The 71,896-nt window shown below is 44.5% G+C and overlaps 1 protein-coding gene across 1 annotated transcript; it reads left to right on the top strand.

Annotated features, from left to right (window-relative positions):
* Window positions 1–12,629: 12,629 nt before the first annotated feature.
* On the top strand, window positions 12,630–66,994 carry RAB3B (RAB3B, member RAS oncogene family). Its single transcript, XM_021683902.1, has 4 exons — window positions 12,630–12,857; window positions 51,882–52,000; window positions 55,772–55,896; window positions 66,807–66,994. The coding sequence occupies exons 1-4, from the start codon at window positions 12,630–12,632 to the stop codon at window positions 66,992–66,994; spliced, it is 660 nt and encodes a 219-aa protein (XP_021539577.1).
* The last annotated feature ends 4,902 nt before the right edge of the window (window positions 66,995–71,896 follow it).

Genomic DNA, 71,896 nt, shown 5'->3' with positions numbered 1-71,896 from the left:
CAGACCCAGGACCCTGAGACCATGACCTGAGCCAAAGTCAGAACTTAACTGACTGAGCCACCTGGCACCCCTTAATGATAATAGTTATTAATCAATATGATCCAAGGCAAAAGGTGGACTTTTGGGGTAGAATAAGTCTTTCTTCCTGTTTTTATTTGGGCATTTAGATCTGAAAGTGAAGACAGTTAAATACAATTTGATTTGTTTTGTTCTTCTCTCTGGTGGTAACCTGCTAGTTAATAGGGAGATAGCTATTGGGGGATATAACTGATACAGCTCAAGTGTCAGAAGTGGCCTCTCTGCCCCCTTAAGATCTAAATGCAATGGGCTTGAACTTCCATTTTCACATTTTACAATCCTTATAAGTTCTAAGCCTTCCTGGAAATTTTTGTAAATTCTGTGAGGGCTGTGCTCTCATAGTCTCTGCCCCTAGCCTCCATTTTCAACTCAGAAAAACAAAGCCCATTACACAATTTCCCTACTCACTCATCCTCAATACTCCTCTCAGAAAGCATTCCTGAGTTTAAGGGCCTTTACTGAAGTCTCAAGAGTCACAGAAAGTGGTCACATTGTACATGTGACAACGTATCCCATTTTATGCATCCTAGAGCTTAAACACTCTTTTGTCCACCTGCTATGGGAGGGTTTCTTCTGACCTTTTACCCATGTAGCACCTACCCTTACACTGATTTTCCTACTCATCTTCTTCCTTCCCCCCTTCAAGTTCTCTTTATTGCCTTTCCCTCCTACTTTGCCAAGTGAATTCTAAATTCTCCTCCCTTTTCTATCCAGAGCAATACAGTGTTCCTCCTTCTCTTCCCATCCTTATATATCCACACCCTTCAAGGCCCTGAGTAGGACAAAAGGGCCTTCTGTACATTAGGGTCTATCCTTCTTAGAAGGCGGTTGTGGCTAAAAATAGCATTTGTTTTTCTGTTATAATAACCAGTGTTTCCTGTTTATTTAGTGCTTACTATGTGCCTGACACTGTATCAAGTGCTTTTCAGTAGCTATCTCATTTTCTTATTTGGTCTTCATAATGACCCTGGGAGGTAGCTCTCATTATTGCTATTTCTACAAATGAGGATGAGGTGTGTGTGTGTGTGTGTGTGTGTATTCAAAAAATTATGCAACTTGCATAAGATCACACAGCAAGCAACTGGTGGAACAAGGATTGAAAACCAGATCTAGCTGGCCCCAATTTTGTGTTCTTTCTATTTTACTACATGGCCTTCCAGGAGAAGGAGAAAGAGAAAGTAATCAGAAGACCTGAGGCTACATAAACACAACACCATCTGTTCTCATATTGTTTCACAACTTTAAAAGGATGGTTTTATATGTTATCTCGTTATTCCTGTGAAGAATGAATAGTCATTATCGTTACACCCATTTTGACATGAGTAAACCAATGGCCTTGTGGGAGACAGGGAGTGAGAGAACAGGTAGTATAGGATATTTGATTTTGGGATCACAAAGGCACTAGTTTGGGGTTAGTAAGAAGTTCAGGGTGTGACCATGGGAGCCAGTGGCCAAAGTGATATGAAGAGGAGACCAAGGACTGAGGGATCAGGAAATCACATGGCTACCGAAGTCAGGATGGCAGGACAGGGGCTAATGAGGCAATGCTGACTGCACCGCCTAGTTTTATGGCGTGTGGGGGGTGGGAAAGTGAGAAGCCTTCTTGCAGAGGGGCTACAAGAGGAGTCCTGGAAGAGGGTCAAGTTTTAACAAGAAAAGAAATAACCTGAAAACTCTCTGAAGAAGCAGAGGATATAGGAGAGTTTATTGATAAAGGAACAGGGTTCTATAGGGCACAGTGGAAAGGTCTGCCAGGGAGGTGGGCAGTCGGAAGGTGAGTGAAGGGGAGAGGGATGGAGAAGCTCAGAAATATATAAGGATGAGTCTGAGAGAGAAGTTAGACAACCAGAGGGACTGTCAGTTGGGCAGTTCCCCAGCTTGGGGAGACAAATTGCAGATAGGATCATAATGGAACTTGGGGGAAAACGGTTTTTGTATCTGACTCAGACCTCTAAGATTTGAAATGGAGGAAGAGTGTGGGGAAGGGTGATGATTCTAAATCAAAGCTGGCAACTACCCCTATGACCTCAGGAAGACTTAAAGTGAAGTCCATGTCAGGATGGGAGGTCAAATTGTCTCCTGTACCTGCCTCCTCTGACAGAATTGGGACTTCCTAATGATTGGCAATAACAATTCTCACTCCAAGCTACTACTAGTAATGGGGAGCCATTGAAAGTTTTCATTTTGTTTTGTTTTAATAAGGTTGATGGTAGCGTGGTGACATTTAGGACAATCACTCAGGCTGCTGGTGTACAGGATGAATTGAAGAGTGTAGGTGGGGAGATCTATTAGAAGGATGTTACATTAGTCCAGGCAAGAAGTGATGAGGTCTGAACCAGGGTGAGAGCCGTGGAGATGGAGAGGAAGGGCAGCGATAGGATATGTTAAGGAGGTGTTATTACCAGACTCATGGGATGTCGGGTATGAAGGAGTGCGTAGAGTAAAGGACAATGCCCAGGTTTCTGACTTAGTTTCCTCTTGTAGTCAGCGGTCCAGGTTCTGCCTTTCTTCCTGGGCTTTTGTGAGCATGAAGCAATATGACAGGAGAGTGTTTTGGAAATGGCAAAGCTGGGTACCCATCATCATCTACATTATTATCAAAGCTCTCTGATCACCATAGTAAGTTCAGTCTGTGGAATGAGATGTGACAATAAAGATAAATCACGGTAGTCACCCAGATACCCGCGAACTCAGTGTGGAGGGAGGGCGGGGGCCCAAGATACAACGAATTTCTACACCTGCCGGCCGCTGGAGCCCGGGGCGGAGCGAACACAGACTCCGCCCCTGGGCGGGGCGTGGGTGGGGCCTGGACGCGGCAGTAGCGGAGCCGAGCTGTAGCCAGAGCCTCAGCCCTAAGTAGCCGCGGTGGGCGCAGACCCGACCCGCACCGACTCGCACCACCGTGCTCCGCGAACCCGGCTGCGCCGTCTGCCGCGTGCCGCCAGGTCCGCCGTCCCGCAGCTTTGCCAGGAGCGAGCCGCTCGTAACGCACCCGGAGTCCCAGGTAAGGGGCGCGGCCCGGGCACCCCGCCTGGAGAGAATCTGGGACCCACCCCGGCTCGGGGCTCTGGCGACAGCGAGCGGGCGCTGAGGAGTGCGGGCAGCGGGAGGCGACACCGAGGATAAGGGGCTGGGAGAGGCCGCTGAGGAGGGGGCACCATGGCCGGGAGGGAGGCGCATAGCCTGGGAAGGGGCGCTGAGGGGGTCTACCAGACCGCGAGGGCGGCGAGGGGTGCTCCGAGGGCAGGGGGCGGCGGGAGGTGGGAAAGCAGAAGTGGCCACTGGAGCGCAGTAGGGGCTCGCTGGGGGGAAACACTGGGCGTTGGGGGCGGGGAGATGTAAGGAGGGCCTGAGAGGGGCAGTGCGGGAAGGGGGTGCCAGGCAGCTGAGGGACGTGAAGCGGGCGCTGAGCGAGGGCACTGAGGACAGCGAGGGCAAGGGGGCGGCGTGGAGGGCAGTACCCGGGGTCCGCAGGGTCGTGGTGAGCTGGGGAGCAGTGAGGTGATGAGGGAAAGGGTCGCTGGGCAGAGGGGGGTGTTGGTCGGGGAGAGGGGAAGAGGGTGAGGGAATGTGAATGGAGAGCTGGGAGCGAAAAGGATGCGGAGCCCGAGGCCAGATTGGCGCGGGCACAGGGGATAACCGTGAGTCGGGGCTGGGGGGTGGGGCTCGGAGGTGGGAAGCCTGCAAGAATGGGAAGGTGGGAGGCAAGGCTGGGTCTACCCAGACTGCAGAGGAAGGGGGCGGGGAGCTGGTGGAGGGAGAGGGCAGTGGCCTTGGATATGGGCAGTGGGCGCCTGAGTTCTGTTAGGGGTGGGGGGCGGAGAGGCACTGGAATAGAGCAGGGGTCCGGCGGTTGGGGGTGGAGGAACTGTCTGGGAGCTTGGAGCGATTAGGGTAGTGGGTGTGCTGGGTTAGATTAAGGAGGAAGCCAGGTATGGGTTGTGTGAGGGTGGAAAGACAATGGGGCCCGTATGGAGTCCATGGGCACCCAGGTGCTAAACGTGTCTTAGCTACTCAGAAGGCTGAGGAGGGGGCGCAGGCACTGAACTCTGATACACCACCACCTGGGATCACAGACAAGAAGAGAATTTTGGACGGAAATAGTCATCCACTGGCCGCCTCTGTTCATTAGTCTAAACGTATGAAGGATTTTAGGGAGGGCAGGGTGGCAGCCTCTGGAAGCTAATAAAGATGTGGAGGGGAGTGGGAGAAAGACAGGGCCCTCCATCCCAACTTCCTGGAATTCAGATGGAAAGGGGTTGGGGACAGTAAAAGGAGTGTGTGTTTACAGGTGGATGCCCACCTGTTCTGTGCATAAAAATGGAGAAAGACCATGGAATACCATGAAAAGCCCTGGCTATGGTAGTGGGAAGTCCTGGCACTGTATTAGCCAGAGAAGACATTCTGCCAGAAAGACGATGGGTAAGGGAAAGCTTTCTGGTCATGAAGGATTTAGCCAGCAGTGGAGGACAGTTGTATTCCTATCAGAGGAAACACTATGGGAAAAGGCAAAACTCTAAAATGATCTCCAGTCCAATAAGTAAATCTCCAGTTTCTTAAGGAATATGATGTGAAGAGAGATACCAATAACCTATAGAGGATGTTTTAAAAGATTTTCCCCCTAAGCTCAGAACTCCTTACGGTTCCTCTCCCTCTCCCCCAGAGTACAGCGCAGGGTGTGGTGCACAATAGATGCTCAGTGAATGTTGATTCAGTGAACAATTGGCCTGTGCTGGTGCTCCTGCCTCCAATTCACTCATCCCCCCACCCCATTGTTGTAAGAAGCAAATATGGTAACATGGGTGAAAAGAGCTTCATAAACTATAAAACAGTGTACAAAAGAGAGAGGCCACTAATATTATGCAGGTGTGCCTACACTCTGTGCAAGACAGAATGCATCGAAAGCACTTAGTAGAGTTCCTGGCATTTAGTAGGTGTGCAATAAATGGTAGCTATTATGATACAGTTTCTGTGGCTCTAAGAGACCTGGGGAAATAGTGAGGAGGTGGGCTGGGCTAGGCTGGCTGTGCTGGGTTGGGGAATGTCTAAAGAAAGGTTGAATTAAAAATAGAGTATGGCTTTAGGGAGCAGTTTGCATATAATAGGGTGAGGTCCACATTTGCCCAACTCCCTTCCTATCCTCACTAAATAAATGTTCCCAATGAGAAGATGGAGTACATTTACTGAGCACCTGCTATATATATATTATCTAGATGCTTTACCAACATTGATTATAATTTTTCCAACAATGCTTGTTTTGCAAATGAGGAAACTGTGTCTTAGTCATGTAAAATTTCTTGGCCAAGGTCTCACAGCTAATAAATGACAGACCTGGAAACTGAATCTAGTTTGATTTGGAAGCCCAAGCTATTTCTACTACCTAGGATGACTTGGTAGAAGAAAACAGGAAGCAAATAGGAAAAAAAAATTTTTTTAAGGCGTTTATAAGGCACTTTCCCATATATTGGTTTTTAATTCTTACAACAGTTTGCCAGGAAGTCTTTTGTTAACTCATTTTATAGATGAGAAAACTGATCTGCCTGAGGTTTCACGACTGCTGAGAGAGCCAGGGTTCAATCTAGGTCTCTAGGACTCAATCTTGTGCTATTTCTATCAAGAGAAGTTCAGGGCGCCTGGGTGGTTCAGTTGGTTAAGTGTCTGCCTTTGGCCCAAGTGATGATCCTGGGGTCCTGGGATTGAGTCCAGCGTTGTGCTCCCTGCTTAGCCTGCTTCTCCCTCTGTCCCTCTCCAACCCCCCCCCCCCCCCCGCTTGTGCTCCCTCTCGCTCTCTCTCAAATAAATAAATAAAATCATAAAAAAAAAAAGAAGTTCATTCATTTACTACATGTAATGAGTTGATCTCTTACTAGATTTTAGGGCTCTTCTCCTACTCTCTCCCCTCTTTCTAGCTGGAATTAGCTTCTCCTTAGGTGCTTATTTCTTCTGCCTATCAGACTGAAAGCCTTATTTGTTTTTCATACCAATCCTCCGAGGGGCCATTTTCTTCTTTCCCCCAGTTTGGGACCAGAGATGACTTCCCAGATGGTCCCTGGGCTTTCATCTTTATGGCTTGTCATGGAGACAGTGAGCTACCTAGCTCTATCATTTATGTGACGGTCAGAAAAGACAGGGAAGATCTGATCGATGCTTATCTTACAAATGCGTTCTGCACTCACCACTGTGCAGTGACCTGTCTGCTCATATCTGCCTCAGGCGGCTGCCTGCTGGGATGCTTTTTGCCTCTCTTCCAAATGTCTGTGTAGCCCCTGCCACCTTCCTGAAGATTCCCTTAGAGGCTTCCATCTGAATGTGCCTTTCAACGGAACCTCTCTGCCCTCCGGTTCCACCTCTCCCCATTCTCACACCACCTACTGGGAAAGCTACGCTGTGTGCACATAAACAGATGTTGACAGTACAGTATGGCAAGTTTTAGGAAAGAGCTGCACAGGGTGCTGGAGATGATTCTTTACTCACCCTAAAAGTGTTGAAGTTTTAAATTTCCCTAAGCCTAATCCAGTCTGGGAGTCATTAAATAACAGAAGGTCTAGTCATGATACTCCAGCTGACTTGCTATATGACCTTGGACAAATCACTTCTCTTTATGGAGCCTCAGTTTTTTGTTTTTTGTTTTTTGTTTTTTAACCTGTGAAATGAAGGGAAGTGGATCAGATTAAGAACTGAAACTAGTTTTTACTCTTGCCTCACTCCCTGTGGTAGACCTAGCTCATAAGGGCAGGCACTTTCCCCGCTGATTGTCCATGAGGCCACGTGCATTTTTCTCAACACAGTGTATGAAACACAGTCATATGCATTCTCTTAACTTAAAATCCACAGCAGCTTTCGGAGGTAGGTAATATTATCACATCATAGATGAGAACATTGAGGTTCAGAGTTTAAATGGCTTTCCCAAGTTCATACATTGAATTATGAGAAAGCTGGGACCAGGAGCCAGGCTTTTTGTTATGGTGAAGCTACCACACTCCCAAATCCGTTCTTATTCCCCAAATCTAAGAGTGTAAACAGCTGCATCAGAAAAAAATGAAGACTAACGATATGACATTTACATCAATAGTCTGGCACATGGCAAATGCTAAATAAATGTTTATTGAAAGGAGTAACATGCCCTAAAGATTTGCTACAGGTCCAGTGTTGTCAGAGTGTAAGGATGGATAAAACTCAGATGGATCCAGAAGAGGAGGCAGACAGCTAATTGTAAAACAAGCTCCAATAATGTAGTCCAGATTAGGGAGAAAGCAGTTGAACAAGATTTGACTACAGAAGTGAATTAAAGGGGCCAGTGAAATAATATTTATTGCATACCTCTCATGGGCCAAGAAACCATGCTAGATTAATTAATTACATATGGCAACTGCTCATTCTGTTTGTACCCCAACTCCGTGACGTAGGTGGTATTTTTCTCTGAAGTAAAAATGCTGTGACTTAGAGAGGTGATATGACTTGCCCAAAAATTCAGCTGAGGACTAGAACAGGGATTTTGAACTTTCCTATAATGAAAGAGACTAGGTCTAGTCTCAACTGTTGGCTTTGAGGCTTGAGCAAATTCCTAATTTCTGGTCCTCAGTTTCTTGATTAAATGGGAATAATAATATTTGCCCATCTAATTTTATCTCCCAGGTTTAGAGGATTAAATGAGATAGAGGATGTGAAATGAGGTAAGGAGCCAATCTGTTTCAGTAAAGTTACTGAAACTTTATTTATTTATAATTGCTGTTATTTAACTTGGTTAAATAACTAAGTTATTTAATTTTAAATGACTGCTGGTTATTTAACCAGCAGTTCCATTTCTAGGGATCTTTCTTAAGGAGATAAATAGGAAACTGAGCAAGTATTTATGTAAAGACATGACCACTCTGATTTTTTTTTTTTAAAGATTTTATTTATTTATTTGACACAGAGAGAGAAAGCACAAGTAGGCAGAGAGGCAGGAAGAGAGAGAGGGAGAAGCAGGCTCTCCACTGAGCAGGGAGCCAGATGTGGGGCTCAATCCCAGGACCCAGGGATCATGACCTGAGCTGAAGGCAGCCGCTTAACCGACTGAGCCACCCAGGCGCCCCAACACCACTCTGATTTAATTTATAATAATTAAAAATAGAAAAATAAAGGTACAATATTAAAGAATTGGTCCTATGACACATCCATAGGATGGAATAGAATGTAGTCAATTGAAATGATATTTGTGAAGAGTTTTAAAAATCTCAGAAAAAATATTTATGGTATAGGGGCGCCTGGGTGGCTCAGTCGTTGGGCGCCTGCCTTCGGCTCAGGTCATGGTCCCAGGGTCCTGGGATCGAGCCCCGCATCGGGCTCCCAGCTCCACGGGGCTCCGCGGGAAGCCTGCTTCTCCCTCTCCCACTCCCCCTGCTTGTGTTCCCTCTCTCGCTGTGTCTCTCTCTGTCAAATAAATAAAATCTTTAAAAAATATATATATATATTTATGGTATAATGTTAAGTGAAAAGAAGCAGGATACAAAACTAATGGAAAGTGTGATCTCAGCTATTAAAATATACATAGAAGATAATAGACATATAGATATAGATAAAAAGTATAAACAGACCTCTATGTTTATATATACAAAGACTAACCCTGAAGGATACATACATTGGTAACATACTTGCCTCTGGGGAGAGGAACAGAGGCTGGGAATCAGGGTTGAAAGCACTAACTTTACACTATAAACCTTTAGGTTACATATTACTTATTTTTTACGGAAAAAATTAAGAAAATAATGCCAGCTACAGATGGTGATAACGCTTGTAAACAGTAAAAGTTTGAATTATTTTCAATGTATGTATTACTTTTTAAATCAACAACTAATAAAATATAATTTAAAAACAGATGGTACATCTTCCACATGTCCAAGTGTCCTGGGCATTTTCCACACCCACTAGTGAGTGTTGTCATGGGGCAGATTGGTACAGGAATGGGACTGAGGGTCTCAGATAAAGGCTTGAGAGCTGGGAGAAAAGAGAAAGAACAGAGGCCACCGGAGGCTACTGGTGGCATATTAAATGATGTGGGAAACAAAGGCAGAAGAAAAATTATTTACTACCTACAGCCCATTGATAAGTCCTTGAAACAGGCAGAGTGCCATTCCTCAAGGGACTCAACTGCCTCTAAGTCAATGTCGACACCTTGCTAAGGGCAAAAGTCCCACTGAACCCGACCCCTCCCCAGTCCTCTCTTGATGAGAGAGCAGAAGGTTGGCTGAAGACAAAGCACAAGCTGACACCCTGCAACCTCCCCCCACCCTCCCACTCCTGGGTAGGACAGTGTGAGATTCTTTCAGGAATCTCCCAACTATCAATGTTAATACCTTGCTAGAGGGGAAAACAACCTTAACTTGACAATGGCAAGGCCTCCATTTTCTTGTAGGTCCTCTTTAGCATATGAAAGTTCTTTTGAAACCTCCCTTTTCCTTACCTCCCCAACCCCATAATATATAATCAGCCACCCCTCATAACCCCGGTGCAGCAACTCTTTCTGCCCACTGGTCCTGTCCCCATGCTTTAATAAAATCACTTTTTTGCACCAAAGACGTCTCAAGAATTCTTTCTTGGCCGTCGGCTTCAAAACCTAACGTCTTTCCTCTCATTAAAGGGCTGTTAATAATCCTACATATTTGACCTTTCTTCAAGAGAGCTTTAAACTTTCTACATTTGTCAGTTCCTTGTCCTTACAGCTCATCTGAGAGGCGTATAGAGCTAAATCCACCAGTCAAAATCTCTTTCTTTTCCTTTGAGGAACAAAAACAGGAATTTCTTTTTTTTTTTTAATTAAAAAAAAATTTTTTTTTAAAGATTTTATTTATTTATTTGAGAGAGAGAGCATGAGAGACAGAGAGCATGAGAGGGAGGAAGGTCAGAGGGAGAAGCAGACTCCCTGCCGAGCAGAGAGCCCAATGCGGGACTCGATCCCGGGACTCCAGGATCATGACCTGAGCCGAAGGCAGTCGCTTAACCAACTGAGCCACCCAGGCGCCCTAATTAAAAATTTTTTAAATTTAAATTCAATTGATTAGCCTATAATGTATTATCAGGTTCAGAGGTAGAGATCAGTGATTAATCAGTTGCATATAATACCCAGTGCTCCTTACATCACATGCCCTCCTTAATGTCCTTCATTCAGTTACCCCATCCCCCCCCCCTCTCCCCTCCAGCAGCCCTCAGTTTGTTTCCTATTAAGAGTCTCTGGTTTGTCTCCCTCTCTGATTTCATCTTGTTTTATTTTTTTCCTCTCTTCCCCTTTGATCCTCTGTTTTGTTTCTTAAATTCCACATCTCAGCGCGATCATATGATAATTATCTTCTCTGACTGGCTTATTTTGCTTAGTATAACACCCTCTATTTCCATCCTCGTAGTTGCAAATGGCAAGATTTCATTTTTTGATGGCTGAGTAGTATTCCACTATGTATATATACCACATCTTTATCCATTCATGTCGATGGACATCTGGGCTCTTTCCATAGTTTGGCTATTGTGGACATTACTGCTATAAACATTGTGGTGCAGGTGTCCCTTCGGATCACTACATTTGTATCTTTGGGGTAAATACCCAGTAGTGCAATTGCTGGGTCATAGAATAGCTCTAATTTCAACTCTTTGAGGAACCTCCATACTGGTTTCCAGAGTGACTGCACCAGCTTGCATTCCCACCAACAGTGTAGGAGGGTTCCCCTTTCTCTGCATCCCCGCCAACATCTATCATTCCCTGACTTGTTAATTTTAGCCATTCTGACTGGTGTGAGGTGGTATCATTGTGATGAGTGATGTTGTGCATTTTTTCATGTATCTGTTGGCCATTTGTACGTCTTCTTTGGAGAAATGTCTGTTCATATCTTCTGCCCATTTCTTGATTGGATTATTTGTTCTTTGGGTGTTGAGTTTGATAAGTTCTTTATAGATTTTGGATACTAGCTCTTTATCTGATATGTCATTTGCAAATATCTGCTCCCATTCTGACTGTTGTCTTTTGGTTTTGTTGACTATTTCCTTCTAAAACAGGAATTTCTAAAGAGAGTGACACCCTGGACATTATCTCATGTGAGGGCTGTCCTCCCACCCTCTTCTGATCACTTAACACACCTGTCCAAGAACCCAGTGCTGAGCATAAGGAGAGATTGCAGGCTGGGAAGTAGGGCACCTGCTACTCCAATGGGACTATGGGACTGAGTGCTGGATTATGGGGTTCAGATCCAAAGTGTTCTGGGAAAGGTGGCAGGTTTGAGAGAGCTGGGATCTCAGGGAAGGCCTGGCACATAAATAAATACTTGCTGAATGGATGAGTGAGCAAATAAATAAAGGATCGAGGCTTTAAGGGATTTGGAACAATAATGACTTATGTTCACAGCTGTGTGGGATTTACCAGTTTATTAAGGTCTTACTTATTGTTATCTCATTTGAGTCCTGTAACAGCCCTGTAAGGAAAGCAGGGCAGAAATCGTCCTTTCCATTTTCCAGATGATGAGATTGAGTCCCAGAGGGATGAGGTAACTTTTATTAATCCAGCACGCATTTACTGAGTGCTGATTATGTACTAGGACTTGCGCTAGAGGCTAGAGATGGAGAAATGAAGTACATTAGTCCCAGATGCTTGGTCTGAAGGAGGAGCTGGAATAGTAAACAGTTGTGAAATGATACTAGTGCTGTGAGCGGTGTGCCCGGGGGGCGTAGAGGCAGGAGGGCATGTGTACCTCTGCCAGGCACGGGGAAGGTGAGACTGTGTTTGGGTCTATAAGGATGAAGAGGAGTTTATTAGAAGAGTGTTGTGAACAGAAAGAATACATGTCTAAAGAGACAAAGCAAGAAATAATGTGGCATATTTAAAGTGTAATTTGGTATAAAAGTGGCACAGGTTGGTAGGGAGAAGGCTTAGGGGAGGATAAAGTTTAGAGAGTTTATTCTTTGGTTGGTTGGTTCTTTGTCAAGTTAAACAGTTCGGGCTTGATCTTTAGAGCCATGGGGAGCCATGAATGTTTTTGAAATGGGAATGATAGCCCTGTGCTGAGCCTTTCCTGGAATGTTCATGTGTTTACTGTTTTGGCTTTTTCTTTTCAAAACTCGGCTCAGGAGCTGCCTCCTGTGGGAGACTCTCCTTGACCATCATGCCTTCAAACTGGGGGTTAGATGTCCGATGTTTCTTGTGGGCTTCCTGGGCCAAGGCTTCCCTCCGTCTTATGACTTACCTACAGACTTGTTACCCCATGTTTACATGCTTTTTCACTCTAATCTGTGGCCACTCAGAGGTCATACACCATGTCTGATTCATATTTGTAGTTCCTATACCCAGCACAGGGCTTGACCCAGAGCAACATGCTCAGTAAATATTTGCAGAAGGAATGAGTGGGAGGAACCGGGTTCCACCCCAATCCTGAGACAACATTTGGAGCAGGTGCAGTACTGGGGTGATTCTGTGGTGTGTGTGTTTCTTTAGTGATGCTTCGGTGGAGAGTATGTGTGTGAAGGGTGGAGTGACCATTAAAGATTGGTGACCTGGAGGTGTGTTCCTGAGTGACCACAGGTGTCTCCTACAGATGGCTTCAGTGACTGATAGTAAAGCTGGAGTCAAAGATGCTTCCGACCAGAATTTTGACTACATGTTCAAACTGCTCATCATCGGCAACAGCAGCGTTGGCAAAACTTCCTTCCTCTTCCGCTATGCTGACGACACCTTTACCCCAGCTTTCGTCAGCACTGTGGGCATTGACTTCAAGGTGAAGACAGTCTACCGCCATGAAAAACGAGTGAAGCTGCAGATCTGGGTGAGTCCTGGGCATCTCAGGGGGTGACAAGTCTGCTAGTATAAGGGCTGGGAGGTGGGTGCCAGTTTGGAACTTCTGGGTCTTATGACATCAAGCACCAGTGCTATTGAAGGTCTGGCCCCTCGACTGCCCCTTGCTGATTTTATAGAAGTTTCTCTCCTCTGGGGGCTCAGTTGCTTCTGCTGCTTAACCCCAAGAGGCTTTATCCTGCCCATACAAATGAGTGACCAAGAATCTGGGCTTTGGAGTTAGAAATTTGGATTCAACTTCCAGTTCTGCCACTTATTAATCATGGAATCTTGACTAAATTACTTAACCTGTCTAGGCTACCTTTTCATCTTTGGGGATTATAATAGCATCTACATCATAGAGCTGTTGGTTCTTAGCATAGTTCCTGGAATGTAGTAAATGCACAGTAAATGTTAGCTCCTGTGTCCATAATCTATCACTGCATAACAAATCACTTCAAAACTTGATGGCTTAAAACAACAGTAGTTCATTATTACACAGTTTCTGTGGATCAAACATTTGGGAGTAGCTTGGTTTCTATCTTGTGGCCTCTTATGAGGTTGCAGCCAGATATTGGCTCGGGTTGCAGTCATCTGAAGGCTTGAGTAGGGCTGGAGGATCCCTTCCAAAGCTGCTTACTCATGTATATCAGGTATTGGCTGTTAGCAGGAGGCCTTAGTTCTTTCCCATGTGGTTCTCTCCTTGGAGTTGCTTAAGTATCTTCATGGCATCCCCCAGGTGGAGAAAGCCAAGAAACCAGAGAGAAAGTGGGAATGTCTCTTATTACTTAGCCTTAGAGTAGTCTGTTGGTCACTGATTCAGTGTAGGAGGAAAGTAAACAAGGGTATGAATCCTGGGAGGTGAGGATCATTGGGGACCATCATAGAAGCTGGCCACCACAGCTATTATTATTGGTATTTACTGCCAATTTATTAGTACAGTGGTACTACTACTAATAATAAGAGATATGTAGATCTCATATATATATATATATACATATATATATAAGATGATATAGCAAAATGTAGATCATATACTTTTCTTTCTTTCTTTTTTAAAGATTTTATTTATTTATTTGACAGAGAGAGAGAGATAACGAGAGCAGGAACACAAGCAGGGGGATGGGAGAGGGAGAAGCAGGCTTCCCACGGAGCAGGGCGCCCGATGTGGGGCTCGATCCTAGGACCCTAGGATCACGACCTGAGCCAAAGGCAGGCACTTAACGACTGAGCCACCCGGGCACCCTGATCATATACTTTTCAATAAGGAATTAGTACCAGGATTGGAAATTTTGAAAATTAGTGATTTAAAGTATTCAAAGCATGTGTTATTTATTATCTCTCCATTCAGCTTGTTAAATGTACATTAATACATTGTGCATATATTTTATTGGATATATACAGTACTTTTTATAAATTATCTCCATATATTATCTTACAATTAACCCCATGGGGCAGATATTATTTTAATTCACTCCTATTTTACAGAAGAAAAAAATTGAGACTCAGTAATTAACTTGCCTTAGGTCGACCACACAGTTGCAAAGTGGAATTCCAACTCAGACCTTCTGATTCCAAGTTACATGCTCTTTTCTCTACACTGTGCATGTGAAGTCTTACAGAGCCCATACTTCCATTTATGATAGTTAAGTATTAATTTATATAGAGATAAAAGTTTATTTTGTTCATTTAGTCTCTATTAAAAGTATTGAGGAATTAGGAGTTATTAGAAATGTAAGAAGCTAAACAGACTACTTAGTTCATTGGTTCTAGAAGTGTGGTTCTAGTCCCAGCATTACCTGGGAATTTGATAGAAATGCAATTCTAGAAATGCAAATTTTCACGCCCCTCCTGAGACCCACTAAATAAGAAACTCTGAGCTATGGCCCAACAATGTGTGTGTTATAACAAGCCTTCCAGGTGACTTTGAAGCAGGCTAAAAGTGAAGGACCACTTTGGTTTAACTACCATTTGGTTTGCCCATCTCATGGTGAGAATCAGTAAGCATTTATTAAGTACCTATTATGTGCCAAGTGCTTCCCCTTGTATGGTCGAACATCCTCTTCACAGCCAGTGCACAGAGAGATGAGAGCACAGGGTATTGGGGGCATGGTGAGTTAATACAGGGGAACTGGAGCAAGGCTGTGGAGAGCAGAGAGGGGTGCTGAGAGAGAAATTTGCTGGAGAGGCTATCAGGCAGCAGCTTGAGGGTCAGGGAGACCTTGCACAGCAAACAGAAGTTTCTTGTCATGGGCCAGGGTTTACCTACCTGATAATTGTTGAGAGAGCTGAAGAAGCTATTAGAATTTATTTTTATCTATGGACATAAAATGCATGTTTACTAATATTTATTATGTGGATTGACATTCCACATCACATGGTCACATATCCTGAATTCAAAAAGTCTTCCAGTAGGGGAAGACCTTCTGCCCGTCTAAGGGATTGGCAGGGGTGGTTCCCTCACTCCTTCATTTATGTTCAGCTGTTGTGAGCTTTTGCAGTGGATTTATTGATTATACCACCCTTATTTAACTAAATAAACCTTCACGATGGATATGTGGTTTTAAAAGTGTCCTGCAAAGAAACCTCTGCCTGAAGACTATACTCAGTATAGTGAGCCCAAGTGGGCACGGAAAATGGCTGAACTGATGTTTCTCTGACTCCCAGCACAAGTTCATTGTCAGGCATGTTTTGAGGTAAAATCAATGATGATCTAATTAGATCTGACAGTCAATCACATTGCTTTTGCTAAAAAAAAAAAAAATTGGCAAAGAGATTTTGTGCATGTGTGCTTTCCTATAGCAAAAAAAGTCTGTACTGTTCATAAATGCATTAAAATGTGAACATTGAAATATTAGTTATGTCATTTTTATGTATTTTAACATCTTTTGTGTACAGAAGTAGATATATATGTACATATGATCTAAGTAAATATACAAATATTGTGGTTATGTGCTCACATGGCCTTACTTACAGAGGCTTAAATTTGGAGACCATTGCCAGACAGTGGGGAGCTATAGAAGGGTTTTATCAAGGTCGGATTTGCATTTTAGAAAAATCCCTTGCTTCGATTTGGAGGATAGATGGAAGCAAGGCAAAGAAGCCAGTGGTTTGGGTAAGTTACAAAGGGCCTAAATTAAGTCTGCTTGGGCTGTGGTAACAAAATACCACAGACTCAGTAGCTTAAACAACAGTAATTTATTTTCTCACAGTTCGAGAAACTGGAAGTCCAAGATCAGGGTGCCAACTAGGTTGATGTCTGGGGAGAGGTCTCCCCTAGGGTTGCAGGTGGCCGCCTTCTAGCTGTGTGCTCACATGGCCCTTCCTTGGTGCTTATATATGGAGAGTGAGTGGGCTCTCTGGTGTCTCTTCTTATAAGGACACTAATCCTATCAGATCAGTACCCCACTCTTATGGCCTCAATTAACCTTAATCTCTAACTTAGAATCCCCATCTCCAAATATAGCCACATTCGGGGTTAGGACTTCAATGTATGAATTTTGGGAGAATACAGCATTTGGAACATAATAGTAAGACAGTGACAAAATGACGTAAGGGATGGAAATGAGGGTTTGCAGGTTTGTCGATGGGGGGCTACATGTGATAACACAGTATTGTGCCTGGCATGTATTAGGAACACAATAAATGTTAGGTTCCTTTTCTTCTCTGCTCCTAATCCATACGCAAAGGCTGACTGGGTCCCTTCCCAGGTTTTCCACCTGTGGTTCCAGGAGTGCTGGAACAGGACAGGCGCTGTCTGAAGTGTTCAATTAAATTTCTCCAGCCAGTTTGATCTCTTGGGATTTCAGAAAGCCATTGTCAGCGTGGAAGGAGGAGAGAGGGAACAAGAGGAGGTTCTGAGCATTGCTGAGCAGGACCATTCACAAACGGAGTTTCTCTCATCTCTGAAGGGTGTTAGATGATGAAGGTATTGGTAGTGCTTTGCTCCCTGGGGTCCTTGGCTACATAGGTCCCTGAGAGCCCCCTCTGTTCCATGAGAGGTTAATTATTGTGGATCAGAGAAGAGAATCTTACTGGGGAGGTGGGGGTAGGGGAGAAATCTCATTAATAGAGAGTGAGAGCATGCACAGGTGTGAAGGGAGAGAGACTTGGTAACTCCACAGCAACAGACCTGGCTAGAGGCCATTTACAGCTAGGTGCTGGTTGCCAAGCAACCGCTGGAGGCCTGTGGGAAGAGATGAGTGGGAGAGGGCCTTCCACTACTTCTGTTTGGGGCCCACTTCAGGGACTCTTGGGTCTGGTGCTGGTCAAGGGAAGAATCGGGGTGTCTGCAGAAGGACTGAGCTGACCTAGGACTCTGGAGTCCTGGGTTTCAGTCCTGGCTCTGCCCTCTAGTCATGTGAGCTGGAGTGACCCTTCTCCTCCATGGGCCTGTTTCCCTAACTATCAAAGGAAGAAAATAATCCTTGCTCTTCTTGCCTCATGAGTTGTTATGAAGATCAAGTGAGGAAATGCAAAGGAGTGCCTAAAGAGAACTCTGAAGCCTTGAGGAGATCAGGCATTATGGATGTTGTCAGCCATGTGAATTCTTCTTGTATGTGATTTCAATCATTCTTTGTATCTTTCCCACCTTCCCTCTGACCCAGGGAAGTAGTTATCTCCATAAAGAATGGGTGTTTGAGGTCGGAGATGTGAAGTTCCTTATGTGGAGCCAAACTGTAAACTTCATTCTTTAATTCATTCAGTAGACATTGTGCCAGGCATTGTACTAGCTGTGGGGAAACAGCCTTCCTGCTCGCATGGAGTTTGCCCTCTAGGAGGGGAGATAGACACTAAGTACATGAATAAAAAATACCTAATTTGGGGGCACCTGAGTGGCTCAGTCAGTTAAGCTTTGGACTCTTGGTTTTGGCTCAGGTCATGATCTTGGGGTCATGAGATCAAGTCACACATCGGGCTCCGTACTCAGCAGGAGTCTGCTTGGGATTCTTTCCCTCTCGCTCCCCCTCTGCCCCTCCCCCTGCATGTGTGCGCGCACGCTCTCTCTCTCTCTTTCTTTCAAATAAATAAATAAATAAATAAATAAATAAAATCTTTAAAAAAAAAACAAAACTAATTTTATCAGTGGTAAGGGCCCTGAAGGAAAAGAATAGACTTGTTTCAAACCCAGTCCACTGGGGGACTCAGAACTCTGAAATCACTGAAATGTGACTTAAATCTCATCCCTAGGCTTGCAACTGGAGTTCAGGGTCAAATTCTATTCACAATTTTTTTTTTCTTTTTTTTTTGAAGGCTTCCCACTGAGCAGGGAGCCCGATGCGGGGCTCGATCCCAGGACCCTGGGATCATGACCTGAGCCGAAGGCAGATGCTTAACCGACTGAGCCACCCAGGCGCCCCTCTATTCACAATTTAAAAGGCTAGCTTTGTTGATGATTTTCACCACACCAGTTCACCTCAGGCCTATCTCTGTCAGGGGACATGATACCAGGGGTCTCTGTGGGGGAAAGATAGTATCTCCTCCTGCCTACTCCTACCAGTGAGGCTTTTTTGATGACCTGCATGTCAAGAAGACTTTAAAGATAGGAGTGCTTCATGTATCTGGGGTTTATTTGTATATAGATTGGGAAAAGACCGGCTGGCCTGCCCGACATTCTTCTTTGCTTGCTTAAGAACTCTGTTTTGTGAAGGATTTATAGGCCGCTGTCCTTACTCCTGGGCCTCTCCTGGTATTACTGTTTTCCATCATCTTTCTTTCTCTACAACTCATTCCTCTGAAGCCCTCAGTTACTACAGCACTTGTGTGTGCCGCCATTATTCTATTTGTTTTGTTGTGTTGGTGATGATATCGGAAGGATAAAGTGTGTAAAGCACTAACATAATGCCTGGCATGGAGTAAACACTCAACAAACAGTAGTTTTTATTAAGGTTCCAGAGTGATCAATAAATGATACTCCTTGGGCGCCTGGGTGGCTCAGTTAGTTAAGCGACTGCCTTTGGCTCAGGTCATGATCCTGGAGTCCCTGGATCGAGTCCTGCATCGGGCTCCCTGCTCGGCAGGGAGTCTGCTTCTCCCTCTGACCCTAACCCCTCTCATGTGCTCTCTCTCATTCTCTCTCTCTCAAATAAATAAATAAAATCTTAAAAAAAAAAAAAAAGAAATGATACTCCTTTTCTTCCCTCCTCAAGTTTGGAACCAAGTGAGAGAGTCAGAGAGATGGGGAGTAATGTGATAGCCTCATTACTGATAAAAGCTAGGATGAAGCTCCTGGTCCAAGTCTTCAGGGAAGTGGAGCTTGCTAATACTTCACTCTGGAGTCAGATAGATGTAGAAACCAATCACAGGCCAACACGGGCCAGCTGCAATTAGCTCATGCAGTATGCATCCAAGGTCAAAGTACATGTGGCCCAGACTTACTAATGCTTCAGGCCTAAAGCATCCCACCCAGGTCTGTGTTAGATGCCTCTATCTCCATGTTTAGTCTTCCTCATGGAGGAAGGGAGGGTTCCTCCTCCAACAGCTCTTTTTATAATTAAAGAGATAGATAGAAGTAAGCATTCACTCCAAAGGGAAGCTGGACAGAGTAATGAAAGCTGGGAGGGGCGCCTGGGTGGCTCAGTCAGTTAAGTGTCTGCCTTTGGCTCAGGTCATGATCCCAGGGTCCTGGAATCGAGCCCTGCATCAGGCTCCTTGTCTGCGGGGAGCCCGCTTCTCCCTCTCCTCCCTGCTTGGACTCTCCTTCTAAATAAAATCTTAAAAAAAAAAAATATTGAAAGCTGGGAAAAATAGGAAGAGTCTTAAGAGATTTCCTGGGAATCCTGAATTCTACAGTAATAACGTGTGACTTCCTATGTCACCAGGAGCTGAGAACAATAAGACCAGATGAGATAGCGCTGTCAGGAAGTCAGCTAGGTTCACTTACTATCCAACTACCTTATTCCCACACAGCCACCTTGATGAAACTTAGGTTACCACATGGCTTTTGAGTCACTTATAAATAAGAAAAGTAGTGAATATTAAATTGGGGAATGTCAAAGACTTATATCTTAGAACCAGTAATATAAGAATGCAATAAATATGGAGCGCCTAGTGGCTCAGTCAGTTAAGTGTCCGACTCTTGATTTTGGCTTAGGTCATGATCTCAGGGTGGTAAGATCAAGCCCTGCATAAGGCTCCATGCTGGGCGTGGAGCCTGCTTAAGATTCTCTCTCTTCCTCTCCCTGTGCCCCTCCCTGCCCTACTCTCTCTCTCTTTCTCTAAAAAAAAAAAAAAAAAAAAGAGTGCAATAAATGTAATGGAGCTTAGGAATGTGGGGAAATATAATCATACTAGAAACCTACATTAAGAAGGATTGTGGCTCTTAGGCAGTCTTTTAACAAATATTTACTATGGCTTACATTGGGGATAGAGAAATTAATACAGTTCTGGAGGTCAGAAGTTCAAAATTGGTGTCCCTCGGTTAAAAATTGAAGTGTTGGGGTGCCTGGGTGGCTCAGTCATTAAGCATCTGCCTTCGGCTCGGGTCATGGTCCCGGGGTCCTGGGATCGAGCCCCGCATTGGGCTCCTTGCTCAGCGGGAAGCCTGCTTCTCCTTCTCCCACTCCCCCTGCTTGTGTTCCCTCTCTCGCTGTGTCTTTCTCTGTCAAATAAATAAATAAAATCTTTAAAAAAAAAAATTGAAGTGTTGGCAGGTGTGTGTTCCTTTTGGTGGCTCTGGGGAGAATCCATTAACTTGCCTTTTTTGGCTTCTAGAGGCCACTTGCATTCCTTTGCTTGTGGCCCCCTGTTCCATCTTCAAAGCCAGAGATGCAACATCTTTTTTTTTTAAGATTTTATTTATTTACTTGACAGAGAGAGACACAGCGAGAGAGAAAACACAAGCAGGGGGAGTGAGAGAGGGAGAGGCAGACTCCTCGCTGAGCAGGGCTCGATCCCAGGACCCTGGGATCATGACCTGAGCCGAAGGCAGACGCTTAACCGACTGAGCCACCCAGGCGCCCCAAGATGCAACATCTTTTGATCTCTCCCTCTCTTGCTCTCTCTCTCACCTTCCTTCTTTTCTCTTAAAAGGACCCTTATGATTATCTTGGGCTCACCTGAATAATCAGGATAATCTCCCATCTCCAAACCTTAATTTAATCCTATTTGTGAAGTCCCTATTGCCATGCCAGGTAACATATTCATAGGTTCTGGGGATTAAGATGTGAGTATCTTTTGGGACGCTATTGTTCTGATTACCACAGCGTCTGTTGATAACATGGAAAAGATCTGTTGTACATCTGAAACTGAAATTACATGGTACATTAACTAACTGGAATTTATCTATCTATTTATTTTTGAGAGAGAGAGAGAGAGAGAGCTTGTGCGTGCGCAAGAAGCAGGGAGGAGCAGAGGGAGAGAGAAAATCATAAGCAAGTTCCACACCAGTGCAGAGCCAGACAAGGGGCTTGATCTCACAACCCTGAGATCATGACCTGAGCTGAAATCAAGAGTTGGATGCCCAACCAACTGAGCCACCCAGGCACCCCATTAACCAACTGGAATTTAAATAAAAATGAAAAAAGAAACAACAACAACAAAACAAACAAAAGGGACATGTGGGTGGCTCAGTTGGTTAAGCGTCTGCCTTCAGCTCAGGTCGCGATCCTAGGGTCTGGGATTGAGCCCCGCATCGGGTTCCCTGCTCAGCGGGAAGCCTGCTTCTCCCTCTCCCACTCCCCCTGCTTGTGTTCCCTCTCTCGCTGTGTCTCTCTCTGTCAAATAAACAAATAAAATCTTAAAAATATATATATATAAAATAAAATCTTTTAAAAAAAGCAAAAACTAACTAGAAGTGATAGAGGTAAAAAAATAATAACAATAACACGGAAAACATCTAATATAAATGCTCCCTATCCTTCAAGGCTCTAACTCCCTCTCCTCCGATGATAGTCCCCTCCACTGACTGCCTGAAACAGGTACTGTCTGCATCTTAGGCTCACACTGCCCACCGAGAGTGCCTGTCACCTTGATAGATGCCAACAAGCCTGTGAGGTCAGAGCTCATCACATCTCGGTCTCCCATTTTAGACATGAGGAGGCTGAGGTCCAGAGAGAGATGCAGACTTTACTAGGGGCCCACAGTGAGGTTTCTTAACACGTTTCAGTGCTCTTCCTACCACGTCAGGAAGGTGAAATCTGGCCACCTGAACATAGACTGGGGACCCACGGAGAGACTGGTGGACAGCACAGAGGAGGCTGAAGGCTGAACACGGATGCTGGGGCTCTGACGGGTCCCTGTGGCTCCAGGAATATGAAGACAGTTCCTGAGTACAGCATCTCATACATGGCTCTTATGATAATCAGAATTGATTTTTCTAGGCAGCAAGTTTCCTGGTGTGGCTGCAGAGACATGTTGACACTTTCATCTCCTGTAGGAACCAGCTGCTGGAGAGGTTTAATCTGATTTTTAAAATCACCACAAAGACTATGGGAAGTCAAATCAGAATCACAGGCATAGTCTGCTTTTGCAGTTTGCAAATGAATTAACCAAAGGCGTTATTGGCTATTCAAAGGGCCTCCATTCTTTGGGGCCACCATCCCCTTAACCTCTACCTAAATTGGTGTGGGAGAAAAATAAAAACCTACAAGCCATTTGTGTACTCATTCATTCAATAAACCTGTACCTATTACGTTCCAGGCACTGTCATAAGAGGACAAATAAACAGCCATGATACAATACGAATGAGATAATCAAGAGATAAAGAAAGTGCTGTAGGAAAGGGAAGGGAGCTGTTACTCTGCCTGGGGAAGTTATTTTCAGCTTCACAAAGGAGGGGACACTTGAGCTGGGTCTTGGCAAATGAGTCAGTTTTTCAGGTTAATGCTGGAGAAGATCTTTACAAGCAAAAGACATTTGCAAAAGCATGATTGCTTTTAAGGACCCATTATATGCCTGGCTGTGGTAGGTTCTGCAGGGACTGGTGAGACAACATCCCTACCTCTAAGGGGCACTCTGCAGTAAGACAGATATAACATGGATACAAATATCAATGATGCTATACACATGAATGATGCCTTGAGAGGTACAGAAAGTTTTAAGGGAGTTCAGAGAGGGAGTGCTCCCTCTCAGCTTGAGAGCATCAGGGAGGGTTTCATGGAGGAGGTGGCCTTATTTTAATGAGAGTCATATTTAGCAGATACAACATCCTCAGAGGCAGGGCTATCTGTCTCATTCATCTAGTTCTGTGGTCCAGGCTGACTTCAGTTTTTAATATTTTATTTATTTATTTGACAGAGAAAGACCCAGCAAGAGAGGGAACACAAGCAGGGGGAGTGGGAGAGGGAGAAGCAGGCCTCCCGCTGAGCAGGGAGCCTGATGTGGGGCTCGATCCCAGGACCCTGGGATCATGACCTGAGCTAAAGGCAGACGCTTAACGACTGAGCCACCCAAGTGCCCCAAGGCTGACCTCAGTTTTTGACTCAGTGACAGTGTTCTGACATTGCCTGGAATGATTTGCACGTTCAGAAAGCAGTGCAGCATGTCCTTAGGAGCAGAGGCTTTGGGGGTGAGCCAGGCCCATGCTCCAAACTCATGTCTGCCATTGTTACCTTGTTCAAGTCCTGTTACCTCCCTGTGCTTCGCTTTCTTCTTTCTGAAATAAGGATAATTTTAGTAATACCTACGTAGTGTTGAGAGAATGAAATGAGATAATGCTTAACATAGTCCCTGGCACATAGTAAATGATCATTAGTTGGTAGTTTTTGTTACTATTAACTCTGGTACTCTCAGGGATTGATTTGTGGCACCAGAAGTCTGATCTCAGCTGCATCTCTTTTAGGCATTGACGAACATCCACCTGAATTCGTTCTCTGAGTCCTGAGCTGAGTCTGCGATGGTTAGTGGCTGACCACTTTGGCAGAGCTGTGCCCTAATTAATGGCTTACGCAGTTTAGCCGGGGAGATAAAACAATTTAGGAAACCGTAAAAAACTAAAGTGTGTGGTGCAGAGTGAATGCAATGGAAATTTAAAGGAAAGAGTTCAGTATTGGGAAGAGTGGGTAAGAAAGGCTTCTGGGAGGAAGGCCGTGGGCGGGGAGGGCACTACAGGACAGGGAAAGAGGGAGCGGTGTCATGGAGACATCCCAAGCAAGGGGGTTGACATTAAGGGAGGGCATGAGTTGTAGCGTGCTTTGGGCAGTGTTTTTCCTGTGAGGTGGATTGGACTCCTCCAGGACCTACCAGTCACAGCTCCTGCCTCTGCTCCATACACCATGTGGTGTAGCCCTTCCTTCCACAAGAAACAGAAGGAATGGCAAATGCAGAAGCCCTGAGGCGCTGAAGCAGGGGTACCCCCGGCACATTCCTGGAATAGTAAGGTGGTGCGGCTGGAGCAGGGAGGATAGTGGTCCGAGATGAGGCTAGAGAGTTGGTGGGAGGGCCAGATTGTGTAGGCCCTTAGAGGCCTTTGCAAAAACTTGGGTGTTTAAAAAAAAAAATTCTTTTTGAGTATAGCTGACGCAGAATGTTACATTAGTTTCAGGTGTACAACATAGTGATTCAACTTCTCTATACATTATGCTATGCTTACCACAAGTGTAGCTGCCATCTGTCACCATACAATGCTATCATAATGTCACCGACCATATTCCCTATGCTGCGTCCTTTATTCTCACGACTTATTTATTCCATAACTGGACTTCGGGGTTTTTAAAAACAGTTTTATTGATGTATAATTGATAACACACAAAAAAAAGGCACATATTTAATGTATACCATTTGATGAATTTGGACTTATGCAAACGTGTGAAACCATCACCACAATCAAGATAATAGACATATTCATCACATTTAAAAGTTTTCTTGTGGGCACCTGGGTGGCTCAGTTGGTTAAGCGACTGCCTTCGGCTCAGGTCATGATCCTGGAGTCCCTGGATCAAGTCCCACATCGGGCTCCCTGCTCAGCAGGGAGTCTGCTTCTCCCTCTGACCCTCCCCCCTCTCATGCTCTCTCTCTCGTTCTCTCTCTCTCAAATAAAAAAAAAAGTTTTCTTGTGTCCCCTTCCCCACATCTTTTTTTTTTTTGGTGGTAAGAACACTTAACATGAGATTTACCCTTTTAATAAAATTACATGCACAGCACTATATTATTAATTATAGGCACTATGTTGTACAGCAAATCTCTAGAATTTATTCATTTTGTATAACTGAAACTTTATACCAATGAAACAACTCCTCATCTCCCCCTCCCCCCAGCTCCTGGGAACCACTGTTCTATTCTCTGCTTCTTTGAGTTTTACTACTTTAGTTATGTCATATAAATAGAATCATGCAATATTTGCCTTTCTGTGATTGGCTTATTTCACTTGGCATAATGTCTTCCAGGTTCATTCATATGTTGCAAATGGCAGAATTTCCTTTTTTCAAAGGCTGAATAATACTCCATTGTATGTGTATACTACGTTTTCTTTCTCCATTCATCTAGCAATGGACATTTGGGTTTTTTCCATATCTTGGTTTTTGTGAATAATGCTGCAGTGGACATGGGATTGCAGATACCTCTTTTGAGATTCTGATTTCAGTTCTTTTGGGTACATACCCAGAAGTGGGATTGCTAGATCAAATGGCAAAGGACTTGAAAAGACATTTCTCCAAAGAAGACATGTGATTGGCCAACAGGTGTATGAAAAAGGCTCAGTGTTACTAATCACCAAGGAAATGCAAATCAAAACCATAAGGTAGTACCTCACATATATTAGGATGGCTATTACAGAAAAAAATGATAAGTGTTAGCGAGGATGTAGAGAAATTGGAACCATTGTTCCACTTGTACACTTTTCTAACCTTGTGCACGATTGATGGGAATGTAGGTGCAGCCACTGTGGAAAACCGTCTGGGGAAAAAAAAAATAAGGAGAGGCTTTAGGTTTTACTCAGAATGAGTTGGGAGGGTTTTGAGCAGAGGAATTATGTGAACTAACATTTTTAAAATCAACTTTATTTTTGGGTAATTTTAGCTTTATAGAAAATTTGCAAGGAGAGTACAGCAAGTTCTCATATATCCATCACCCAGTTTCCCTAATATTAACATCTTACATAACCATGGTGCATTTGTCAAAACTAAGAAATTAAAATTAGTACAATATTATTAACTAAACTATAGACTTTATCTAGATTTCACTAGTTTTCAGATAAGGTCCTTTTACTGTTCCAGGGTCCAATTCATGTTATATTTAATAACATACTGTAAAAGTTGAGATATAATTCATATCTCATAAAATTCACCCTTTTATTTTTTTATTTTTTTTTTAAAGATTTTATTTATTTATTTGAGACACAGAGATACAGAGAGAGAGAGAGCATGAGCAGGGGTGAGGGGCAGAGGCAGAGCAAGAAGCAGGCTTCCCGCTGAGCAGGGAGCTCGATGCAGGACTCGATCCCAGGACCCTGGGATCATGACCTGAGCTGAAGGCAGACGCTTAACCATCTGAGCCACCCAGGCGTCCTTAAAATTCACCCTTTTAAAGTATACAGTTCAGTGATTTTTAGTATTCCCAAAATTGTGCAACCATCACTACTAACTCCAGAATACTTCAATGACTTACACTTCAGTATTTAATAGGATTGCTCTGAGGAAGGATTGTAGTCATAATAATATTCATGACTATTTCAAGGATAAATTATAAACAGACAAAGGGCAGAAGCAGGGAGGATCAGTTAGGATTTGTAATAATCCAGGCCAGGAATGATGTGGCTGGAATTAGAGTGGTAATTGTGGTGGTCGTGAAAGTGGTCAGATTCTGTGTATATGTTGAAAATATTGCTGACAGGATTTGCTGATGAATTGAATGTGGGGGCAGAAGGAAGAGGAGGAGTCAGGAATGGTGCTGAGGGTTTGGGCTGAGTGACTAGAAGGTCGAAGATGCCTCTGACTAAGAAGGGAAGACTGTAGGGAGGGCAGGATTCAGGGAGAGAACCGGGGCTGAGTTTTGGTTATGTTAAGTTTGAGATGCCTTTTGGAAAACTGAGTGGAGATATAGAATAGGCTGTTGGATGAATGAGTCTGCAGTTCAGAGCAGAGGGCCTGGCTGGAGATCTAAATTAGCAAGTCAACAGCATAGAGGTAGTGTTTAAAACCATGAAGCCAGGGGCACCTGGGTGGCTCAGTCGGTTAAGCGTCTGCCTTTGGCTCAGGTCATGATCCCGGGGTCCTGGGATCGAGCCCTGCATTGGGCTCCCTGCTCAGCGGGGAGCCTGCTTCTCCCTCTCCCACTCCCCCTGCTTGTGTTCCCTCTCTCGCTGAGTCTCTCTCTGTCAAATAAATAAATAAAATCTTTTAAAAATAAATAAATAAATAAAATAAAACCATGAAGCCAAATAAAATCAACAGAAAGAAAGAATATAGAAAGAAGAAAAGTTCTGAGGACTGAGCCCAGAGACATTCCAACACTAAGATGTTTGGAAGATGAGTAAGAAGCAGCAAAGGAGACTGAAGAAGAGCAACTGAAAAGGGAAAATATAGTGTCTTTGCAGCCAAAGTAGAGATAGAGTTTTTTGGAGGAAGGAGAGACCAACTGTGTCAAATGCTACTGCTAGTCATGAATGTGAGGCCTGGGAATTGACTTTGGGATTTAGCAACATGGAGTTCAGTGGTCACCCTGATACGAGCTGTTTGCTGGAGTAGTGGGGATGAAAGCCTAATCAGAGTGGGAGAAGAGAAAACGGACATACCAAGTATGCATGGCACTTTTTTTTGCTCTTAGGAAAAGGAGTCAAATGGGTGGTAGCTAAAGGTGAAGGGGGCTGTGAGTCAGAGAAGGTTTTTATTTTTTGTTTTTTTTAAGATGGTAGAAGTACTTGGGGCGCCTGGGTGGCTCAGTTGTTAAGTGACTGCCTTCAGCTCCGGTCATGATCTCAGGGTCCTGGGATCGAGCCCCGCATCGGGCTCCCTGCTCGGTGGGAAGCCTGCTTCTCTCTTTCCTACTCCCCCTGCTTGTGTTCCCTCTCTTGCTGTGTCTCTCTCTGTCAAATAAATAAATAAAATCTTTAAAAAAAAAAAAAAAGATGGTAGAAGTACTAGTATGTTTGTGTGCTGGTGGAACAATCCAATAGAGATCAACCAACTAAGCAACCAACAAAGAAACAAAAACAAAACTGATGCTGCAGGAGAGGGGAGAATTGCTGGGATAATATCCTTGAATTGATGAGAGAAGGTGGCATCACAAGCAAAGGGTGATCCCTTGCTGGGAGCAGGGACTGTGCATCCACATCAACATGGGAGAGAGCAGAGATTATGGGCACAGGTATGGCTAGGGGCTACATGTGCTGGTGGGAGTTCTCCTGATAAAATTTTCCGATGAAGTAGAAAGCAAGGTCAGCAGCGGAGAGTGAGGATGGGGGGCAGGAAGTGTGGAGATTTGAGGAGAGAGGAGGATATCATCTAGGAAGGCAGAAGGTGAATAGACTAGGGAAATGTAATTTGATTGCTCATTAACATTAAGGCTCCACTTGAAATTAATTCATGAATTCATGAATTTGAAGCATGGTTATGTGTTTCTCTCCAACCATGTTTTGCTCTGTGGATACAGTCATAGAATAGGCAGAGAGTTGGATTTAATGAAAGTGTTGCTTTGCCAAGTATGGACAAAGCAATAGAAGGCCAGGGGAGTCAGGAGTGTGTGCAGGGAAGTCATTGTATAATTGGCCATAGGATTCAAGCTGGGCAGAGAGGGAGGTGATGACATAAGGGGGGGTAGAGCAGTGAAAAGATCATAGGGGTTGATGACCATTGAAGGAATGAGCTAGAAAGATCATAGAGATCTGAAAATGGGAGGCTGGAAATGACTATTGGCAATGACAAGGTGCGGGGTATGATGATGAGGGTGAGTGGATGAGCTGGAGGGGTTAGACATGAACATCACTGGAGGAAAGAAGCTCAAGGAAAGAGTCCAAGATGTTGGAAGGCTCATCTCTGTGGACATTGAAATCACCAAGAATTATGGAGAGCAGAACAAATGAACCAGGAGTTGTTGACTGGTCAGTAGACAGATAAGTGGGTGGCATAGTGTCATGATGTGAGATTCAAAGCTGGAGGTGTTGTGATTTTTGAAGGAGGGAAAGAGAATGATCTGGAAGCAGGGGTGAAAAGCAGCAAAATCTGTTCTACCTCCTGGCCTAGAGATTCAAACGTGGTGAGGGAGGAAGCAACAGTCAGTTTGGAGGCTTTAGGGGAAGCTGTGTCCTCAGGGAAAGCCAGGTTTTGGTCACAGCAAGGAGGTGAAGAAAACATTCAGAGAAGAGGAAAAAAGAGATTTCTCTAATGACTGACTGTGGGTTTCAGAAGGCCCAGGGAGAAGTGTCAGTGGGGAGGGAAGGGGATAGGGTTGGAAAAGATAAAGTGCAGGGCTGTATGGGATTCAGAGTCCAGAGATCAAGGATGGCTTGAGAGACTTGGGCTTCTTGTCATGACTGACAGGAATAGAGGAATAAAAGGTACAACATAAAAAATTAAAATGCAGACGGATGGCACCAAGACAGACAGTGGTTGTGGAGCAGGGGCGAATAGGGCCTTGCTTTCTCTTGATCCCTGGTTTTAGAGATCAAGAGGCTGGTGCAGGGGCACTTGGGTAGTTCAGTCTGTTAAGCATCAGATTCTTGATTTCAGCTGGGTCATGATCTCAGGGTTGTGGGATGGAGCCCCGAATCTGGCTCCGCACTCACTGGGGAGTCTGCTTGGGATTTTCGCTGTCCCTCCCTCTACTCCTTCCCCCATGCGCACGCTCTCTCTCTCCCTCTCTCAAATAAATAAATCAATCTAAAAAAAAAAGGCTGGTGGTGGAGGTGCCATTCTTACTTGGAATGTCTCCCTCTTGATTTCACACATCAATAATTATTGTGGCAATAAGCCCCAAATACCATTTATGTAAAATATCCTCGCCTATAACATGGGGCTAATAATACCTCTCACAGGGCTGGTGTGAGCTGCCAGTGGTTGGTGTGGCACTGGCTGATGGCCATCTGTACTCAGTGCCTTTAAAAAGAAATATATATATATATTTTTTTTTTTCTTTTTTAAGTGATCTGTACCCCCATACTTACAGATAAGTAAACTAAGGTCCAGAGAAGTTAGGTAGCTTACTTCAGTTCACATAGGTAGCAAGTGGCAGAGTCCAGATTTGAATTGAGGTCTGTCTTCAAAACCCCTGTATGTCCTGTGCCTTGTGCCCCTACCCTCCTTGTTGTATCTTCACACGGGTAAGGGCTTGGGCGCTTAGAAAGTGCTCAATAGATGGTGAAAATGTTGCTAAGAGTTGTAGTTTATTCAGAAGCAACTATATATTGTGCAAATGCTTTCCATACATTTTTCAAAAAATCATGACAACTATAATACACAGAACAAATGAGAAAACTAAGACTCAAAAGTTAAGGAACTTGACCAAATCTTACTAATATTGGTAAATGGCACAGCTGGGATTCAAAATTAGGGCCATCTGCTGCCAGAGCCTGTATTATTATTATTATTTATTTATTTATTTATTTATTTATTTATTTATTTATTTGAGAGAGAGACCACACACGTGAGTGAGTCAGGGGAGGGACATAGGGAGAGAATCTTCAAGCAGACTCCCCGCTGAGCATGGAGCCCGACCCAGGGCTGGATCAGGGCTTGATCCCATGATCCATGAGATCATGACCTGAGCTGAAACCAAAGGTCAGATGCTTAACCAACTGAGCCACCCAGGCGCCCCCCAGAGCCTGTATTCTTTTCATAGCCAGCTCCCCTCCATCTTCCCACTGCCCTGTAATACTGCAAGGACCTCACGGGTGGTAGGGAGCCAGTATCATGGCTGAAATTTGGAGCCTCCAAGCAGACACCCAGAAAGGGATGGGTTATGTGTGGTAAACTCTCCTCTTAGCTTTCCAGCTGCCCTCCTTCTGGTCCCTCTCTCCACCCTACTACAACTTCACAGGTATTCTGATGGGCATCCAAAGTTGTATAACACTGATACATAGGTATGTAAGTAAGCGACTTGACACTTAGTGTAGTAGTTTGTACGGAGCTGCTGCATATTCTGGCAGAGTGAAAGGAAGGATGGGGCTGGGTTAGTTCAGCCGTGGTAGAAGCAGAATGAAAACACGGCACCAGCATTGTGATAAATAATGATGTCTCTGAACCCCAGTTTTCCTCGGCTGTAAAATAGGAATAATATTAGTGGTTACTTCTCAGTAGTGCAGTAAATGAGATGATATAAGGAAAGGACCTAACATGGTGCCTGTCACATATTAGGTGCTCAATAAACTTGCCCAAAGCCACATAGTGAGTGTAGAGCCGGGATAAGTTCATGAGTGTTCTATTGCACCACACTATTGTGACTGATCTTGGTTACTGCCATTCCAAAGGTTGTGAGGCGTAGGGTTTACAGGGTAGAAACTGTGAGCAGAGAAATTAGGTGTGAGTTGTGGACCTTTTACTCCCATTTTCAGTGAGGGATAGAGGGAGCGGCAGAGCTCTGCTCCTAAAGATGCCCAGTTGCCTTCGAAGCCTTTTAAGATTCTCTTAGCTTTCTTGGGTCCTGCCTAATGTGTTGCTGAGGGCAGGGGCAGGAGGAGGGGAGGCCATGCTACTGAGGATTTATAATTCCTTCCTTCTACGGCCTCCCCTTTGCCCCACACCATTGCCCCACACCTTGGGTTGCCAGGGGACAGCTGGAAACTCTTATCCTGTCTGTACTCCCGTGCTTCTCACCTTCCTCTGTGAAGCCTGTCAACTCTGTGCTAATGACGCAGAGGCTCTGAGCTCAGGCCCCAGGGTGGAGGTGGACGAGAGGGGAAAAGGATGGCAGGTCAAGTCCAAGGTAATATCTATACTCCCTCTCTTTTTGAGCCTCTACCTCAAAACTGAGGGTCCTCCTTTTTTCCTCTCAGCTCTTGTCCTCGTCATCCAGTTGTTCATGAGAACTATCAGTTCTGTCTCCCAAATTTCCCTCCTCAGTTCTGCTCCATAAACATTTATCTAGGGTTAACTGTGAGCCTCTCTTCTGCCCCTTTCCTACCTCAGATTCCTCTTATTTCCCCCTTAGACTGTAGCAGCAGCCCAGGCGGCTCCCCCTGCCCCCAGTCTTGCTCGCTCCATGTGCTCTCTGATCACTGTCACTCCACTGCTTAAAACCCAGAAAGGGCTGTAGACTGATATCCAATAAATTCCTTTTCCTGGCACTCCAGATCCTTTTTTGCCTTCCCAACTCCATCTTCAGTCACTCACCCTTCAGGCAGTCCACACTCCACCCATGTGTTCTCCAAATGCCCAATCCAAACACAGGGTGCACTTAAAAAAACAAAACCAAAACCTTTGTTTTTTAGAATAGTTTTTGGGGTGCTTGGGTGGCTCAGTTGGTTAAGCGTCTACCTTCAGCTCAGGTCATGATCCCAGGGGCCTGGGATAGAGCCCCGCATTGGGCTCTGATCAGCAGGGAGCCTGCTTCTCCCTCTGCCCCTCCCCCTGCTCATGCTCCCTCTCCCTCTCTCTCTCTCAAATAAATAAATAAAATCTTTAAAAAATAGAATAGATTTAGACTTACAGAAAAATTACAAAGATAGCACAAAGAGTTCTCATTTACCCTGCACCCAGTTTCCCCTATTATTACCATCTTACATTAATATGGTACATTTGTTCTAATTATAACCAATATTGATACCTTGTTATTAACCAGATAAGTCCAGAGTTTATTCAGATTTTGTTAGTTTTTACCTAATATCCCTTTTCTGTTCCAGGATCCCATCCAGGATACCATATTGCACTTAATTGTCATACCTGCTTAGGTTCCTCTTGGCTGTGAGCATTAGGATGCACTTTTTTTTTTTTTAAAGATTTATTTATTTGAGAGAGCGAGAATGAGAGAGAGAGAGAGTACATGAGAGAGGGGAGGGTCAGAGGGAGAAGCAGGCTCCTCGCTGAGCAGGGAGCCTGATGCGGGACTCGATCCCAGGACTCCGGGATCATGACCTGAGCTGAAGGCAGTCGCTTAACCAACTGGGCCACCCAGGCGCCCAGGATGCACTTTTTTTGCATCTTGCTTTCCCTTTCCCTGGGGATTACCCTCCCCTCTCCTCCCGCCCCCCCCAATCCCCTGACCCTCATTTTCCACCAGCTAACTTCCATTTGACTTTCAAGTAGAAACTCCTCTGGAAAACCTTCCCTGACCCACCTCACCCCTAGCTTGGGTTAAGGGCCCAGCCTTTACTTCTACATTTACCAGCTGTACTGCAAGTGTTTGGGACTTGTTGTCTTCCTCCCAGACTGTAAGTTCCCTGGGGGCAGGGTCAGGTCTGATTCATGTCTACAATTCCATTGCCCAGCAGGGCCTGGCAAAGAGTAAGCATTCAATAGAGCTTGTCAAAAGGGAAGTCAGTGCTCAGGCAGTGGCTTTATACTTCTCCAAGTCAAGGCCAGCCATGCTCCCTGCACCTGGCATGTCTGACCCTTCTTTTGGCCTCAGATTAAGTTCTGCCTCCTCCAGGAACCTCCTCTGGTCAATTCTGCCCCATGGTGGCTGGGAGGGCAGAAGCTCCTCTTGGACTGGCCTCTCTGTAGAACAGGCCCACTGATTTCTCACGTGCTTTCCTCTCAGAGCCATGTGGACACCAGTCCGGTTAGATCATTGGATACATCGGTGATCTCTGATCCTGAGAGGAGGTCTTGTCATCCTCATTGGACACATGAGGACACTGAGGCCTGGAGAGATGGAGTGTTTGTACCTTTCCAGAGGTCACACAGCTGGCAAATGGGTTAAGTGAGACTTGAACCCAGGCATTCGTGACTCACCTTCAAACCCTGGCTCTTCTCACAGGATCGTTGTGTTTCTGCATATAAAAAAATGGGCTCGGGACACCTGGGTGGCTCAGTTGGTTAAGCGACTGCCTTCGGCTCAGGTCATGATCCTGGAGTCCCGGGATCGAGTCCCACATCGGGCTCCCTGCTTGGCAGGGAGTCTGCTTCTCCCTCTGACCCTCCTCCCTCTCATGCTCTCTCTCTCTCAATAAATAAATTAAAATCTTTAAAAAAATTTAAAAAAAAAATGAGCTCTAACCCCAAGCGACAATTCCGTGCTGTCTTGGAGCCATCCCAGGACATCCTTGCCTCCTCCGCAGGCTTTGTTTTAATGAGCGCTCCAGGCTGAACCCTTCAGTTTCCTCAGCTAGGACTTGGGGAGGAGGAGATGAGGGAGGTGAAAGAGAAAGAGTGAAGAGAAGAAATCAGAGGTGATTCTAAGGTTGGACATTGTGTCCAGGCTCCCAGGAGGTACCATTTTGTGAGGAGAGAAAATGTTCTCTCAGGATACAATCCTCCCCCACCTGTGTGTTGCTGTGTCAACTGATTGAGCCCAAAGGCTGGCCTGGAAATTTACCACCAGTGGAGGCATCATTAGCCTTTTAATTCCCTTCCAGCGGAAGTTTGCTCAGGTAGTTACCAGCCCTGTTTTCTTGGGCTCCTCCCTCTTCTCACTTTCCCACACCTCCAGCTCTCCGGGAATCTGACGCCTGCCCTGGATGTGGCACCAGAGGAGGAACAGCAGATAATTGAGGGCAAGATGTAAATTGAATGAACATGACTGATGTTTATACAGAGCTTTACAGCTGCCCAAGCACTGGCACATGCAGGGAAAAGGATATCACTATCAGCCCCATTTTGCAGCTAACAGATCAACTTGGAAAGTCAGATAACTGGTCTAAGGTTACACACCAGGAAGTGACAGAGCTGGAATTTAAACTCAGGTATGTTTGACCCCCAAAGCTATCCTCTTAACTGCTGCCCCTCACAGTACCCACTCACTAAATGTTAATGATGTTTAACTGACAAATAAGTGCTGAAGGTACACTAAAATTAGGGGGATGATGAGAATGAGGATTTTAAGAGGCTTCCTGGAGGAGGTGATCCCACTCCTGAGATGGGAACAGAATTGAATACCAATATATAGAATTAAAAATACATATATTTAGGGGCGCCTGGGTGGCTCAGTCGTTAAGTGTCTGCCTTAGGCTCAGGTCGTGATCCCAGGATCCTGGGATCGAGCCCTGCATCAGGCTCCCTGCTCCGCGGGAAGCCTGCTTCTCCCTCTCTCACTTCCCCTGCTTGTGTTCCCTCTCTCACTGTGCCTCTCTCTGTCAAATAAATAAATAAAATCTTTAAAATATATATATATATATATATATATATATATATTTAGGGGTGCCTGGGTGGCTCAGTGGTTACCTTCAGCTCAGGTGGTGATCCCAGGGTCCTGGGATCGAGCCCCGCATCAGGCTCCCTGCCCAGCGGGAAGCCTGCTTCTCTCTCTCCCACTCCCCCTGCTTGTGTTCCCTCTCTCGCTGTGTCTCTCTCTGTCAAATAAATAAATAAAATATATATTTTTTAAAATGGTCTTGTTTCCAAAGGGATTTAAAGTGGTAAAGAAAGGTTAGACAGAATGAAGGACTTATCTTTTTTTTTTCCCAGTTTGGTTCTGACTCTAGCTTGATTTTTCCCCCCAAGGTGTGCCGCTCCAAATTATCTCCCAGCAGTTCAATCAGTCCTAAAAAGTAAAAATCCAGACCAAATGAAAAACAAAACTGGAAGTTTGTGGTCTCGTGGATAAGACAGCTTGGCAATTCACATAGTATTTCATTAGAGGGAGGGTAGAATGGGGGTTAGGAAGGATGTGGGGTCAGACTGCCTGGTTCAGATCTTTATCAGCTGTATGACCTTAGGCAGATATTTAACCTCTGAGTCTCAGTTATTTCATCTGTTGAAGGGGTATGATAATAGAACCTCTCTCAGAAAGTTGTAATAATGAATTAGCACATTGCCTGGTGCACTCAGCAAATGGCAGCCAGTCATTACTTCTGCCTGTGGGTATTGGGGGTGGGGAGCGGAAATGTGAATCAGGGAAGAGGAAACATTTGAATTGAATTCTGAATGGTAAGTAGGGACTGGTTCAGCAGGGCAGGAGATCAGGTTGTTCTAGGCAGAGGGAACAGCATGAAAAAACCACAGAGACTTTGAAGAACACAATGTTTGGGACCTGGAAAGTAGCTCAGGGGGATTAGAAACTGGGTAGAAAGATTGGGAGGGGTGGTATGAGCTTAAGGCAGTAAAACTACTTAAGTTAGAGAACCAGGGATAAGTGTAGCATCCTAGCATCCTGGAAGGCACAGGGGTTAAACCAGCTTCAGCATTTACTAACTTGGGCAAGTAGTTAACCTCTCTGTGTCTTGGTTTCTTTGTCCTACCCACCTCATAGAGCTGGTTAGAAAGATTGTGAAGTAATGCATGAAAAACACTTGTCACAATGCCTGACACTTAGTAAATACTTGATTTATGTTAATAATTTTCATTATTACTATTTATCCTGACTCCTTAGAACTAGAAGGGGCCCTAAAAATTATCTAGTCTGATGTCCCTATTTTAAAGATTAGAAAACCCCCATCATCAGATGAATGGATAAAGAAGATGTCACACACACACACACACGCACACACACTGGAATATTACTCAGCCATCAAAAAGAATGAAATGATATCATTTGCGATGACGTGGGTGGAACTAGAGTGTATTATGTTAAGTGAAATAAGTCAGTCAGAGAAAGACAAACACCATATGATTTTACTCATATGCGGAATTTAAGAAACAAGACAGATGAACTTAGGGGAAGGGAAAGAAAAATAGAATAAGATAAAAAGAGAGAGGGAAGCAAGCCATAAGAGACTCTTAACTCTAGGAAACAAACTGAGGGTTGCTGGAGGGGAGATGGGTGAGAGATGGGGTAACTGGGTGATGGGTATTAAGGAGGGCACTCGATGTAATGAGCACTGGGTGTTATATGCAACTGATGAAATCACTAAATCCTACCCCTAAAACTAATAATGCACTATATGTTAACTAAATTGAATTTAAATTAAAAAATTTAAAAAAAAACAACAACAAAGATGGAAAACCCAAGGCCCAAAGTGGGGCATATTTATAACCCCACAAAACAAGTTAGTGGTAGAATTATATCATACTCAGGCCTCCTGACTCCCAGCCTGCACCACGTGGCTCCCTTACCATTGTCAGGCTGCCTCTGACAGATTCTCCCTCCCTCTTCAGATGATTGTCTCCCCTCCCTTGTAAATAAATTTCAGGCATTTGCTTTGTGTTTATTCTATTTTTAGAGCACTCTGGCACCTGTATGCAAATGATCCTCAGGGGACTTGTCTGCTATGGTGACAGGCCAACTCCCCAAAGAAAGCAGCTATGAAACCAAAGAAAAAGCACAGCCCAGGGCAGGGCAGCGATCCTGGACTATCTTTCTAGTTAAGTCCTAGAAGTGCTGGGGAGTTTATTCTTTTTTTTTTTTTAAGTTTTTTTTTTATTGGTCAGAGAGAGAGAGAGCACAAGCAGGGTAAGAGGCAGGCAGAGGGAGAAGCAGGCTCCCCGCTGAGCAAGGAGCCCGATGCGGGACTTGATCCCAAGACCCTGGAATCATGACCTAAGCTGAAGGCAGATGCTTAACCGACTGAGCCACCCAGGTGTCCCCTGGGGAGTTTATTCTAATCTCTTACCTGCCATCTATATTTTAACTCTTTGTGTCTCTGTTTGGAAATGAGTTCATAAGTAGGTCTCTGGCCAGGCTCCAAGCTGAGTTTTTGGGATTCGAATGTCATGTCAGAAGGTGCTGTGGAACCCAGGCCTGTGGACATTCATATCAGCTATTCAGCTGTGGTGCTGGCTCAGGTTCTGGAGAAATGAAGGAAAATGGAAGTACTATAGGGGATTGTAGGGAGAAAGACAACTTTATGAGACATCCCATGATTCTGCCCTGCAGAGCTGAAGAGAATTGGGACTCATGAGGTGATGAGGGGGGCAGAGCAAGGCCTCAAACACTTCTCCCCTAAAGGGCAATTTCCCTGGCCCTTGGCATAAGCAGCAGTGTCCCCATCACAAGGGGCCTCACCATTTAGCACACACTTTCTGTGTGTCTTCCAGGTGCTAGGCCCTCTGTTGGGCGCCTCAAACCCCTCAGTAGCTCCTTGTTCTCTTCAGGACAATGTCCAAGCACCTGGCCTGGCATTCAAGACCTTGATGATCTAGCTAGCTCCAGCCTCACTTTCTACTTCCTCCCCCACCTAGTATTTCAAGTACTGTGTTTCAGAGAATCTAAAATGCTATCAGTTGTAATTTGCATTCTTATTTCAGAGGTGCTAAAATGTGAAAAAGTGGACATCTTAGAATCCTTCTGAGTATTTTATATACTTCAGTGAAATTGGAACCGCTTGTATTTTCCCCAGACACCATGCTGTTTCAGGCTTTATTTTTTTTTTTCCTTTTTAACTGTTTCTTATGGAAAATTTCAAACACACACTCAAGTAGGGAGACTAAATATTACATGCACTCCATAATCCATCTGCAACAATTATCACCTTACAGTTTATCCTCCATGTTTTTCCCATATTTTGTTCTCCTGGGACTATTAGTATCAATAGCAACTGCCACTACTTACTATGGGCTTAATTTTTCTCAATTATAAAAGTAATATATGCTCATTAAAAAAATACTTTAAGATTACATCCAAGCAGGGGCTCCTGGGTGGCTCACCCGGTTAAGCTGCTGCCTTCGGCTCAGGTCATGATCCTGGAGTCCTGGGATCGAGTCCAATGTCCGGCTCCCTGCTCAGCGGAGAGCCTCCTTCCTCTCCCTCTGCCTGCCACTCTGCCTCCTTGTGCTCTCTCTCTATCTGTTGAATAAATAAATAAAATCTTTAAAAAAAAAAAAAGATTACATCCAAGCATAGAGAAGAAAACATTATTGATGTTTTGGTTGGTTTCTTTCCAGTTTCTTTTCTTTTTTTTTTAAAGATTTTATTTATTTATTTGACAGAGAGAGACACAGCGAGAGAGGGAACACAAGCAGGGGGAGTGGGAGAGGAAGAAGCAGGCTTCCTGCCGAGCAGGGAGCCCGATGCGGGGCTCGATCCCAGGATCCTGGGATCATGACCCGAGCCGAAGGCAGATGCCCAATGACTGAGCCACCCAGGCGCCCCATCCAGTTTCTTTTCTATGAGTTGTTTTTTTTTTTTTTTTAAGATTTTATTTATTTATTTGACAGAGAGAGAGACAGGGAGAGAGGGAACACAAGTAGGGGGAGTGGGAGAGGCAGAAGCAGGCTGCCCGCAGAGCAGGCTTGATCCAAGGACCCCAGGATCACAACCTGAGCTGAAGGCAGACGCTTAACCGACTGAACCACCAGGCGCCCAGTCTTTTCTATGAGTTTTTAACATAATTGAAGTCATACTGTACATTCAATTATATATCCTGCGTTTTTAAAAAAGTAACATTATAGCATAAATTTAGCTAACGTTGTTAGAAAATCTTTATGAATATGTTTTTAATGACTTCATCGTACACTATAGGGAGGTTGCACCAGATGCGTTCATTAATTAATGCATTCAACAGTATTTGTTGCACTTACATTGTTGGACACTCTAAATCATGGTAAAAGAATGACCCACAATCTCTGGCCTCTTAAAGCTTAGTTGTTTTCCATTATTTGAGTGTTTAACTACTTTTCAGTTTGGGGCTGTTATGAATCATGTTACAGTGATCAGTGATCATCCTTGTGTGTAAAACTTTTCCTAGGTTTCAGATGATTTCTTTTAAATAGATTTTTGATAGTGAAATTCCTATTTCGCTCCATCTTTGCCAGCATGGAATATTACATTATTTAATTTTAGCTAATTCAATAGGTAAAAAAATGTTACCTCATCATTTCAAATTGCATTTCTCTGATTACTTGTTGAACAATCATCTGTATATTTGTTAACCATTTGTTTTCTGCAAATTGTCTGTTCGACAAGATTCCTATTTTTATCACCGGCAATTTCTCAGTACAAGGTCTGACTATCATTTCCTTTTACTTGCTGTGACCTGGGAATGTATTAAGTATAATCTTGTTCCAAGCTTCTTTTTTTCCTCCTGGCCCTCTCCTACCTTACTTCCCCCACCTCTTCCTGTCTTGAAGGGGCTTTGGGTGAGTCACCTAAAAGATAGAGGAAGTGAAAAATTAAGTGAATCCCCCAGAGAGACTTCTTAGCATGCTCTGAATGGTGCTGATGTCAGTTTGGAGGCACAAAGGGTGAGGAGGAAATGGGTTGGCAACTCTGATGCTAAATTTGTCCATGCCAAAGCACTAGGGTTTTATGGATGATGGTTCATTCCGCAGGTATCTTTTTTTTTTAAGATTTTATTTATTTATTTGAGAGAGAATGAGAGAGAGCACATGAGAGGGGGGAGGGTCAGAGGGAGAAGCAGACTCCCTGCCAAGCAGGGAGCCCGATGCGGGACTCGATCCAGGGACTCCAGGATCATGACCTGAGCCAAAGGCAGTCGCTTAACCAACTGAGCCACCCAGGCGCCCCATTCCGCAGGTATCTTTAAAATACCTGCTATGTGCCCAGATCTGTGCTGGGTACTGATAAGGGCTTATTAGCTAGAGAAGACACAAATGAAATAGGTCATAATTAATAATCAACTATGTACACTTCAAAGGCATTCAGACTAAGTGGAGAGGTTCAGCAGATAATTGGAAGTTTCCATCTAAAATTTGGAGGTGAGGGGCCCAGGGGAGGATAAAGAGCCAGTGTAGAAAACAGAGCAGGAGGAGGGGAAGATAAAGGGAACACACTAGTGAAGCAAGGTTTCATAGACAGAGGAAAGGAGGGTTTTCAAGAAGAGGAGAGTGTGAGGGAGCACCTGGGTGGCTCAGTTGTTAAGCATCTGCCTTCGGCTCAGTTCATGATCCCAGGATCCCCACGTCTGGCTCCCTGCTCAGTGGGAAGCCTGCTTCTCCCTCTCCCACTCCCCCTGCTTGTGTTCCTTCTCTTGCTGTGTCCCTCTCTGTCAAATAAATAAATAAAATCTTAAAAAAAAAAAAAAGGAGTGTGTGTCTGGGGATGCCATCTTTATTATTTAGGGCAACAGAGAGATCACATTATCTGCCCTTCTCTCCTTCATTCATTTCTTTGTTCATTTAGTATTTTTGAATACCTGCCAGGTGCTAGGCACTGCTTGAGATATTGCTGAAGGTACAGAAATGAAAGACAAAGCCCCTAACCCACAGTCTAAATGAGGAGATACAGATGGGAGTGGAGACAAATCCCTGCTATAAGTGCTATGGTGCATTCCTTCAGAAAATATTTATTGAATACCCAAGACATGGCAGATATATTGAGGAACAGTGAAAAGAAGTCCTATGACCTTTAGTTTATCTGCTTGAAGTAAAATGTAATGCCTATATCTTAATGGAAATCATGGAAATCAATAGTTCTATCCTTGAGAGATTTTGAGTTTTGAGTTTTTGAGGGTTTTGTGTAAGAGACCAGTGCCAAAACTAAGAATCCAGGGCACTCATTTCTCTGGGCCTTGGCTTCCCATCTGTAAAATGAGGGAGTTGACCCTATATGTACCTATCATGGGATTTGTCACATGGGAAGTAACTTTCCCACTAGACTGAGAATTCCCAGAGCAGGGATTACATGGATCTTTTTTACTGGCACAGTGTGGGCTCAATAAATATTTGTGGAATTGATTATTCTCATAAGGGAATCTTCCTGCTCTAATACTCTATGCTCTGCTGTCACTAAAATAAAGTCCCATGTACATTCTGTGGAAGCCCAGAAGGAATGATCACAAATTTTGATGCTGGATCCCAAAGAACTTTCTGGAATAGATGCCCTTTGACCTGGACCTCAAAGGTTAGATAGGATTACCGTGGGCAGGGAAGTGCTGTATAATCCCCAATCCTGGATTCCAGTGACCTCTTTCCTGCCCTTTACCCTCAAGTTACTACATATATGCCCTTAGACTTTAATTTTCTCACCTGTAAACCAGTAGTGACAATAATGCATGGTATGCTGGAAAGAACATCCTGTGGAGTCCAAATAGTTGGATTTGAGTCCCAGACCAGCCAAGTAGTCATATCTTGGGAAAACCTCTCTAGGTCTCAGTTTTCCTACCTGCAAAATAAAGGAGTCAGACAGGATAGCTAAGATTGATTTCTTCTGGCTCTAAAAAGTCTGCATCCAGGGTTATTGTTAGTATCCAATGAGATGATGCAACAAAATGTTTATAAACTGTAGGTGCTCCACAATTTGGTTTGTACTGCTGAGGACAGATGGGTGTAACACCAAGTTAGCTCCAAGAGATCACTTTCTCCATTCCTCAGTCCTGCTTCTCCCAGGCACCACTGAACCTCCCTGAAAAGCTCTCTACCTATGATTTCCTCCCATTCCCATGGGACATAATGCCTCAGCTCCCTGCTGCTGCAAAATACAGAGAGCTTGGAGCTTGGCAGCTGTGGGTCAGAGGGTGGGGTATGGGGAGAGCCAGTCCAGAAACTCTTCTTTCCTGCCTTCCTGGTACTCGTTATTTCTAACTCCCAACATGGCCTAGAGGTAGTGAATTGAAGAGGGAGGAGGGAGGAGTCTGGCTGGGGGAGAAAGTATGCAACAGGGCCATATCTAGGGATGGAGGACCCAGAAATAACCTCTTACTGGTTGTGTGACCTTCCAGGTTCTGTCACTGCTCTGGGTCTCTCCCTTTGTCTATAACATGGAAAGGGACCAGTAAGAGTGGGTGGTTTGTATGATCTCACAGACCCTTTTCTAATCAATCTTGAAGTTCTAAATTTTCCCTATACCAGCACATGGTCAGCCCTTGAGTTTAATTCAGCATTCTTTTTTTTTTTTTTAAAGATTTTATTCATTCATTTGAGAGAGAGAGAATGAGAGACAGAGAGCATGAGAGGGAGGAGGGTCAGAGGGAGAAGCAGACTCCCTGCCGAGCAGGGAGCCCGATGCGGGACTCGATCCTGGGACTCCAGGATCATGACCTGAGCCGAAGGCAGTCGCTTAACCAACTGAGCCACCCAGGTGCCCTCATTCAGCATTCTTACTAAGTGCCTACTATATGTCAGGTGCTATAGTCAAGGGCCTGGGATTTAGCGAAATATAAGATTGGGTCTTAAGATGCTCATAATCTGAAAGAGGAGACAGATAAATAAACCAGTAACTATAATAAATGTGTCCAGGGATATAATGCCAAAGCATAAAAAGGCAGAGAGGGAAGTTACTTTGTCAGGGAAAAGGAGGTCAGGGAAAGCTTCAGAGAGCATGTGACCTTTGAATGAGTTTGTGAATTATAAAAGAGAAGGGGTGGGGATTCCAGTCAAACATCTGCAAATCAGCAAAAGACCCACGAGTAGTTGGGCAAAACTGGAACTCATGGGTTGAGTGGAATAAGAGAGAGAAGGAACTGAAGGGAAGCCTGAGCTAGATCCTGAAGGGTCTGTGTGTTCTACTGAGAAGTTCAGACCCTGTGGTGTGGGCTATGGGAGGCCGGAGAAGGGATTTAGATCAAGAGGGAAATAATGAGATTTGGATTTTGGAAAGACGCATCTGACATTCAGTGTGCTCCATTGAAAATGTTGCAGACACCTAATAAATTCATCCTTTCAACACGTGTTTATTGGAAATCTCCCCCACCTTATGTGCTAGTGCTCTGCCAGGCGCTGAGACACAGTAGTAAGCAAAACCAGACATCCTGTTCTTGTGGCACTTGCAGTTTGGCAGTGGAGACAGACTTTAATCAAATAATTACACAAATAAGTACAAAATTACAGTGGGGATGAGTGCTACAAAGGAGAAGGACATGGTGCCAGGACAGCATGTAATTGGAGCATTTGACTGCCAGGATGGTCAGGGGAGCTTCTCTGCTGAGCTGAGCTGAGCTCCAAAGGAAGAGTGTTACCTCAAGGAAAGGCACAGGAAGGCTGTATGGGAACAGCCTCTCAGGCTTCAGAATCCCACCCCATGCATGTTTACCTTCTGCAGCAAATTTCAAGCAAGTATTGTGTTGCATTCATCCTTTGATCTTCAGGACCTAGCCAACACTGCCACACCCAGTGAAGATTTGAAAGAAAAGAAAGGCAAAGGAGGAAAATCTGTTAGGCACTTTAGATATTTGAAGATAGCGGTGCTAGTCCCCAGTGTACTAAACATCTTCCTTCCTGTAGTTGTTCCTCCCGTGATACAGTTTCAAGTTCCCCTCACCGTTCTGTTCCTTCTGCTATTTGTCCAGGTCCCTGTGACAGGTGATTTAAAACAGAGATGTAGGCTTGTGTAAAGAGCCGTGGTCCCTTGGAGCCCAAAGACCTGGTTTTATTTAAGCCCCTTTCCATCATTCACTGTCTTTAGCCTCCACAAGCTTCAGTTGCCTCTGTTGTGGAATGGGGATTTGGTTCTTCTCTCATAGGATTTCTTTGGGAATTAACTGAGATAATAAGAACAAACTTTATAACCTCTAAGAGCTAAACAAACATAGGATCTAAATATTTGGAAGGCTGCCACATGAGTGAAAAATTAGATTTATTCTTTGTGTCTCCAGAGAACAGAATTAAATCAATGGATAGATATACCACATGCAGAGTTCAGCTCAACAGAAGGAAGAAATGTTCTTATAATCAGAACTGTCCATCAGTGGAACCACTGCCTTTTAAGGTGGTGGGCATCCAACATTAGAAACACTCAATACAAGTATGCCCTGCAGTAAATTCCTATTTTGAGTGAGAGAGCAAATTGAATAACTCTTAAGGTTTCCTTTTAACTTTAGAATTCAACAATCTGGTAGTCAAGACAAGTGGAGGAGCTGAGAGAGGGCAGATGTGGCAGAGAGTAGCATGAACAGAAATAATGGAGCAGAAATGAGTGTGGCACGTGTGGGCGACCATGAGGAAACTCTAGAAAGAAATGAAGGGTCTGTGTTGGGTATGATTCAGTGGAAGATAAAGAAGATAACTAGGGGCGCCTGGGTGGCTCGGTTGGTTAAGAGACTGCCTTCGGCTCAGGTCATGATCCTGGAGTCCCGGGATCAAGTCCCGCATCGGGCTCCCTGCTCAGCAGGGAGTCTGCTTCTCTCTCTGACCCTCCTCCCTCTCATGCTCTCTGTCTCTCATTCTCTTCCTCTCAGATAAATAAATAAAGTCTTAAAAAAAACAAACAAAAAAAGAAGATAACTAATATTGGTTGAGCACCTGAGTGCCAGACACATGTGATTCCATTTAAGCTCTGTGGGTACAGCCTTACCCTCTGGTGGAGGGGAGATTGTTCGCCCCAAGAAGACTTAGAGGACCTCCTATCTGGGAAGGGGAGGGTGCTGCAGAGTGAGCTGGATCCTGTCTTAGGGGGCATAAAGGGATCAAGAATACATAGTCTGGTTGCGCTATAGGTTGTATTGAAAATGCACAGGCTGTGGTCAAAAGACAATTTGAATCCTGACTCTGTCTCCTTATAGCTTGTGACTCTAGCAATTTATTTAACCTCTGTGCTCCTCAGCTAATTTATATATAGAATGGAGACTCAAACTTACCCTGCTTTAGGCTGCTGTAACAATTAAGAGAAGTGATGTGAAATAAAGGGCATCCTGGGAAGAGCATAGACTTTGGAACCAGGTTTGAATCTGTCTGCCACGAACTGGTTGCAAGATCTTAGGCAAGTTATTGAACTTTTTCTCATCTGTGAATAGAGATAACAGTATTTCAAGACTGTTTGATAATTAAATAAAATAGGAAAGATGCTTAGCATGGTGCCTGGCATTTAACAGTGCTCAACTAGCAGTTTTATTTTGTTACTGTAAATAATGAGATCCCATATATAAAGTATTTATCAAAATGTGTGGCACATAGTTGATGTTAGCGTCTTTCCCCCTTGCCTATGTGTCTGTCTGCCACATGGGGCTGCTGGAGGCTGGGGCAGTGGCTTGCACACCCTGGTGTCCATTCTCTGGCATAATGCTCTGCCCATATGAAGAGCTCAATGAATGCCTGTTTCATAGGAGTGAATTGATGGTTCTTGATGACATGGTCTCCTTCCTCAAGTAGCCAGTGAGTCATGCCTCTTTCTTTCTCCTCCTTCCTGTCTCCTCTTTGGTTCTATTTCTGACTCTCATCAGTAGGAGGGGAATCAATGTTTGTCAAAGTGATTTTTAAAAATAAAAGAGAGGGAGAGAGAGGGAGGTTCAGGAGCAGTTCTCTGGGCTACTTTCCATTGAGCATGGGATAGTGAGTGCTGGATTGTTGTTGTTCCAACCTTGCTTTTCTTGAAGTGAAATAAGCATAACAACAATATCAACAGTAGTAGCAGGAGCTCCTATGAGCTTTACTGAGCACCTACTGTGTGCCTGGCATTGTGCCACGTTCTAAAAATACATTATCTGTAATCCTCACACAAGCACTTCAAAGGTGGTATTATTATCACCACTTTACAAATGAGAAAACTAAGGCTTAGAAGAGTTAAGTAATAATGAAAATGGTATGTACTCTCATATTTGAGTACCGCTTATGAGCTAGACATTTTAAAAAATCTTCTTTAATTGCAAACAGCCTACAATGTAGGCATTATTATTTCTATTCTAGATGTGAGGAAGCTGAGTGTCAGAGAGATGAAAAAAGCCAAGCTTTCCAAAATCACACAACTGATGAATGCAGAGCTGGGAGTCAGACCAAGCCCTGCTCAACTTTTACACTCATCTGTTCCCTTTCTATCAGGCCATTTGCTACTCTTTGAGAGAAGCATCATATTAAGACTCTGGCTGGAGGCAGCTCTGGAGGTTTGAATGAGTGGGAAGTGACACATAGCATGAAGCTCATCTACTCCAGCTGGGCAGACCCTGGGAAGCTGGCCTTGTTCCTGGGGCTAACTCTGGAAGTGCAGAAATAACAATTCTGATTCCTTTATGGAACTTACTATGTACTAGGAACCATTCCAAGCATTTTAGATATAATAACTTTCTTTTTTTTTTTTTTTAAGATTTTATTTATTTATTTGACAGAGAGAGATAGCGAGAGCAGGAACACAAGCAGGGGGAGTGGGAGAGGGAGAAACAGGCCTCCCGCCGAGCAGGGAGCCCGATGCGGGACTCGATCCCAGGACCCTGGGATCATGACCTGAGCCGAAGGAAGACACTTAACGACTGAGCCACCCAGGCGCCCCTAGATATGATAACTTTCTTAATCTTCACAATAAGTAGATACTGCTATTATTCCCACTTTATAGATGAAGAGAATACGGCTCAAAAAGGCAAATTGCCCAAGGAGGGGATTACACAAGAGCATAAATACCAGGAGACAGTGATCATTGGGAGGCATTTTAGAGGCTGCCTACCATTTCCACATAGTATGTGGTTAGAACAGGGATTCACACCCAGGAGTCTAATTCCATAGACCATGCTCTCAATCTCAAAACTATCTGGCCTTTTTGTTTAGCAAGTGGTGATTGAATCCCTACTGTATGCACAGCCCTATGCTAGGCACTAGGAGCATGGAGATGAAACTGTTTCCATGTCCAAGCTCACTTATTATTCCATACCAGGATTGTATTGTATTGTACTGTATTGTAATGTAATCTCTACACCCAATGTGGGGCTTAATTGGATATCAATTGGGTGACAGGACTCTTCTGTCAAAGAGCTGTGGCACAGGGCCAGGCTCCAGTCAGAGGTGGGGGACTAGAAACTCTCACAGGGAAATGGTACAACACAGATGGAGTGAGAAGAGTTGAGACCTGCTAGCAGTGCAGCTTCTCAGAAATCTTGCCTGGGCCTCTAGATCACTACTCTGGATGGTTGGCTAAATTCTAAATCCTCCAGGACAAGATTTGGGGCCTGGCCTACAGATGGGTGGAAAGAGTCTCATCTGTGGTGTTGACTCCGAAGAGCTCAGGAAGCTGAGTCAAGAGTGTATGGGGGTGGGGTAAATCAAATACTGCTGAAGTGTTCCATAGGTACACACAAGGCTTCTGCGTAGGTAGGGCAAACTGATGATTTCTCTCAGTAGTGCCTAAGTTACGTGTTCACTTACTCATCCATCTCTTCACTCATTCATTCATTCATCTGCTCACTCATTTATGAACTGGAGAAAATTATATTTGCCAGAACTCTTTTTTTTTTTTTAAGATTTTATTTATTTATTTGACAGAGAGAGACATAGCGGGAGAGGGAACACAAGCAGGGGGAGTGGGACAGGGAGAAGCAGGCCTCCCACTGAGAGGGAACCCAATGAGGGGCTCGATCCCAGGCCCCTGGGATCATGACCTGAGCCAAAGGCAGATGCCCAACGACTGAGCCACCCAGGTGCCCCTATTTGCCAGAACTCTTAGGGAGAAGTACTGTATGTGGTTAGAAGGAATAAAGCTGCTTCAGGTGAAGAGTAAGACACCCAAAGACTATGCTCAACAAAAGGAGATGGAGATTTATATGCTCCCCAAGGATGGTGGGTGTAGTAAGTACAGATTTTGTTTTGCTGAGTAAGGTTGTGCAAGTCTGGGCCAGAGCTGAATTGCTGAGGACAGGGAGAAAATGAGCCCTGCCAGAAACATACCTTGTCTTTGATTTCTCATCTCTTCACCTCTAATCCATCACCATGCCCTAGAGTTCACCTCTTAAACATCTCTTGGATCTGTTTCTACTCCATTCTCATTGCTACCACTCTAGTTCAATCCTTACTGGGATTCATTTGAACCACTGCAAAGATCTTCTAACTAGCCTTCCTGCTTCCCATCTCTTTTTCCAGTCCATTCTCCACATCACAGCCAGAGTGATCTTTCTAAATAAAGTTCAGATCTAATTATATTAATTCCCTGCCTCAAAAATCTTTTATTTTAAAAGATAAAGTCCAGAGGTGTCTGGGTGGCTCAGTTGGTTGAGTGTCTGACTCTTGATCTCAGCTCAGGTCTTGATCTTGGGGTCATGAGTTCGAGCTCCACATTGGGCTCTGTGCTGGGCATGGAGCCTAAAAAAAAAAAAGATAAAGTCCAAACCCCATAGCACAACATTTAAAGCTTTTTCTAGTTTCAGCACATACCCATTTCCCATTTCCTGCCATTCCTTTTCTTTTGGAGTACTCAATGGCAAAAACTCTTCCTTCTGCCAAAATACTTTTCCTTCACTTCTCTGTTTGGAAAATTCTTCTTTAGAAAAGTCCTTGTTGTCCTCCTACTATTGTCAAATAAGCACATCTTCAGGCCAATGCTTCTGGACTTGGTACAGATTCCATTAGTGGGAGCTACGCTGTCTACCACATTTATGATTCTCCTCCTGGGCATATTATAAGATTTCATTTTCTTGGATGTGGGTGTGTGACTTGCTTTGGCTAGTGAAATGGGAGAAGTGGAAGTTTTAAGAGCCAACACATGACTCACACACTTTTTCCCTCTGGTAGCTGCTCTGTCAGTCTTTATCTTAGAATAAGGAAGACAAAAAGCAGAGCACCCAGCCAACGCTTAAGGGATATGGAGCAATAGTAAAAAATAAAACCTTGTTTAAGCTGCTGAGATTTGGGGATTGCTTTGTTATTGAATAACTCAGCATATCCTGATACACTATCTCTGCTTTGACATCTTCTATAATTACCCCAAACCACCATGTTTCTACCTTACCTGACATGTGTAACACATTTTCTTCACACTGATTATCTGGAACTCTTGACATATTGCCACATATTTCTTATTATCAGTCTACTGGTGTATGTCTTAGCTACCTCTGCACTTTTACTGAGGCTCCTTGAGGGCAGGATAGTGTTTGTTCTATGTTATATCACACAAAGTATGGTTCATGGCTAAGGTATAAATTGTAATGAGTGTAGGGGTCAGATAGACTTTATTTTGAATCGCAATTCTGACACTTAGTGGCAATCTCTTTAAGCCTCAGTTTCCTCATCTGGAGTAAAATGGAGTAGCCATATATATCCTACAGGGTTTTTCTGAAGTATGTGGATAACAGGTGCAACATATGTACAAATAATGGCATACTGTAGTTATTATTGTTCCCTTATTTGTTTTTATTATCATTATAGATTGTGTTCAGGAAGTATTTGTGCACACGTCCTTCATTGATTGAGGTTTAGTGGTATGTGCATTGGACTTGGAATCAGAAGCCCTGGATTTAAGGCATAGCTTTTGTCACTAGCTTTATGACCTTGGGAAAGTCACTCTCCCTGGCTGCATTTTTGCATTCTCAACTATAAAATGTAAATGCTAATAATACCTACCTCACAGGGATTTTATAAAATTTAAGTAAGCTAATATATGAAGAGATGTTTTATACATGCTCAAGTATCATGCATTCTAAAATTGTAATGAAACAGAAGATTGGCTGGTCCCTCACATAAGGACTGTGTGTACATACGTGAAACATCCCAATGTGCTCCAATAACACTTTACTGTTGGTCTTGTTTTTGCTTGCTTGCTTATATGTCTGTCTTTCCAACTAGACTGTGATCTGCTTGAGATAAAGAATTGTGTTGGGGGACGCCTGGGTGGCTCAGTTGATTAAGCACCTGCCTTCGACTCAGGTCATGATCCCAGGATCCTGGGATCGAGTCCTGCATCGGGCTCCCTGCTCATCGGGGAGCCTGCTTCTCCCTCTCCCTCTGCCTGCCGCTCCCCCTGCTTGTGCTCTCTGACAAATAAATAAATAAAATCTTTTTTAAAAAAAAGGATCGTTAAAGGATTTTAAGCAAAATATTTGTTTCTCCATATGTAAGAGCAATATTTGCTTATTGTAGAGGAAATAAAAGTGCATGAAAAAGTTTAAAATCCCTGTAATTCTTGACTCTCATACAGAGATAATCACTATTAATCTTTTGATGTTTTCTTCTCTGCATATATAGTTACAAAACTGCTATTATATCACATGTACAAGCATTGTCTCCTGTCCCAACAAATATTTTTGTGCATAGGGCTGATTTTCTAATTTTGTAGCAAAAGTTTTGAGGAAGAAAATTTCTGTGTTAAGAGTGCAAATATTTTTTTTCTGTATTTTTTTATTATGTTAATCACCATACATTACATCATTAGTTTTTGATGTAGTGTTCCATGATTCATTGTTTGCATATAACACCCAGTGCTCCATGCAGAATGTGCCCTCCTCAATACCCATCACCAGGCTAACCCATCTTCCCACCCCTCTCCCCTCTAGAACCCTCAGTTTGCAAATATTTTTAATGGTCTTGAGACTTCCAAATTGATTTTCAGAAAGACTGAACCAAGTTTCCATGAGCAAGGAGTGAGGTTGCACATCTCACTACATCCTCATCTATAATGGGAATTATAATTAAGAATAGTTAAAATCTTTTTTTAAAAAAAGATTTATTTATTTATTTATTTATTTATTTGACAGAGAGAGACACAGCAAGAGAGGGAACACAAGCAGGGAGAGTGGGAGAGGGAGAAGCAGGCCCCCCGCTGAGCAGGGAGCCCAATGCGGGGCTTGCCCTTTTTTCTGTTGGAATTTCAATTATTTTCTTTCTTTCTTTTTTTTTCTTAAGTAAACTCTGCCCTCAACATGGGGCTCGAACTCATGACCCCGAGATCAAAAGTTGCCTGCCCTACTGACTGAGCCAGCCAGGCACTCCTCAATTATTTTCTTATTAATTTTTATGAGGTTTTATTTATTTTTTAAAGATTTTTATTTATTTATTTGAGAGAGAGAGAGTATGGGGGGGTAGGAGCAGAAGGAGAGGGAGAAGCAGCCTCCCTGCTGAGCAGGGAGCCCACCACAGGGCTCAATCCCAGGACCCTGAGACCATGACCTGAGCTGAAGGCACACACTTAACTGACTGAGCCACCCAGGTGCCCAAATTTTTATGAGGTTTTAAAAACCATTTTATTGGGGCGCCTGGGTGGCTCAGTCGTTAAGCGTCTGCCTTCGGCTCGGGTCATGATCCCAGGGTCCTGGGATCAAGCCCTGCATCGGGCTCCCAGCTCAGCGGGAAGACTGCTTCTCCCTCTCCCACTCCCCCTGCTTGTGTTCCCTCTCTTGCTGTGTCTCTCTCTGTCAAATAAATAAATAAAATCTTTAAAAACAAACAAACAAAACATTCTACCCACCAAGTACAATACAAGACACATAATAGGTGCTCCTTAAATATACCTTGGGTTATTTGTTAATTATTCTGAGGACTTTTTAGGAACAAAAGTAGACTTTCTAGGAGGCTAACTCTTTCTTTTTCCTACCCAGGACACAGCTGGACAAGAGCGGTACCGGACCATCACAACAGCCTATTACCGTGGGGCCATGGGCTTCATTCTGATGTATGACATTACCAATGAGGATTCCTTCAATGCTGTCCAAGATTGGTATGAGATTCATTCATTCACCTCATTCATTCATTCACCTCACTCATTCATTATTCATCAAACTGTCTAGAAAAACCTAATGTGTGCTAGGCCTTGTGCTTTATGCCAGGGCAATCTGGATGAATCAGACATGGCTCCTGGCCTCAAGGAACTCACAGATGAGAGGAAAGCACAGATCAGTAAGCAAGCAGTGAGAATTTCATGTGACATGTGCAGTAATGAGGGGAGGCACCAGGGCTGTGGGTCCCCAACAGAGGGCTCTGACCTGGCTTGGGGAGTCAGGGAAGGGACCTGGAGTTGCTGACACAGATGCTACATTTTGTAAGACGAACAGGAGTTAGCCAGGGGGTGAGTAAATAAGAATATTCCAGGAAAAGAATGCAGATGTGCAAAGGTGAGACGGTAAGTGAAGGGTACAGGGAGAGCAGAGGTCATGAAGAATTTTGTGTGTTGGGGTAAGGAGTTTGGAGTTTATCCCCTAGGTGATGACATTTGAACAGAGAACCAACAGGTTCAGATTCATGTTTTGGAAAGATCATTCTGGTCCCAGTAGTGAGTGAATGCACATATGACTCCCCCATAAAGTTTATCCCTAGGCTGGGGGTCAAGAGTACATCCAGTCCAAGTTTGTAAAGATTCAATATACAGTGGAAATCAGCACAGCTCCAGATGTACAACCTCTGAGTAACTTACATCTTTCTTCCTGGAGCATAACTCACCGGGAGAAGGGAGCTGAGGGGAAGGTTAGGTGAGAGGGAGGGCCGGGGCCCTTGCGCAGTGGAAAGGATGAGGATGGGAGAAGGTGGAACATCTGTGCCATGGCTCTTGTTCAGAATCAGAGAGGCTGAGCAGGCCAGGCATACAGCAGCAGCGCTGGCCAGTGCCAAGCTTATCTCCTGTTCCCCTTTGCATAATAGCCACCCTTTGAGGACTTCCCTTCTCCAACGGAACAGTTGCCATGATTTGTGAAGTCCTGTGGGTGTCTTGTAGCCTTGAACTGAGAGTGGCTTTGCAGCCTGTCCAGGGTGCCATGCACATGTCTGTCCTTCATGGTGGTTGACATTCTCCTTCCCAGCCTACCGGGCATCTTCCCCTTCCTCCTTTCTCTTTCTTCTCTTCTAACAAGTATCCTGTATCTTCCTTTTCCTCCTTTCCTTCCTCTCTTTTCTCTTTACTCCCTTTTTTTCTCTTCCCTTTTCTCTTCCTTTCCCCCCCCTTTTATTCCCTCTCTTCTCTACGGTCATGATTTGTCTCCCCTCCTCCTCTTCCCCTCCTTTTCCATCTTTCCCTCCACCTCCTACCCTGGAGTGATTAGCTGTTTTTTTAAGTGTCTTCACACTGCTCATTCCCTGTTGGCCTGACCTTCCTCCCTTTCACCATCAGTCGCTGTTCATTCTGTCTCAGGAACACAGTGAGTTTAACACTTGGTGACAATTCCTCCAAGAATAACCTGAGTTGCTAATCTGGGAGCTGAGAGTGGATGAGGGTGGGAGAAGGGAGGAAGATGACAGGAAGAGGAGTATGGGGAGACATGGAGACTTGGCTCCAGTTACCTGCCTTGAGGCTAAAGATTGAACGTCTATTTCTCCCAAGCCCTGGCCTTTCAGTTTTGCCTCTGAACAACTTGGTCCTGGACTAGCCTTCTAAGTCCCAGTGCTCAGCACACAACCTGGCTCTTTGTCAGCCCACAACAAATGTGGCTCAGTGAATTCTGTACCTTGAGAGAATGGCTTCTCCCCCTTAAAGAGAAGATTAGTGGGGGATCAGCTTTATGAGCAGAGTCGGTAATAGGTCCAGGTTGCAGTTAGGGTTGAGTTAGATTGAGTGTCAGTGTCAGGATAGGGTAACATTTAAGATCTGCTTCAGGATTAACCATTAGCTGGCTTACTCATTCATCAGACAGTTGCTGACACCTTCTGTGCTCTGTGATGGGGACTGGCACTCCAAAGATGAATGAGACTATCCCTGCCTTCAAGGAGAGACTTATAAATTCAGCCAAATGTAGCAGGTGCCATGGTAAAGGTGTAGGGGACCAAAAGGAGAAGTAATCATTTCTATTTGATGGGGTGGTTAGAGACAGAGTTAGGCTCATCCCCACAAAGAGATGTATCCACAATATAAGGGTCCTATTTTATTCATTATATTAAAATTTTGTTTCTCATTATATACGTAGCATATGCTCACTTTCAAAAATTTGAAAAATACAGAAAAGCATTTTTTTTTAAGATTTTATTTATTTATTTATTTGACAGAGAGAGACACAGCGAGAGAGGGAACACAAGCAGGGGGAGTGGGAGAGGGACAAGCAGGCTCCCCGCCGAGCAGGGAGCCCGATGTGGGGCTCGATCCCAGGACCCCGGGATCGTGACCTGAGCCGAAGGCAGACATTCAACCGACTGAGCCACCCAGGTGCCCCAAGAAAAGCATTTTTTTTTAAAGGTTTTATTTATTTACTTGAGAAAGAGAGAGAGAGAGCGAGTGAGCAGGGAGGTGGGAGGAGCAAACTCTGCACTGAGCTGGAGTCTGATGCTAGGCTTGATCCCATGACCCGAGATCATGACCTGAGCCAAAATCAAGAGTCAGTTGCCTAACCAACTGAGCCACCCAGACACCCCTACAGAAAAGTATTTTTTTTTTTTAAAGATTTTATTTATTTATTTGAGAGAGAGAATGAGAGAGAGCATGAGGGGTCAGAGGGAGAGGCAGACTCCCCGCTGAGCAGGGAGCCCGATGCGGGACTCGATCCCGGGACTCCAGGATCATGACCTGAGCCGAAGGCAGTCGCTTAACCAACTGAGCCACCCAGGCGCCCCCAGAAAAGTATTTTTAAAAAGTTTCATAACCATCCTATGTGAAGGAAACCACTGCTGACATTTTGGTTTCTACAAATAATCACCATCTGAGGCCTCAGTGAATGTTTATAAGTCACAGAGGAGGAGGAGGGAGAGGCTAGCTGGGCCTGAGAAAGCCTGGGAAGGCTTCTCCCAAGGAATTATGAGATCAGCCCTGGGCCCTGGGGGATGAGTTAGTATGGGGAAGGGACTCCCAGTCATGCCATGGAAGAACATTTTGGGCAAAGGCACAAGCCATGGAAGAGCATTTTGGGATGGGAGAGAAGTGAGAGGAAGTGGGATAAAGCTACAGAGACAGGATGTGAATGGTCTTGAACACCTGAGGGATCTAGACTTCATCACACTCTAGTCAGGGGGCCAGAGGAGAGTCCTTTTAAGAAAGGACTTACCGTGGTCAGATAGATGTTTTAGGGATGTCTGGGTGGCTCAGTCAGTTAAGTTTCTGTCTTTGGCTCAGGTCATGAGCCCAGGGTCCTGGGATGGAGCCCCGCATCGTGCTCCCTGCTCAGCGGGAGGCCTGCTTCTCCCTCTTCCACTCTCGCTGCTTGTGTTCCCTCTCTCGCTGTCTCTCTCTGTGTCCAATAAATAAATAAAATCTTTAAAAAAAAAATAAAGAAAATATTAAAAAGAAAAAAAAAAGGATGTTTTAGAAAGAGCTCTCTGCCCAGTGAGGAGAGGGATGGGCAGATATATTAGAGGAAGGCTTCTGGGAGCTGGGTGAGGTTTGCAAGAAGAGCTTATGGGTCAGCACCTGTGACAGCCAGCTGGGGCAGGCATCCGTCTGTCCTCAGCTGAGTTCATTGATGTAACTTGGGTGTAGCAAGCCCCCTGGAAAGGAAACCATGTCTTCGAGTTTTGCAGGGTTCTTTCCAGCATAGCAGGATGTCATTAACACAGTCCTCTCTCTGTCTCTCTTTAGGGCTACTCAGATCAAGACCTACTCCTGGGACAATGCACAGGTTATCCTGGTTGGGAACAAGTGTGACATGGAGGAAGAGAGGGTTGTTCCCGCCGAGAAGGGCCGGCTCCTTGCAGAGCAGCTTGGTATGGGCACAACATATGTATATGTGTACATGTTTACATGGGAGTGTGACATTAAGGGTGTGTTGTGATTGTGAATTATGTGCATGTGTGCTCTGTGTATATTGTTTTATATTTGTACCATGTGCATGTAAGCTTTGTGCTAGTGAATTTTAGGTAATTTGTTATTTACGATGTGTATATTTTGTTACATTGAATTAATAATTTAAATTCACGAATTTTTTTCACCAGTTCCTTCCACAAAGGCTTTGAGGTGTTTTATAAAAATCATCACAGTGGGGCGCCTGGGTGGCTCAGTCAGTTAAACGGCTGCCTTTGGCTCAAGTCATGATCCCAGGGTCCTGGGATTGAGTCCTGCATTGGGCTCCCTGCTCAGCAGAGAGAGCCTGCTTCTCGCTCTCTCTCTGCCTGCCGCTCTGCTACTTGTGCTCTCTCTCTAGCTCTCTGTCAAATAAATAAATAAATAAATAAATTTTAAGATTTTATTTATTAGAGAGAGAGAGAGAACACGAGCAGGGGGAGTAGGAGCAGTCAGACCTGAGCCGAAGGCAGACACTTAACCGACTGAGCCACCCAGGCACCCCCAAATAAATAAAATATTTTTAAAAAATCATCATAGTACATCAATAAAAAAATAAGAAAATTGGAGTAAAGGGAAAACAAAGTTAAGAGAAAATAAGAGGAAGCCGGGGTGAGATAAGTGGATATGTTTTAAGTTCCCAGGCATGTGTAAGAGTTGGACCAAAATATTGGCTTTGAGCTTCCTTACCAGCCATGCAAGGCAAGAAACATAATCAAATACACAGTCTTGAGATGGTCCTTAAAATAAAAAACCCATTATTCAGAGAAGCACTTCTCTTGTGCAACTGTAAAGCAGACTCTGTATGCTGGATGTGACAATGTCCTTAATATCAAACGTTCTTACAGCAACCACAGCGTTACGTCTTAGAATTTCCCTCAATGTAAACTGATGTTTCTTTACCAAAACACAATTCACAACAAAAGTAATTGTATGAAGGGATGAAACAGTGTGGTTTAAGTGATGCTCTGGCATTTTCCAAGGTTAAAGCACTTTTATCTCTGTGCTTCACTGAGACCCAGGTGCCTCAGATGTGTCTCAATGGCCCTACAGCAGAACTCCGACCAATACTTGCTTCAAAGAGCAGCTCCTTGCCTTGCCTTGCCTTTCTTTAAGATTTTATTTATTTACTTGACACAGAGAGACACAGTGTGAGAGAGAGCACAAGCAGGGGGTTGCTGCAGGCAGAGGGAGAAGCAGGCTCCCCACTGAGCAGGGAGCCCAGTGCGGGGCTCGATCCCAGGACCCTGAGATCATGACCTGAGCTGAAGGCAGACACTTAACCAACTGAGCCACCCAGGCTTCCCTCTTTTTTTTTTTTTCCTTTTCTTTTCCTTTCTTTTCTGTATTGGGGTTCAATGTAGGATCACCTCGGAGAAAACTTCCCCAGAAGAAAGGATATATTGCTTAACTTTTAGCCAGTCTCCCTAAATATGTCTCATAACCTAGGTGTTGTAAATACTGAGGAGTAGGGAGTTTAAAGTTATTTTCTCTGATGGTCTCTGAAGTATAGATATTTGGGCTTGTAGGTGGGCAAACTGTATAATATACAAATGTGAGTTGTGTATGGTATATATTTGTATTATGCGTATTATGAGTACGTGTGTGGGGGAGTGTCTTATACTTCTTTCTTCCCTCCCTTATTCCCCAGGGTGGCCTGGAATAGAAATTAGCAAACTGTAGGTGTTTAATAGAGAGGGAGGTTGGGTTATCTTGGATCTTACTGTTCTTTCCCCATCAGGGAAAAAAAAAAAGTGCCTCTACCCGTCCCCCTGGTTCAAAGAGCAGTGAGCATGTGGTGAAGCATACATTTGGGTGACCTTAGGTATCACTTTATGCCTTCAACCTGCTGTCCCCAGGGAGGCTCCCAGCACTTTCCCTGGAGTGGCTACACCCCATCTGTTTAGAGCGCGCTCTTCTACTCCCCACCCCATTACCCTCAACCAGCCGGTAAACCTCCACTCACTTTTCAAAACAGCTCACGCTCTGAAGCCTCTCCTGGCCCCCAGAGCTCTTTTCTTCATGCCCCCGCCTCACACACAGCAGACACAGTCCCAATCACACTTGGGTGCGCTTGTTTACTTGTCCATCTCCCCTCAAGTTCCATGAGGACAGGAAATGAGTCGTTTATTTTTGTGCCAACAGTGCCTACTTATATGGCCTGGCACTGAGTAGACACTGCAAAAATGTTTTGATTAAATTTTATTTATGTTAAGTATTTGGCTACTTCATTTTATTTCAGTCCAATTAAGACTTCCTGAGTGCTACTCTCTGCCAGGTACTGAGCTGTGAAATAGGATCACACGCCCCTGTCTGAAGGACAGAAACAGTGATACCCCGAGTGATCAGTGTGATAGAGGGATGTGCTGGGCTTGGGGGCGCCCAGAGGAGGCACCTAACTCAGTGGGGATCAGAGAACATGATGCCCAAGCTGAGTCTTGAAGACAAAAACAGGAGCAGCCAAGTGAGGAGGAGAAGCAAGGACATTTCAGGGGAATAACACTGGCAAAGGCAAGGAACATCATGTGTGTTCAGGGAACTATAAATCATTGACTGTGTGAGTCGAGAGTAGCATTTCCCAAAAGAAAGACTTATGCCACTGGAAGTGAGTAAGATGATTTCATGTATGTATTAGAAAAAAATATATAATCAGCATGTCAAGCCCTTAGAATTAAACAAGACTAAGTTTTAAAAGGTGTACTTGGAAAAAATATAATTGGCATGCCAAGCCCTTATGACTAAGATTTGTTAAAAGTGAGTTGGTTAAATATTTATTAGGTATTTACCTTGTGCCAGGCACTATTCTAAGTGTTTTAAAGTATTACTCAGTTAATTTAATCCCCCTGGAGCCCTCTGACATACTTACTTCTCTTATCTCTAAATTGTTTTTTTTTTTTAAACAGATGAGAAAACTGAGGCACAGAGAAATTGAGTAACTTGCTAAGGTCACACAGCTAGTAACAGGTAGAGTCAGAATTTGAACCCAAGCAGTAGTCTGGCTCCATAGCCTGTGCTCCTAACTACTTAACCTCACTGTACAGTAAATATGGTAATAGGTGATATATATTGATCCAGGTATTATATGATACGCTGTGTATTAATTATTTCATTTAATTCTCACTATAACCCTTCCAGGTCGATACTATAGGGTATGTCTAATACTCTGAAAAATGAAGTTCAGAGGGGTTAAATAATTTGCTCAAGTTTATGCAGTTAAGAAGTAGTGGAGTCAGTTTAGATCTATCAAATTTATATAGGAACATAGATGAAGTCAGATTAATTCTTAGTGCAGGGTTTAGGGAGGCACTTAAAGTAGGCCTTAATGAGTAGGTCAGATTTTGGGCAGGTCATAGTAAACCATGTCTGTCCTACACAATTTCCTGAGCTTTCCTCTGTTGCTTACCAATATTTCCCTATTTAGAGACCTATCTCTCTTGCTAGACCTCCAGAGCAACAAGGTTATGTCTAATTTGGTTCATTATCCTAAGCACCCAGCATAGGTTGGATATTCATTCATTCATGCATTTATTCACTTATTCATTGAGCACTTACTCTGAACTGGGTTCTGTCTTGGTACTTGGGATATAATAGTGAACGAAACAGCTATGATACTTATTATCATGGAACTAATGGAAAAGGGACAATAAATAATTATACAAATATATAACTTAAAATGTTTTAAATAGACAAATTGAATGGTGTGTGAATTATATCTCAATAAACCTGTTAGAAATTGTGATAAGTTCTGCATGAGTTAGGACTCTTGTTATGACAAGTGATAAAATCCCAAATCAAGGGGTGCCTGGGTGGCTCAGTCGTTAAGCGTCTGCCTTCGGCTCAGGTCATGATCCCAGGGTCCTGGGATCGAGCCCCGCATCGGGCTCCCTGCTCGGCGGGAAGCCTGCTCTCCCTCTCCCGCTCCCCCTGCTTGTGTTCCTGCTCTAGCTATCTCTCTGTCAAATAAATAAATAAATAAATCTTTAAAAAAAAATCCCAAATCAAACTAGCTTCAATTTTTAAAAGATAGAATTTATTAGCTCATGTAGCTGGAAAGTCCACTAGACTCCGGATTCAACTGCATTTCCCATTTCTCAACTTTGCTTATCCCTTCAGTCTCCTTCCTTCTCCAGTCAAACTCTGCATGAGGAGTAAGATGGATGATGGAAGCTCCAGATTCATATCTTCCCAACTCCTGCAAAAAAAAAGGCCTTCTGTGTCCCAACCACCACATATCAATGTCAGGGAAGACTATGATTGGCCACCTGTGAGTCACGGGCCCGTCCCAGTGGCTGAGGAGGCGGGTATGATAACCCATAGTGTCGCCACAACTCTTTAAAATAGTGATTCCCTAAAGGAAGGAATGGTGGGCAGATAAAAGTAACGTAAGTTACAAGTGCTATGAAGAAAGTGAGAAAGAGAAACCTAATTTTAGACTGGAGAATCAAGATCTTCTGAGAAAGTAACACTGAAGCTGAGAACTAAAAGATGAGAAAAAGTTAGCCAGGCAAAGAGTGGGTGTGCGTGTGTGTGGGTGTGGGGGGAGGCAGAGGGCCATATTCCAGATCAAGAATAGTCCTAATGTGGGGTAGAGCTTGAAGCACTCATGATATTGAAAGAAGCCCATGCCACAGAGACTAGACAATCAAGGGGAGAGTAGTGAGAGGTGAGAGTAGAGAGGTAGGCAGGGGCCAGTCCATAAAGGATCTTGTGGGCCATGTTAAGAATTTTTCAAGGATGTGATCAGATCTGGGAACAGTGAGGGAGGATGCTCAGCTTTCCTCATCCCCACATCAGTCCTATCCCTCTGCTATGCCGGCAATTAAGTAAGTTTCAGTGGTCTGCTGGTCACCACAGTAGTGCCCCTTTCCTGCTTTATGGGATTCCTCTTCAGGACTCCCTTTCCTTTAGCTTTTCTCAGCTCACTAGGCCAAGACTAGTGATATGGCCAGCAGCTAACTTTTTGTAAAGTTGGGAGTGGCAGCAGGCCGTCAATATCCTCAGAGTTCCTGGGACATGGGTGAGACTGTGGAGTCACTGAGGCAAGTGGATCTTTGGGAGAGTGAGGGAGTTTCAGGGACTCCTGTTCTAAGAAGCATGGCATTTTAGGGCCTCTGCCCTCCTGTGCCCCTCAGAAAGGGGCTTCTTGTTCCTTCCCTAGATCTGAATGCAAATGGGTCTGCCAAAGCCTAAAGGATAGTAAAGGAGAAATGCACTTCTGCCTACAAGGGAAGGAGAGACTCATTTACAATGTGGTTTTGGAACACACACATACTCGCTCCAGCAAAGTATAGTGGGAAAAGCACCAGACTAGGAGTTAGGAGGCTGAGGGTTTTATTCTGTTTCTGCCACTAGTTTACTATGTGACCTTGAGCATCTTGTTTCCTGTCCCTGGGTCTTAGTTTGCCCATTGGAAAAACGGGATTCAGATTTGTTGAGTGGGAAGGTCCATTTGGCTCTATCCCTCTTTGATTCTATGATTTCAATTCACATAATTCCTACTTATCACTCGGACTCCACAGACCCTTGTACACTGTGGTGCTTATTTTAGGTGTCCGGAGAACAACTCTGGACAGAAAGGAACACAGTGAGTCCCTGGCCAAATCATCAGTGACCAGAGGGACATGAGTTGAAGATTGATACATAACAGAGATGGGAGGTATCAGAGCGAGATAGAAAAGGAATTTGAACATAAAAGTGGAGGAGAAGTGTTCTGGGCAGTATCAGGATGAGGAGAGGTGAGTTCAGTTGGTTATGAGTTTTGAATAGAATTCTGAGGTCAAATTCAGGAGTAGGTAGTGTGGACAAACTGTAGAGTCTGTGGCAGCTGCCTTTGGACAGGATAGGTAAACATGATCATGGGGGTTGGTGTGGATTATTGTTCTGAAGCCAATTAGAGGGAGGAAAGGATTGAGGGCTAGTCTGATTAATTTATTGTCATCTTCCTGACCTCACTAGGTTCTCAGCTCCTGAGAATCCTTATTAATGAACCTGAGGAAAAGGTTACCATCTGGGCCCGCTAATGAAGGGCCTTCCAGAAGTCTGACAGTAATTGGGTGGGTGTACATTTGGGGTGGTTCTGCTAGGAAGAGAGACCCATGAGCTGGCTAGGGCCATGAGCTGGTTATTTTTTTTTTTTTTTTAAGATTTTATGTATTTATTTGACAGAGAGAGAGATAGCAAGAGCAGGAACACAAGCAGGGGGAGCGGGAGAGGGAGAAGCAGGCTTCCCGCGGAGCAGGGAACCCGATGCGGGGCTCGATCCCAGGACCTGGGATCATGACCTGAGCCGAAGGCAGACGCTCAACGACTGAGCCACCCAGGTACCCGAGCTGGTTATTTGAGTCAGAGTTCCCATACCTTGGGTACCTTGGAGATGACAGTGACGACATCTCCTTGGTGTGACATACGAGCTCTCCGAGTCTCCACAAGACTTACTGCCTCATCTCTCATCGCTTTGAGCTTTCTGCTCGAATGATAACAAACTGCTATGGTCATTCCGGCATATACCAAGGCTGTTTTTGGCCCCATTAGCTGTGCTCATGCTGTTTCCCCTGCCTGGTACGCTACACATGCATGTGCTCACACATACACTCACAATCACCTGTCTTTATCTGGCTGATATCTGCTTAGGAATCACCTTGTCCAAGAAGCTTTCCCTGGCCCCAAGACAGTTAGGTGCCTCCTCTTGTGCCCTGCTAATCCCCTCACTTCCCACCATCCCAGCTTTTATCACTGTACTATTGTCAGTGTGTCTGTTTCCCACACTAGACTAGGAGCTCCTTGAGGGTAAGAACTACTGATTCGCCTCAGTGTCCTCCTGCATGTTGAGCTGAGCTCACATGACCCCCACTGTCCACACCCTCCATGCTCATTCCCACCTCCTTCTTCTGTTCATCAATCGACACTCACCAAGCACCTATTCCTCTGGCTGGTGCTGGGGCTCGGATGAATGACATGATCCCTGCTCAGGGAGCTCCTCGTCAAATGGACTTCTACCATGCAGGGTAACATGTGCTATAGCAGAGGGAAGCACAGAGGAAAATGAAGGGGCTGTATCTAAGCTGAGTCCTGAAGAATGAGAAGTTAGTTAGGTAGAGTTTTGCTCAATTCTAGCCTTAAAGTCTCCCCTCTCCACCAACTTCTGGAAGCCTCCTCCTGCTCTCTTCCCCTGCCACTCTCTCCCCACTGCATTCCTGCACAGCCTCTGGTTTGCTCTACCTGGGTTAGAAATGTTATAGTGTTCGGTCACTGTTCCAACTGAGAGTGAGACAAGGGGACATAAGGGATAGAGCCCTGGCTTATGCCCATCTCTGAGTCTAGGTTTTACTATCTGTAAATTACAAATAACTCCTGCTTTGCCCTACCCGACTCACAAGGTTTTAAAATTGTATTTTTGAACTGTTACAGACTATGCACATGTGAGGGATTGAAACTCTGATTAGTGTGTCTTTTCCACGATCAGATTTGGTCTCCCTTTGTCCCTGGCTCTCAAGAAAAGACCTGGAACAAAATCAGTGTTCATTAAAGACCTGTTTTATTGACTGGCCCTGAATGATGAGGAAAAAGGTTTCCCTAAAGGCCCTGGGTGTAAGGAAGCTGGAACTAAAGTGAGCTAGGAATATAAGGGAAAGGGAATGAACATGTCTCCCACATGCCAATCATTTCACATACTTTTGTGCATTTAATTCTTATTACCACCCTTTGAAGTAGGTAATATTCACCCCATTCTACAGATGAAGAAATAGAGGGTGAGAGAGATTGTGACCTTGACTAAGGTCACACAGCTAGTAGCTGACAGAGACTATATGCAAATCCAGGCTATATGACTCCTGGGCCTCTTCCCACTGCCCACCTGCACAACATGACATGGCCTCCCCTTGGTGCCAATTCCTCAGACGGGATTTGTACCCCTGGCCTTGACTTATGTCACCAACTTCATCCAAACTGATAGTTAAAGCCTATTTACTTCTTTACCTGTTTGCCCCTTTCTTAGGCAAGCAACACACTTCCTCCACCTCCCCAAACATTGCCATTTATGATAAGCCAGTCAAAGGCCAGAGAGTCAATTTTTATGATATTCATTAAGGAAAACATGCTGGAGGGTCTCTGAAGCTGACTGGGTTTCTATGGCTTGCAGATAATGAACCAGCAGCCATCTCCTTCTTTATCACGTGGCCACAGTTAGGGCGCACTTTTGCTGCTGGCCTTTTTCAGGTTAGGAAATGAGCCACAGAGAGGCTGTCGACCAGAGGAGGCCTGGGAGGAGCTGGGAGTGCCTTCAAGCTGAGATGGCAGGGGAAGAAGAACCTCGTTTGTACCTGGGGGCTTTAGCCCTCTCTGTGGACAGTGGGCTAATAGGGAGAAGGAGGGAGGGGAAAGAGAGCCCCTCCTTTGTGGGAAAAGATGATAAAAGGAGAATGGGATGAAGAGGAGGTGAGAGGAGCCAGATGAAAGTAGAGAAAAAGCAACTGTCATTCCAACGGCAACTTTGTACAGCAGTTTATCCACGTCTCACTCAATTCTCCCAATTGCTCTCGACAGAAAGGCACTGTGGCTATTCCTACTTGACAACTGAGGAGTCTGAGGCTCAGAGAGGCTAAGGGATTCAGAGAAATAAAGTGACTTGCCCGGGGGCATCTGGGTGGCTTAGTCGTTAAGCATCTGCCTTCTGCTCAGGTCATGATCCCAGCGTCCTGGGATCGAGTCACGCGTCGGGCTCCCTGCTCTGCAGGAAGCCTGCTTCTCCCTCTCCCACTCCCCCTGCTTGTGTTCCCTCTCTCGCTGTGTCTCTCTCTGTCAAATAAATAAATAAAATCTTAAAAAAAAAAAGTGACTTGCCCAGATTCAGACACTGTGGTAGTCAGATAAAAGAAGAGGGGTCCAGGGGTGCCTGGGTGGCTCAGTCAGTTAAGCGTGGACCCTGGGATCGAGCCCTGCGTCGGGGCTCCCTGCTCAGTAGGGAGTCTGCTTCTCCCACTCCAGAGAAGCTCCCTCTACCCCTCTCCCTGTTCAAGCGCACACGCGCTCTCTCTCTCTCTAATAAATAAAATCTTTAAAAAAAAAACCCAGAGGGGGCCAAAGAGACTTGTAAAGAAGAGAAAGATATGGTCAAGGAAGGAAGGAAATTGAAAGGGAGAAAGGAAAACAAAATAAAGAGGGGAAGAGAAGTGGGAGACAAGGCTGTGTATGGACTTGGAGCCAGTCAAACCCAGATCTAAACCCAATTTCCACTAGTAGCCATGTGACCTTGTGTAAGTTATGTAATCTCTTGAAGCCATTTTCTCATTTATGAATTGAAGATGATTATATTTCCCCACAGGCTGCTGTGAGGATTAAGTAAAATAGTATTTCCCAAGCTCCTGGCCTAGTGTCTGACATTTAGTAGGTGCTCAACAAAAAGAATCCCAAGGAGAAAGTGTGAGGAATGTAAGGGAAAGGAAGGGGTGACATGAAAAAAAAGGGAAGAGAGAAGCTTTTGAGGAGAAAAAAAGATGGGCCTGGAAGGAAAAGAAAGAGGAAGATAGATGGACAAAAGAGGAGGGAGGAGGCTGGGGCAGGGACATGTAGAGAAGGACTGGCCTCCAACTGGCCAAAATTCCACAGTTGGGAAGCAGCCACTTTGTCTGAATCAGGAGGGCCTTTCTTATGTCTCCCAGGACAACCAAGTTCTGTTCATTGTCACAGAAAGTGTCGTTAAGGATCTGAAGGTACAAAACAGACAAGAATATCTCACACTTCAGGTGCAGTCCTCCAGGTGCCTTTTGTGGGGTTTGTGTGAGGAGGGAGAGATACAGGGAATTCCAGGGGGATCTGGGGAGGAGGAACCTCAGGGAGTGGAGATAAGCCAGTGTGTCTGGGGTGGAAAGGGCAAATGAAGCTTTGCTTGTTCATTGTGGATCTTGGGGTGCCTTCCAGATCCTAGACTAGAGCTGGGTAGGCTGCGGTGAGTGGAAGGCAGGGGAAAGAAGAGGAAAAACCCTAGTCAAAAAGGTCAGAGCCTGGACTTCTCACACTGGTTCCTCTATTTATCTTGGGCAAGTCAGCTTATTTCTCTAAGCCACAGTGTCTGCCTTAGTGAAATGGAGAGGGTCTGCCCAGACATTCCTTCTCCCGGGGGTGACTTGAGGATCAGATGAAGTAATGGATGTGATAAATGCATTGGAAAACTGTGAAGTGCTATGTACAAATATTGAAGTATTCAGTCTTTCAGAAAACACCTAATGAACCCCACTCTGTATCAGGCACAGCACTATACACTTTACCTGCATTATCTTGTTTAATGAGGTAGGTAAAATTATCCCTATTTATAAACCAGGGAATTGAGTCATAAAGAGAATTAGGTGACTTGCGGGGGTTAACACAGCTGGCCAATGGTAGAACCAGGATCTGTCTGACTCTACAAACAGTGCAGGTAATCCCTGCCATGTACCATCTATTTATTTATTTATTTTTAATTATTTAAAAAATTTTTTTAATTTTTAAAGGTTTTATTTATAGATTTGAGAGAGAGAGAGAGAGACTGAGTGAAAGGGAGAGAGCATGAGCAGGGCAGGGGCAGAAGGAGAGGGAGAGCAGACTCCCCACTGAGTAGGGAGCCTGATGCTGGGCTCGATCCCAGGACCCTAGGACCACGACCTGAGCTGAAGGCAAACGCTTACCTGACTGAGCCACCCCAGGCACCCCTGTACCATCTCTTTAGGGCAGAATCGTCTGCCATGAAATTAGGGCTCCTTGCTTCACTCCTTTGCACTGGCTATATTAATCCAGAGTGGTCTGGCCAGGGGGCATAAAAAGGAAAGGATAATCCTTACTGTTACCTCTCTTCTCTCCTTAGGGTTTGACTTCTTTGAAGCCAGCGCCAAGGAGAACATCAGTGTGAGGCAGGCCTTCGAGCGGCTGGTAGATGCCATTTGTGACAAGATGTCTGATTCGCTGGACACGGACCCCTCCATGTTGGGCACCTCCAAGAACACCCGTCTCTCGGACACCCCACCGCTGCTGCAGCAGAACTGCTCGTGTTAGGCAAGGCCCACCCTCCTGATCTCCCCTTCTTGTGAGCCCACACCCACTCTGCTTTCCCCATTACACTCTGTCCACCCCCAGCCCCAAGCAGGCTGCATTGCCACTGACCTTTGCCTGAAGTGGAGGCGGAAGCATGCCCCTTGAGTTCTCTGCAGATGGCCCCGCTAATAGACACCCAGTCCTAGACTAACAGCCAGGTCACAGCATGGGTAGAGATTCACTTTACAAAAAAAGACTCCATCAGGGGCGCCTGGGTGGCTCAGATGGTTAAATGTCTGCCTTCAGCTCAGGTCATGATCCCAGGGTCCTGGGATCGAGTCCCGCATCGGGCTCCCTGCTCCTTGGGAGCCTGCTCCTCCCTCTGCCTCTCTCTCTCTCTCTGTCTCTCATGAATTAAAAAAAAAAAAAAAAAAAAGACTCCATCTTACAAAGGGTATTCACTTCAGGGACTTGGAAAGTGAGTCTCTTTTCTGCCTTTAAAATAAGATTTCCTCCATTTACCAAAATTTGACACACGCACACTTTTTAGGGCCCGGCCAGCTGGGTAAGTGCGGCCCACCTGCACAGCTAATCCTGTTAAAGAAAACGTCGTCATACACAGCATGCTTGTTTCATATCAGGCTCCCTGTGGGGCTTCCTCTCACTGCAAGCCAAGCTTTGACTCTCAAAGCCTTATGCCTGTTACCACGGATGCCCACAGGGCCTGGGGCAGTTGCTGTGGTGACAGGCCAGAGCTAATCTCCAGAGAGCTCAGACTCTCTAATGATGCTGAAGGAGCAAAGGCTGAGTCAGAAATATTCTTAAAAGAAAAGATTATTCCCTGCAAAATGTCAAAGGTTCCTGCTATATAAAAGAGCAGGAGAGTGAGCTCAAGAAAGACAACGAGAAAGAAAAGAGAAACACAGGCAAGATAAAGGAGCAGGTCACGACTTTCTGATTTTGCTGCTTGCCAGCTGGTTCTTAACTGTGGGAACTCCATGAAATTGGTCTTTGTTTTTTAGACTCCCAGAATTTGAAATATTTAGAGCTACCTAGTCTGACTAGTCAATTTCAATCTTTACATCTCTGATAAGTGGCTGCCAGGCCTCACAACCAAATCTCTTTCTTCTTCTTTTTTTTTAAAGGATGTTATTTATTTATTTATTTAGATAGAAAGACCGAGCAGTGGGGGGTGGGAGGGGCAGATGGAGAGGGAGAGACTCTCTGGCAGACTCCCTGCTGAGCACGGAGCCCAACTTGGGGCTGTAGCCCACAATCCTAAGATCATGACCTGAGCCAAAATCAAGAGTCAGATGCATGACTGAGCCACCCAGGCGCCACTCCCCCCCCCCCATCTCTTTCTTCTAAAACACACCTTCTAAGTTGGTCTGAGGGTTGTGGGTTATTGTTAAGCTGTTTAAAACACACCTTCTAGGCAGGGCTGGGAGCTCATTGTCCATACCACCTTTGGGCAGCTCTTATAATCAGAAAGTTTTCCTTGCTTTAAGCTGAAATCTGCCCCCTGGAAATTCCTCTTCCTCTTCTCACCCCATTTATCCCAGCTTTGCTGTCAGAGACCTCACAGTCCAAGGTCCTTCTGCCCCTTGAAACCCTCGGATGATTTGAGAACAGAAATCATGACCTATGCCCTTTCTCTAAAGTTCTGCCATTCTTCATAGTGTCTTCCTGCCATCCTGCCCTTTCTTCCAACCCATCTTTCAGTCACTCCTGAGTAGTCTGACTGGGAAATGTGATTCAAAGCAGAATAAATCTAAGGGGGCATGACCCTGACAAAATTGGGAAAACTGAACTCAGAGGTCCCAATCCCAGACTCATTCTCCTGGGAGTGAAATCTTAGTTTCTACTGAAGAGTGGATGTGAAACCACTCCTAGTGGAAACTGCTTAATTAAACACCTGAAGGGAAAAACTAAGCCTAAATCAAAACCACAAAAAACCCTCTGACACACCAGAAACAAACTGAATGGATTCTAGCTTGTTTAGACATGGCAGATGTTTGGTTTTTAGCTGAAATAATGACATGGAACTAGCAGTGATTCCTGAAAATCTTTCCTCCCAGGCCTGACCCAAATCCCCAGCTTCCCCCTGCACTAACATGCCACCTCAGAAGTTGGTGGGGGAAGGGGAAGAGTCTCTACCAAATTTTTTCTCCATTTCAAATGCATCTCATTATCCTAGGAAAGTGCATTAACTCGCATAGGTCCAATGACTACATAAAAGGACGCTCCAGAGTTAGCCCGATGGGGATGTTGCTTTCTTTGATGCAATGCACAGGATAGAGCTTTGGACTTTGGAATCAGGAGTCCCGGACTCTGCCCTTAAATCAAGTGTGACTCTGGATCAGTCACTCCATCTCTGAGTCTTGATTTCCCACCTATAAAGTGAGGGGGTTATTTGGGTAATCTTTTTTTTTTTTTAAGATTTTATTTATTTATTTGACAGAGAGAGACACAGCGAGAAAGGGAACACAAGCAGGGGGAGTGGGAGAGGGAGAAGCAGGCTTCCCGTGGAGCAGGGAGCCCAATGCGGGGCTCGATCCCAGGACCTGAGATCATGACCTGAGCCAAAGGCAGATGCTTAACAACTGAGCCACCCAGGCACCCCTATTTGGGTAATCTTTAAGGTCCCTTCTAGTGCTAGTAACTGTGACTCTTTTTTTCATCTTTATCATTTCAGTTTATCTGCAAAATAAACTTAAGAGATGAGGATTATCACCTCAATGTCATTGTAGGTAACACTGATGTCATGCTTACTCTGTACTAGGCATTGTTCCAAGCACTATACATGTATGATCTTATTTATCTTCTCAACATCTTTGTGAGGGAGGCACTATAATCAACCTCCTTTAAAGATGAGGAAACTAAGGTACAAAAAGATTCTCTAGCTTGCCTAAGGTCACATAATGAGTAAATAGTACAGCTGGGGTTTAAACCCAGGCAGTAGGCTCCAAGGTTTACGCTCTTGACCACATTCTATACTACATTTTTAATAAATAAACTGTGACCCAAAAAGGTTAGGGACGTGACCAAGATGATACAGCTAGCGAGTATTAGAACCATGTTAGGATTCGATCCCAAGGCCATCAGATTCTAATTCCACTGGAGAAAAAACTTATGTCTCTTCTCTATTAACAAATCGCTCATCTATTCAGACTAATCCAGGTGGTGGATGTCTAATGCTTCTGGAAAGGAGTCAGGCTCTGAGGCAGCCAGGTCCCAAGAGACTGAGCAGAAATTGTCCGGTGTTTCTCAGGTTCAAGTCCCTGTATCTGCCTTTGTCAAGTAATTCTTACCTAGCTCTCAATCAGTGCTTTAAGCAGCCTCCCTGCTCTAGCAATGGGGCATTTTGCAGGAGTGACTTGGTTAACTTCCTTGACCACGGAAGAGTGTGATCCCTTTTCAGGCAGTGGTTCTAGACGTGCTTTTTACACTGTCAAGTCAATGCAGGTCAGGCACAATTACTATTTTTCTGCGCAGTAACACCCATCCACCCTAGTAGTGGGATTTCAGACTGAGCTCTTCATGACCCATGGTTATTTTAGGACATATATCCAATAATCTTTTCTTTCATATTGGATATCCAGGCAAAGATTAAAATTTTTACTTAAAAATTGTTAAATTCTTTAAAACTCAGGAGCCAGTGTAAGAGAGCAATTTTCTTGACAACAGATAGAATCAAGAGTTAAATGTAATAGTGGCAAACTCTTCTGCTGGGCATCAAACAAGCAGAGCTGCTTGCTAGATGGCAATTCCCCAGCCCTGCTCTGTGACCTTGTTTCTGCTGCGTGGAAGGCAGCAGCTTCCAGCTGATTACAGTGCAATGTTCATCAGTCACGGTAATAGTGCAATTAGCCACCAAGGTTTAAGCTGCAGAGTATGTTAGTGGCAACTTGTCCCAGTTTTCATCTTGCTTAACAATCCAAATAAAGATTTAAAAACAAAAAAACTCTTGGGGCGCCTGGGTGGCTCAGATGGTTAAGCGTCTGCCTACGGCTCAGGTCATGATCCCAGGGTCCTGGGATCGAGTCCCGCATCGGGCTCTCTGCTCCTTGGGAGCCTGCTTCTCCCTCTGCCTCTCTCTCTCTCTGTCTCTCATGAATAAATAAATAAAAAATCTTTAAAAAAAAAAAAAAAAACTCTTGACCTCAAAAGAGGCAAAAGTAGGCCAAATGTGCAATACAGTATTATAGCTATTTACAGAATCTGTTTTAAATGCATGTGTACCTGCAAATACAAAGTGATTTGTGACTTACTATTGTCTCCTCAGTCTGTAGCATTAATTAACTCCTAGGAGCAGCAATGGGGTAGAGTGTACTGAATGGCCACAGACTTGTCAAATATTAGATTGGGAAGGGAGCTTAGAGAAAATCCTGTTCAGGCTCTTCATTTTACAAAGAGGAAGGTTGAGATCCAGGGAGAAAAAGAAAATTTCCTAGGGCCACTCTGAGAGTATATTAGTGATGGAGTCAGGACTCGGTCTTGGATCACCTCTACATAGATATTTATTTATTCCGTATCTACTGTGGGCTTGGTGCTGTTAAACACTAGATAAATGTGTATTAAAACAAATGATCCCGGCCTGCAAGGTACCTATAGTCTACTGGAGGTCCTGTTTCTAAAATATTACCCCAATTTGGCAGCCAAGGAAACATAGCCTTGGAAAAGTTAAATGTTCAAGTCATTCAGTAATATCATTTGAATTCACTTCTGTCTGACTCATGCTCATTCCATTGTCTCTCAGATGAAGGGTATTTGGAGTGGTGGTAGTGACAGGCTCCAGTGTCTCTGTTGATATTGTTTAATTAACTCTGAGAGTCCTTGGTCTCACAATTACTTTGTGACTGCTGCCTTGTAATGTCCACAGAATGATATAAATATCCGCCAGACCCAACTTTCCCATTCACA

Source organism: Neomonachus schauinslandi, chromosome 4 (assembly GCF_002201575.2).
Source record: "Neomonachus schauinslandi chromosome 4, ASM220157v2, whole genome shotgun sequence".
Taxonomy (NCBI): Eukaryota; Metazoa; Chordata; class Mammalia; order Carnivora; family Phocidae; genus Neomonachus; species Neomonachus schauinslandi.
The sequence above is the reverse complement of the archived record's forward strand: the minus strand, read 5'-3'. Positions and strand labels throughout refer to the sequence as shown.

Coding starts and splice junctions, on each gene's coding strand:
- RAB3B (XM_021683902.1), top strand. CDS start 12,630: ATGGCTTCAGTGACTGATAGTAAAGCTGGAGTCAAAGATGCTTCCGAC. Junction 52,001..55,771: donor TTCAATGCTGTCCAAGATTG/GTATGAGATTCA, acceptor GTCTCTCTTTAG/GGCTACTCAGATCAAGACCT. Junction 55,897..66,806: donor GCTCCTTGCAGAGCAGCTTG/GTATGGGCACAA, acceptor TTCTCTCCTTAG/GGTTTGACTTCTTTGAAGCC.